Genomic DNA, 72,089 nt, shown 5'->3' on the forward strand with positions numbered 1-72,089 from the left:
AGAGACCTGGGTTCCTTCCTGCTAAGGGCACGTACCTCGGTTGCAGTTTGTCCCCGGCCCTAGTTGGTCGTGCGGGTGTGTCCCTTTCATGTCAATGTTTCTCTCTCTCTCTCTCTCTCTCTCTCTCTCTCTCTCTCTCTCTCTCTATCCCTCCCACTCTATCTGAACAAAAATGGAAAAATGTCCTCGAGTGAGGATTAAATAAATAAATAAATAAATAAATAAATAAATATAAAGAACCTTTCTGATGCTACTTACACACATTATGCTAACTCAGAGGCTGGCAAATTTCTCCTGTAAAGAACCAGTGAGCAAATATTTTGGGCTTTATGGGCCATACAGTCTTTGTTACAACTCTGATGTTATAGTGTGAAAACAGCCATAGCCAATACAGAAACAAAGAGCGTATCTGTGTTTCAGTAAAACTATGGATAAGGACACTGAAATTTCAATTTCACAGTTTTCACATGTCACAAAATTTTATTCTTCTTCAAATTTTTTTCAATCATTTAAAAATATAAAAACTATTCTTTGCTCATAGGCTATGCAAAAATAGGTAGTTAGTCAGATTTGACTTATAGGCCATAGTTTGATGACCCCTATAGTAGCCTCTCAACCAACAAACTAGTTAGCATTTATTGATCACAGAAGACTGTACAAACTAAAGAAAAGGCAATAACCAAGGAATTTATAATATAATTGAGGATATAGAATATACATGTAAAAACTGCTTAGGAATCTTTGAAAAATAATATATATAGTAGCAAAGTCCAACAGCATGGATTATAAGAGGCATGGTGCCAAGGAGAAACAGTTCAGGCATAGTAAGAAAGACAGAATTCTTTGAAAAGGTAAGTTTTATAGATGAAGACATGGATTTACTGAATGATTACCCATTCTTTCTTCATATACAGAGGAACAAATCTTTCAGAATTAACAAGTAAGAAGCTTTAGTCTACAGTCTTTTATGGTATGAATTTTTTCTTTTATATACCATTTAAATAAAACATTATTCTTAAAATTGTTAGTATATAAAAGTAATGAGTAGAATAAAAAACGTTGAAAATAGAAAGTAAAAGCCTATAGTCTCACCACCCAGAGGTGCCCTCTGTTAAAGGCATGCCGTGCAACTCTAGGATTTCTCTGTGTATACACGTATGTGCTTTATTGGCTTGTATTAAACTATTTCATTATGCCTAGTGTTTAGCCTTTTCCTTTTCTTATTTAATGGTATATCTTTCATATCTTTCTATGTTAATGTGGATAGTTTATCTCCTTTTAACTATTGCATAGTATTTGTTAACATGAGAATACACTAAGTTCCTCATTGATGTGCATTTAGGTTGTTTCTAATTTCTCTTACTATATGTAATATTGTGGTAAACATCATTGTAACTAAACTATTATCTAAATTAATCATTCATTTTTAAGGAAAAATATCTAAAAGTGGAATGTGTGGTTCAAAGCGTAAGAAATAATTTCAAAATGTTTTTCCTCACACAGTTTTCTGCTATTAAAATCAAGGTAGTCAATGTTAGGAAGTTGGTTTGGAATATTAGAATTTGATATATTGACCACATACAATATGAGGATATAGTAATATGTGTGGTTTGTGTATGTATATGAACAGGGTGGGCAGGGAAGAGAGAGAAGCAGAAGAGAAAGACGGAAAAGGGAAGAAAGGAGAAAAGAAAGGAAAAGGGGTATATTGCTGCATTCTGCAATATTTAATGAGAGAATCATCCAAATCCAATGTAGAATGATACTAGATATTATACAAGAATTACTGGTTATACCAGGAAAACCCTTTCTAACTAGCCAGTTGTACTAATTAATTTGTAAATGAAATAAAAACCAAACAGCTCAAATCAGAATACATCTAAATACTATAAAAACATAGGTGGTGATTGTTATAAGATATACAAATATACACCTAGTAAATGATGGGGCCTAAGAATTTTTAACTACAATCAATTAATTTCATTTCCTTTTCTCAATAAGTCATTAAGTACGTGGTTCTCAACAGGGGTGGGTAGGTGTTACAGTTATCTATTGCTATGTAACAAATCACTCCAAAACTTAGTAGGTTAAAGCAACAATTTGTTATTATCACTCAGGGTTCTATGGGTCAAATGGGCCCAGCTCAGGTGAGTGGTTCTCTCCTGGTGTCTCTCATGCAGCGGCAGGCAGACCTTGGCTGGAGCTGACTCACCCAGTGGCTCACTGGGCTGAGTGTCCAAGATGGCTCCCTCACACATCTGGCAACTGGTACTAAGTGTCAGCTATGAGGTGCTGAATGTGCCAACCTGAGTCACCTCTGCTTGCAGCTTGTGACTCCCACCGCATGGTGGCTATTCTTAGAGATGGAGTGTCCCAAGATGGCATGTCCCAAGATGAGTGTTCCAAAAGTCCCCAGTGGAAGTGGCACAGCTTCTTAGGATCTAACCTTGGAAGTCCCAGAAAATTTCTTCTACTACATTCTTTTGTTTCAGCAGATCACTTCCAGAAGCCAGGGGAGAAGAATCAGGCTCTTCCTCTGGATGAGAGATCAGCAAGTCACATTGCAGAAGAACATGTTCGGTGGAAGCTGTTATTGTGGCCATCTCTGAAAGATGCCGTCTGCCACAGTGGGGCAGGTGGCGGGACCCTCTGAAACTGGGGGCTAATTTTTCACACGTTTACATCTTTCTCTGAAGAGAATCCTGAATATTCATAGGCTTCTCAAAGGGATCTGTGAACCCCCTTCCCCAAAAAAGTACAGTCATTGATCTAGGTAGATTATGGCCTATTATAAGTTTATTTTATATACCCTAATATTTCTTTTAAGAATATTTAATCTCTGCCACTAACTTGGAATCGTTTAGCATCTAGCCACGATTCACTAAGAAACCCATCTAATTAAAATTTTTTTAAAGTACTCAACAATTCTGACAGTGTAAGTATATGTCAAATGAAACTGGATAGACACAAACACACACACCCATACTCATGTACATGTATATAGATGTGTTCTCAATTTTAAACAGAGGGGCCTGTTTAAATTGGGTTTGTATTTTGGGACTATTCCCATTAGAGCTACCTATATTTGATACTTAGAGATAGAGCTCTAATCAACTGTTTAAATATTCTACACGCAGCTCGGGGAAATTTCTGTTGAGAACCCTCCAGCACAGTCCTGCACAGTGCAGCAGTGATTTCCATCGCAGAGCCTGCGATTTGATTACTTTCATCTCAGCATATGTCACTGTAACTGTTATCACTGGTCACAAAAGTATCTGGTTTTAATTACAGCATTTGCCTCTATGACCTCCCCGACCCCAATTCCATGACTGCCTCAGATAAGCTTCATTTGGACTATGAACTCTTTCTGTCTGTTTATGTCGCTCTATTTGCTATTAGTTTCATAAACTTGTCCCTCTGGATTTTGATGAAGGTGGGAAGGGGAGGGCAGAGAATTTGGGAAGAGGTGCAGGAATCACCAGGCCAGCTACATTTTTCACAAGAAGTTAGTAGAAGTACTGTATCAGTCAACAAGCCAACCAGAGCCCTTTGCTTAAACACATATACAAATTCAAATCTAGACTTAACTGACATAAGGAAATCTTGTTGCTGCTGTTGTTGAGGTTGATATGTCCCTTAAGTCTCTCTTTGCCTGGCATGCTAATCTCTCCCATCACTTGTTTCTCGGGCAGTGACTTCTTAAAGAGACAGGGTCAGTTGTCCCATAACATTCTGGATTTTGCTGATTTTGCTCAACTTGTTTCTCATCTCCTTTGAGTCTGTAACCCAGAAGTTAGATATGAAGACTTGATTAGATTCAGGGCTAAGAGTTTTGATGTGGATACTTCATAGGTGGTCCTATGAGCTTTATATTACATCACACCAGGAAGTACCTAATATCTGTTTACCTTGTTTTCAACAATACTGATTAATCAGTAGATCTAGGTGGTGACAGCCTACCTGATTCCTAATTATAAAGTTGCAGTGTGACCTTTTGAGTCCCTCAGAATATTCAGTTCGTCATTAATTGTTGGCTTCTTAGTTTTAGCATCCATACATGTTTATCACCTGAATCAATTATTTCAGTAGACATTGTAAAATGGTGATTTTTTAAAATTCTATCATTCCTTTGACATTTACTCTAGAATATTTCTTTAAAAAAAAAAAAGTTTCTCTTCATCAACTAGAGCTATTTGTATTAACTTACAAATAGGGTTTTCTTAGAAAAGGCCGATCAAGTCTTAATTCTTTCCCTTTAAGTGCTAATTTTCAGAGTAAGGAGTTGATAGACTACTTCCAATAGGGACAAATGAGTTGTTAGCTGCTTTGGCTTTCTCTTTGGAGTATCATTATAAATTCAGGGTTATTTATTTAATAAGTGTGTTTCCATCATTGGTTGTCATTTCTCTTTTTGATAGTCCAATCATCCACCTTTGGTCAGTGGACAGTGTCCCTGTTTTCCAGCATGACATGATCTAGACTCAGCTTGTCATTTGCCACTCCAAACCCGGAACAGTGGTCTCTGCAGGAATCACTGCTTCCTTTCAGTAGGGAGCCACGTTTAGAGTTTGAGTGCTAGCATTCCCATTGTTACTGAGTTGACATTGCTACTGGGTCTCTTTAGTGGATGGACCCAGGGTATTTTAATATTTTGAATTTTTAAAACATTTAAAATCTTTAAACATTTATAAACATGAATTTATGTTTATATATCAAATTCAAATTTAATAAAAAGTAATCTAACTTTTTAAAAATTTTATACTTGTATTTTCTTTCTCTTATGGTGAAAATTATGGTTCTTAACAACATTATCATTAACATAATTACAACAGCAACATAATTACTTATTGATAAGTATAATATATAAGTATAATATATGTAATCATTTCAAAATAACGTCAATATAATATAGTATAATACAAATCAATATTACTACCAACAAAAAGACCACTGAATAAAAGTTAAAGATATTTTTTTATTTTTGTTAGACTGTATTCCACTAATGTAGCTTGTGTTCTAAAATACCCAGTGGACCTAAGCATAGGTAAAAGCTTTCCCTTGATGAGGAGAAAAGGTCTGGCTAGGAGAATGGTCAGAAAGGCTTCAGTTACCTCGTCTCCCCTCTGAACCCTGAAAAGAGGAGGGAAAGGCCCAAGGTGAGTAGAGGGTGGGGATGCATTGTCCTGTTGACAGGCGTGGCCGGAGACGCTCACAGACGCTCTGAGCCCTGCAGTCCAGGACACTTGCATGAGGTGGCAGCCAGATGTGCCCAGCAGCACGGAACAAAGACAGGTGAAATAGGAGATGTGTACTTGTCCATGCACAGCGTCTGCGCAGCAACAGCAAGTACAAGCTAGCCGGACACTTGACCACAGTGCTGGGAATGTTCACAGCAATTTGGCACTTTTAAAAGAGTAAATTGTATAAATGAAAAGTACATACTCCCCTCCCAGCTCTAGATCATCTGAAATATTTCACTGGATGGCGCCTGCCTGACATTTTTGGGTGCATCATGGGGCTTGTTGTCATGTCATTATTTATCTTGTTCTTATCACGTTGGCATTTTAGCACCTTATCGCCATACATGAGAGAAAAGAGCCTCTTTCTTTGAGCTGTGTTTTTCAACCAGTGATTCAGACGCACTGATATGCTTGCTGAACTCACATTGCTGCTGGGAGGCAACAACAAGGCAAAGACAGAGGAGCCTGGCAACCCTCCGGGAGGCAGCAGGTGGGAAGAGAGCCATCAGGGGAAGTAAGGAACGGCTTTGATTCTTTAGGTAAACTGAAATCTGTTTTCTCTCCCTTTGAGACACCACAAACTAACAGTCTTGCTTCCTTCCTTCTCACCTTTTCCCCTTCTGTTTTGCTCAAACTCTTCTTTTAAGGCACAGAGAGGTGACGTGACTTGCTCAGGTCCAGGTCTCTCTCTCAACTTCATACTCAAGCCTGGACCCCCCGGACTCCTGGTCCTTTCACCTCCCAGTTGCTGCTGTTGTAACCTTGGAAACCTGCTTAGTTCTCTCCATCCACATGAATTTCTGGGAGCTATTCGGCCACTTTTTTCTTATTCTTCTAGTTCTTTTCTTAACCATTTAAAGATTTGCTTAAAGCCATAGTGTCAGTCATTAATGTTCTTAAGTATCCCACAGTGAGCTTGCTTAGAAATACCAGGTCCTCTACCCTGTATTTAAATTCTGACCTAGACAGGAGAAGATGGCAGCTGGCAGGACCAGAGGGAGGGTGAGTGTGTGAGAGAGTGAGCGAGTGTGTAAGAGAGTGTGAGTGGACGTGAGGGTGGATAACCAAACCCAAGCAGTGAAGAGCCATGGAGCAGTAGGTTCCTGTGCTGTGGATGGAGCAGCTGGCTACCGCGGTGAGCGGACCTTCAGGGCACTTCTCCCTGCGCCACGGGGAGGTCCCATCATTTTGGAAGATCCGAGGTCTTCCCTGGGAGGAGGCAGTGGGAGCGGCTAGGGCCCAGCAACCTGAGCCCACCTGCACACCTGGCACCATCGGACCAGTGGACACTCTATGTCAACACAGACCTGTGCACAGTAGTGGAGCTCTCAAGGTGCCGGTCATGAAAGCCACAGACAGCCCAGAGCCCAGCACCATCCCCCATAGTAGCAGCTCGATCAGAGTCCAGATATACCCCAGCAACAGAGGCTGGGGAGCAGACATCCATCCCCAGGCAACAGAAGCACCGACGAGCAGCTGAGACCCATCCCCAAAAACTACAGCAAAAGCTGAGCAGGAGCTAAGCCCCACGGAGCAGCAGCACTCCCCAGCCACCAGCAGCGGGACCTGGGGCTCCACAGAGGCCTGTGCTGTCCAGTAGCTCACAAGAGCAGTGGGAAGCCTGAGCCCAAGAGAGACTGATGCGATCCAGCTGCTCGCCCACGGAAACTGCAAGGTGCAGGGACACCAGAGAGGCCTGTGCAACCCAGCAGGGACTGTGCCATCCAGTTACCCATGGGACCTGCGGGGTGCCGAAGCACCAGAGAGGCCTGTGTGACCCAGCAGGGACTGTGCCATCCAATTATCCCTGGGACCTGCAGGGTGCTGAAGCACCAGAGAGGCCTGTGTGACCCAGCAGGGACTGTGCCATTCAGTTACTCACGGGACCTGCAGGGTGCTAAAGCACCAGAGAGGCCTGTGCAACCTAGCAACCCATAACATAAGCATAGAGTCTGGTCCCCAAAGAGACTGTGCATTCCAGTTACATGCAGAAATTGCAGTGTGTGGGGGCACCAGAAAGGCCTGTGCAACCCAGCTGTGCACAAGATAGGCTTAGAGGATGTGAAAATGGAGGCGAAGTGAATAGAAGCTACACAGACACTCTCTCAGGACCAAATAGGAATTACAACTAAAATAAAGACAAATCCTCAAAAAAAAGCAACAGAAAAGCAGCATGAAAGTACCATATAACCAGGGACACTGGTAGGATCTGCAGAGTCACCAGAGTGTGGTGGGCTGAGAGCCCAAGGACAGCAGCAGTCTTAGCTGTGAGCAGAGCCCTTGGGGAATAAAGACAAAGCCCACACCACAACGCAGAGATCCTGGACAGAGCACTAAAATAGCCACAGCCACTCACCTGGGGGCTATAGCAGAGGGAGGTCAGATTGGGCTGAAACTCTGTGGGGACACCCGGGATTTGGAGGGCACTCAGAGTTTTTGCTGAGTTGCAGCCACAAAGGACAGTGGCCAGTGTACTCCTTCCCCAAGCTCTGGGGTAAAGCAGCCACTTCCCCCTCGGAAATTCAGCCTTTTCCAGGTGAGGCAAAGAAATGATGAAAATTGAGGCTCATTGACAACCAGCATTTATCCCACCCTCTGGAAATCCTCTTATGCAGAACACCAGGGCTACATTCCAAGGCCCTGAGTAACTGAGACTACTAGCCATCAGGAAGAAGTTAAAGGATAACTGAACCTTTCCTAGGATTGCAAATCTACCCAGAAAAGTAAGACGTGACAGTGGTCTCTAACGTGGGCCCACCCCAGCAAATCCAAACCCAGTAGAGGGAGCCACAAACAGCAGAACACCAACAGCCTCAGGGAAAATTTAGCAGGCTCCAAAACCCACCGAGATAGCCAAAACGGTGAAACAAAGAAACAAATCCCAAATGAAATAACAAGAGAACTCTATTGAAGATGAGATAAATGAAACGCAGCTAATCAAATTATCAGACTTAGAGTTCAGAGTCATGATCTTGAGGAAGCTGAACAGCATGAATAAGGACATCAGCACCATGAGTAAAGATAAGGAACATTGAAAACCAACCAAGTAGAAATGAAGAATGACACAGCAGAAATTAAGAACACATTGGAAGGACTTACCAGCAGAGTAGAGAAAGATGAGGACTGGATCAGTGAATAAGAAGACAGGGTAGAAAAAAATCAACCAATCAGAAAACCAAAAGGAAAAAAATAATTAAAAAACAGGAGGATAGCTTAAGAGAACTGTGCAACAACTAGAAATGTAATAAAATTCACATCATAGGAGTCCCCAAAGAGGAAGAAAATGGGCAAGAGTTAGAAAATATATTTGAAGAAATAGTGACAGAAAACTTTCCTAACTTGGTGAAGGAAGAAGGCATTCAAGTTCAAGAAGCACAGAGAGCCCCAAGTAAGAAGAACCCAAACAGGCCCACACCAAGACACATAATAATTAAAATGCCAAAAATTAAAGACAAAGAGAGAATCTTAAAGGCAGCAAAAGATAAGCAACAGGTTTCCTACAAAGAAAATCCCATAAGGTTTTCAGCTGACTTCTCAACAGAAACACTACAGGCCAGAAGGGAGTGGCATGAAGTAATCAAGGTCATGAAAAACAAGGATTTCAATCCAAGACTACTCTATCCAGCAAGGCTATCATTCAAAATAGAAGGTCAAATAAAGAGCTTTCCAGACAAAAAAATAAAAATAAATAAAAGGCTAAGGGAATATATTAACACCAAACCAGCACTGCAAGATATGCTAAAAGGACTGCTGTAATTAATAGAAGAAATAGGATAAAAATAGAACCACACAAAACAAAAATGGCAATAAATAAGTACATATCAATGATCACCTTAAATGTACATGGTTTGAATGCTCCGATTAAAAGACACAGAGTAGCTGACTGGATAAGAAAGCATGACTCACATATATGTTTTTTATAAGAGACCCACCTCACAACAAAAGGCTCACATAGGTTAAAAGTAAAGGGATGGAAAAAAATCTTTCAAGCAAACAGAAAGCAAAAAAAAAGCTGGGGTGGCAATACTCATATCTGATAAAGTAGATTTCAAAGTGAAGGCCATGACAAGAGACAAAGAAGGCCACTACATAATATGGAAAGGATCTATCCAAAAGAAAGATATAACCTTGGTAAACATATATGCATTCAATATAGGAGCACCAACATATATTAAAAATCTTCTGGAGGCTTCAAAGGAGAAATTGACAGCAATACAATCACAGCAGGGGACTTAAACACCCCACTGACTTCACTGGATAGATCTTCTAGACAAAAAATTAACAAGAAAACACAGACTTAAATGAAAAACTAGATCAAATGGATTTCATAGATATCTACAGAGAATTACACCCTAAAATTGCAGAATTCACATTCTTCTCAAGTGCACATGAGACATTCTCAAAGATAGACCACATGTTAGGGTACAAACTCAGTCTACAAGTTCAAGAAGATTGAAATCATATCAAGCATCTTCTCAGATCACAATGGCATGCAACTAGAAATCAATTGCAAGAAGAACACGCAAAGACATTGAAAACATGGAGGCTAAATAGCATGTTATTAAACAATGAATGGGTCACCGAGGAGATAAGGAAGAAATTAAAAGCTTCCTGGAAACCAATAAAAATGAACACACAACACAAAATCTATGAGATGCACTGAAAGCAGTTCTGAGAGAGAAGTTAATAGCACTACAGGCCTACCTCAAGAAGCAAGAAAAATTTCTAACAGACTATCTAACCTCACAACTTAAAGAACTAGAAAGCAAACAAAAAGAAAACCCCAGAACAAGTAGAAGGAAGAAAATAGTAAAGATCAGAGCAGAAATAAATGACATGGAGACCAAAAAAACAATTCAAAGGATCAATGAAACAAAGAGCTGGTTCTTTGAAAAGATAAACAAGATTGATGGACCCTTAGCTAGACTCACCAAGAAACAAAGAGAGAGAACCCAAATACACAAAATCAGAAATGAAAGAGGATAAATAACAACTGACACCACAAAAATACAAAGGATTGTTAACAAATATTATGAACAATTATACGGCAACAAATTCAACAATCTAAGTGAAATGGACAAATTTCTAGAAACACATAGTCTCCCAAAAGTGAACCAGGAAGAAATAGAAAACTTGAACAGACCAATAAAAACAGAAGAAATTGAAGATGTAATCAGACTCTTCCAGCAAACAAAAGCCCAGGCCCGAATGGCTTCACAGGGGAATTTTTCGAAATATTCAAAGAAGAACTAATACCCATTCTCCTCCAACTATTTCAAAAAATTCAAGAAGAAGGAAGACTTCTAAAATTGTTTTATGAGGTCAGCATAATTCTAATTCCAAAACCAGAAAAAGACACTACAAAGAAAGAAAACTACAGACCAGTATCCCTGACTAACATAGACGCCAAAATCCTGAACAAAATAATAGAAAATCAAATCGAGCAGCACATCAAAAAAATTATTCACCATGATCAAGTGGGATTCATCCCAGGGATGCAAGGCTGGTACAATATTCACAAATCAATAAATGTGATACACCACATAAACAAAATAAAAGATAAAAATCATATCATCATATCAGTAGATGCTGAAAAAGCATTCAACAAAATCCAGCACCCATTTCTGATAAAAACGCTCAGCAATCTGGGAATAGAGGGATCATATCTTGACATTATAAAGGCCATATATGAAAGACCTACAGCCAACATCATACTCAATGGGCAAAAATTAAAAGCATTTCCCTTAAGAACAGGAACAAGACAAGGATGCCCACTTTCACCACTCTTATTTAAGATAGTACCAGAAGTCTTAGCCACAGCAATCAGACAGGAAGAAAAAATAAATGGGATCCAAATTGGAAAGGAGGAAGTGAAACTGTCATTATTCGCAGATGACATGATACTATACATAGAAAACCCCAAAAACTCCATCAAAAATTTACTAGACTTAATAAATGAATTTGGCAAAGTAGCAGGATACAAAATTAACATCAAGAAATTTATGGCATTCTTATACACCAATGATGAACTCACTGGAAGAGAAACTAAAAAACAATCCCATTTACCATCACAGCAAAAATATTCAGATACCTAGGAATATACTTAACCAAAGAAATAAAAGACTTATTTGCAGAAAACTACAGGTTATTGAAAAAAGAAATGAAGGAAGATATAAAAAAAAGTGGAAGCACATACCTTGTTCATGGATTGGAAGAATTAACATCATTAAAATGTCCATACTACCCAAAGCAATCTATAGATTCAATGCAATCCTCATAAAAATACCAAAGACATACTTCACAGAACTAGAACAAATACTTCAAAAGTTCATATAGAACCAAAAAATACCTCAAATAGCCACAGCAATCTTGAAAAAGAAGAACAAAGTTGGAGGGATCACATTACCAGATTTCAGGCTATACTACAAAGCCACTGTAATCAAAACAGCCTGGTACTGGTATAAGAACAGGCATATAGACCAGTGGAACAGAACAGAGAACCCAGAAATGGACCCAAGGCAATATGCTCAATTAATAGTTGACAACGGTGGCAAGAGCATACAGTGGAGTAAAGACAGCCTCTTTAATAAATGGTGTTAGAAAATTTGGGCAGCTACATGCAAAAAAATGAAACTAGACCATCAATTTACACCATACAGAAGAATAAACTCAAAATAAATAGAAGACTTAAATGTGACTCATGAATCCATAAAAATCCTAGAAGAAAATGTAGGCAACAAAATTTCAAACATCATACGCAGCAGAATTTTCACTGATGTATCACCTAAGGCAACAGAAACAAAGGAGAGAATGAACACATGGGACTACATCAAACTCAAAAGCTTCTGCACAGCAAAAGGTACAATCATCAAAATGGAAAGGCAACCCACTGTATGGGAGACCATAATTGCCAATGATATATCAGATAAGGGGTTAATTTCCAATATATAGAGTGCTCATACAAATCAACAGAAGGAAGACAAAGAATTCAAAAAGTGGGCAGAGGACCTAAATAGACACCTCTCTAAACAAGACATGCAAATGGCTAAGAGACATATGAAGAAATGCTCAACATCACTAATCATCAGAGAGATGCAAACTAAAACAACAACGAGGTACCACCTCCCACCTGTCAGAATGGCCGCCATCAACAAATCATCAAACAACAGGTGTTGGCAAGGGTGTGGAGAAAAGGGGACTCTAGTACACTGTTGGTGGGAATGCAGACTGGTGCAGCCACTATGGAAGACAATATGGTGTTACCTCCAAAAACTAAAAATTGAACTGCCATTTAACCCAGTGATCCCACTTCTAGGAATATACCCTAAGAAGCCTGAAACACCAATCAGAAAGAATATATGTACCCCCATGTTCATAGCAGCACTTTTACAATAGCTAAGATCTGGAAACAGCCTAAGTGTCCATCAGTAGATGAGTGAATGAAAAAGCTGTGGTACATATACACAACGAAGTACTATGCAGCTGTAAGAAAGAAAGATCTCTTATCACCTGGCTGGTTTGGCTCAGCAGTTGGAGCGTTGGCCTGCGGTCCAGAGAGACCCGGGTTCGGTTCCCGCTAAGGGCACGTACCTCGGTTGCAGTTTGTCCCTGGCCCTGGTTGGGTTGTGCGGGTGGCAGCCACTCAATGTGTCCCTTTCAGGTCGATGTTTCTCTTTCTCTCTCTCTTCCTCTCTCTCCCTCCCACTCTATCTGTCCAAAAAAAAAAGAAAGAAAGATCTCTTATCCTTTCAGGCGACATGGAGGGACCTGGAGAGTATTATCCTAAGCAAAACAAGCCAAGCAGAGAAAGACAAATATCACATGATCTCACTTATTTGTGGAATATAATGAACATAACAGTTTGAGGAACAGGGAAGACCCAGAGATATGGAAGTAGGGTACAGACTGACAACCCTCAGAACAGGGGGTAAGGGGAGGGAAGAGATAAACCACAGAACTTATATGCATGTATGCATGAACAATGGACATGGACAACAAAGCTGGGGACAGGGCGGGGAGGGAGGGCGAGGGGGGAATCAGTGGGGGGGGAAAGGAGAAACATCTGTAACAAAATAATTAATTTTAAAAATAAAATAAGAAAAATAAATAAATAGAAAATTCTGACCTAATAAGATTAGATGTAATGGTGGGGTCCTAGTGATACTGATGAAGAAGTCCAGGGTTGTTGCTTCAAGGAAAAATAGCTAAACGCATGAGGAGTGGAGGAACAAAGGAACCCTCAGATCCTGTCTGTGCTCTCCACTGGGGAAGCCTCAGCAGGACAGGAAATTTGTCCATGCCTCATACAGTGGAATACTACTCAGAATTAAAAGGAACTAACTGCTGATACACACAACAGGGACAAATCTCAAAAGCACCGCATTGATTGAAAGAAGTCAGCACAAGAGAGAGCATGCAACAGAAATCGGGTCAGTGGTTATTTGTGGGAGAGAAATTGACTGGGAAGGGATTTGAGGTAATTTTCTTGGTGAAAATGTCGGTCTTGATTGACAAGGGTATGCCTTATAGGAATGTATGCCTTTGTCGAGATTCATTTCTTTTCTACTTTTAATTGTATGCAAATGATAACTTACATTTTTAACTTGAATATACATATTTGGGTAATAATGAAATTTTTACCAATTTTTTATTTTTTTTTTACTAATTTATATCCTTTAAAAGTATGCAAAGGGCAAAAGCAAAAAACTTTCAGGATAGAAAATGATCTAATATAGTACTGCAAACATGGCATGCACCCAATAAAAATGTATTGACGACTAGTAGCCACTCAAGAGTAATTCATCGAAAGAGTTTATTTACAAGATTCCAGCAAAATAGTCAAATTCAGCACTGTATACAAGATTAAAATCTCCCAACTCTATAAAAATATTTTAGTAATCCTCCATCCTATCAATCCAGTTATATAGCCTTTTCATGGGAGTACAATAAATAAATCAATACCTTTTATTATTTTACCACCAGAAATTGTTATTACACTGAAATTTAAAGACAAAAGGCTGTCTGCAAGGCTGATACAAATTTCAGGACATATTTTATAAGGAAAGCGCACTGCTGTAATTTTGTATGAATAAGAAGAGATGTCCTTAAACCCTCAAAAGAATTTCTTAGGTTGAAAAAGTACATATAAGGGCTATTAATACCCTATGTATGACCTCTAGCTGAATAAATACAAGGGAGGGGGATGAGAGGGGCAGTCAGTTATTCTTCCAAAGAAATAAAATGTCCTGAAAATATGTACTGGATAATTTTTATTTTTGTAATAAAATATGCACTGCCATGCCTCAGGCAAATCAGACAAGTTACTCAATAGCACTTCTCTTTCTTAATTGTGCTGTGTTTCTAGTGGTGACCAGCCTCAGATGTGCATGTAACTATCTTTATGCAAAGTATGGTCCCCAACCAGCAGCACCAGTTTTATCCGGGAATTTGTTCAAAATGTGCATTCTTGGGCCGTACCCAGGAGCAACAGACTGAGTTGGAAACTCTGGGGGTGGGGCCCAGCCCTCTGTGCTTTAAGAAGCCCTCTGGTGATTCTGACACAGAAAGAAGTCTGAGAACCACTGATTTATTTCAAAAGCATTCATTGGGTACCCGCTGTGTGCCAGGCTCTGAGAAAGGCATCAGGAACACAAAAATAATTAACATAATCCATAGTTTAATCAGTCACAAAGAAAAAGAATATTAGCTAGTAGAATCTTTTTTTTTTTTTTTTTTTTGAAAACAGAAAAATAGGGGACTCCTATGGTCACAGCTGGAACAGGTAGGACTTCCAAGGACACAGAAATAAATTCTAGTGAGCTTGGTGCAATGATGCGCATTCAGAATCACCTGCAAGGATTTTTCAAAAGCACAGGATTTGGCCCTCCCCAGACCTCTGGAATCACAATCTCCTGGCATATGGCTCAATAAAACTGTATTTTTAAAAGTTCCCTCAGTAATTCTGATGTTTACTGAGAGTTAAAAATGATCTGCTATAGAGTTGTCTCAGATTCTGTGCTTCTCACCACCTCCCTCCCATCAGCTTCAATAGGTGTGGTCTGTGGATTACTTACACTGAATCGGAACCCAGGGTGAACCAAAGGGCCAGTGAATGAGAATCTTTGGGGACAGTGCTCAGAAATACACACTTTTTACAAATCACCAGGTGGTTGTTAAGCACACACACTTTGCAACATACTGCCTGTGGATCTCCCCAAGGAGCTGCTTTTCAATTCTTCACTGCAGTCTAGTCTCCAAGGGTCTCTCATCAGAAAATGTTCCCTTCTTTCTTTTGCCCCTTGATATATGTGATGGATAAGTAACAGCTCCCCAAAGACATCCACATCCCAGTCTTCCGAATCTGTGACTCTTCCCTGACAAAAAGGACTTTACAGATGTGATTAAGTTAAGCATCTTGAGGTGGGTGGTTCTGGATTATCTGGATGAGCTCGGTGTACACACATCTTTATCAGAGGGAGGCCCATGGATTAGAAAAGAGAAGACATAACGATGAAAAGAGAGCACGAGTCAGAGAAAGCTTTCAAGGTGCTACACTGCTGGCTTTGAAGATGGAGAAAGGGGCCACATTTGGAGATTCTACATATAAGAGATGGCATATTTAGTGTTCCCTTGGAATTTATATTTATTAAACTATTTCTTTGATTAGAGGTCTTAATTAAACCTCTAGCTACAGCAATCATAGTAAACAATTCGAGAACCTTAAAAAAAAAAAAAAGCAACTCTCAGTTGCTTGACAGTAGTAAAATTTCCTTTTCAGATTCAGTTTTTACATTATCAGAAGATATGCAAGGCCATCTACTGGGTAAAACTAATAACATGCGTTTCACTCCTGTCTATTCCCAGAAAGCTGACAAGCCTAAAATTACTCAATTCAGAGAAAGAAATCAGGAAAAACATTCATAACCCACATACTTCAGGTGATGTCATCAGCTACACAGTAAAACCCGTTAAGGAACCCAACCCTGGGAAAAGCTTTCAAAATCCTCTTAAATTATCAGCGACTTTTGAAGATAAAACAGATGGGTGACCAACGGCCACGTGCCCTCACCGGCTCTTTGCTTGCCTCACTCTCACCCGCAGAGGGCCAGTTGCTTTAAGCAGTGGTTGGCCCACGTGCTCCGCTCACCTGGAAGGCTGGTGAAGCTCCCAGGGCTGAAGCTCCCAGGGTTTTCTCTCAGGAGGCCTGGGCGGAGCCAAGGACACCACTCCTCCTGAGTTCAGGGCGCTGCTCTGCTGCCTGTCTGGGGAGCACGCTCTGAGAATCGTTGACTAGAGCAATGGCTCTTAACATTGCCTGTACCTTAGCATCACCTGGGAACTTGTCAAGTCCTGATGCCCAAGCCAAACCCCAGGCAGATTAAATCTGACTTCCTGGTGGTCAGTCCCAAGAATCACTTGTTCAAACTTCCCAGGTGATTCCAATGTGCAACCAAAGCTGCAAACAGCTGCCTAGAGACCAAACTAATAACAGCAAAGAAGGGGGGCCCAGTAAATGTTAGAGAGAAGGGGCAGTAACACTGACCCCGAAATGCCCAACCCTTTGGCTGCACCTGGGCACTAAAATGCCCCCTTAAGCAAGTGGCTCTCCTGCATCTGATCCAAAAGAATAAGAATACAATGCCACAGCCTTCTGCCCAGTCAAAAATATGACATTTTTATTGCATCTTGAAGCTAGGGGGAAATAGTAACCTGTTAAAATGATAGCGCAATCCTAAATATTGCCTGTCTGCTTAAAAATTTACAATAGTTTCATATTAAATTGTAAGACAAACCTTTAGTCTTTTTGTTTTAACAGAAAGACTCAAAGAAATAGTAGTTTCTTATATAAAATAAAATAAATGCCTAGTGCTTTATTTCTCAAATAGCTCCAATATTTTCTATTTTTTAGGCAGTTAATGTCCTGTGTTTCATATCCAAATATTTCTCTCTTCCTCACATGCACACACCCTATTTTTATTGTCATAAATATTCATTGGTTGCAAACAATGTTGAATTTCTGACTTGTCACTTCTCAGCTCAGGTTTTATTATTTGAAATTCATAGTTTTCTATTGGTAGCTCCATGACCTGGAACTTAGAATATCTACCAATATACTATTTTTGCTCCTTTTTGAAATAAACTGCAAGGCAGTACTACTTTCTAACACAGCTATTTCCCTGCTGCTTAATGTCAGAGGAGTTCTGAAAATAATTGCCTTTTAAGGGGATGATTTTTTTTTTCCCTGTTGTCTGCCCCCAATAGCAGCTCTAACCTATTCAGAAAACTGTGCTACGTGATCTGGTTTATTTACTGATTTTTATCCTAGATTTGATTGATATATGTACAGAAGGATACTTTACTTTGGATTTTAGCACCTATCAATAAATATTATTAATCCCTTAAGCAAATGTGTTTGTAACGTACTGTAAGAAAGAGTTATTAAAGCCGCATTTATTTCTCCCAGGCTATTTGATGTAAAAGTTCCTTAAATATTTACTTTTCTATCTAAAGGAAATCTATAAATTCTTTCTGCTTTTACTTGCTGGTAGCCATCTAGCTTCTAAACATCTTCTCTGTTTTTCTCAGGTGATTGTGGAGGATGAGCCCTGAAGAGTGACCCTCCAGACCGCGTCTCTCTGGCAACTCATTTCACTGAAAAGCCTGTGATCCTGTGTGCTGTATCACAGGGTTGACTCTCCCGCAGAACACAGACCAGATCGTACTTTTGGAACTATTTAGTAATTAAAATCAACCCATAGGAAAAATTAAATGACTGAATTATACGATTTACTTCATCAATGTCAAAGAAATTAAAATATGAAAACGTATGTCAAATGGGTTATTTAACATCAAATGAGTTACACACATGCACATAAATAACTACTTCAAAGTGGAATGAGGGATTCCGTAAATTTAGTCAATCTAATGTACACATACAAACATATCAAACAAACGTGTGACATTTTAATCTGATTTTAATTTCACTCTAACATAAGCTTATTTCCAAAGTGTCTGTCTTTGCTACTATTTTCCCAATAACATGGTGGCTTAAAAAAAAAAAAAACATATTTCAGGAAAAGGAAAAGTTGATATCCTTCATCCTTACACCCCCGTGTTCTTGTAAATGTAAATAGTTTTATACCATAAACACTATAATTGCATTTTTGTTGCTGTTGTATAGTTTTCTACATAAATACATGAAGATTTCCATGGTAAAACCACCCTTATGAGCTATCACAATGTTTGAATATATCCTACTGTATTTAACCAATCTCCTATTAATAAACATTTAAGTTAATACAATTATCCAAAATTGTAAACAACTTGGCAAGACATAACCATGTAGCATGTATCCAATTACTTCCTAAGAATAAACTCCTAGGAATAAAATTACTGGGTAAAAAAATATAAATATTTGAAGTTTTAATATATATTACTTAATATTTCCAAGAAGGGTACGCCAAACATTTCTCTTACTGTGTATTAAAATTGTTTTCCTCCATGTTCATAAGCAGGTTTTTATTTTTTAAAAAGGTTTATTGAGGTAAATTTATATATCATAAAATCTACTTATTTTAAGCTTACAATTCAATAATGTTTAACAAATTAACAGAGTTGTGCAACCATTACCACGATCCAGCTTTAGAATAGTTCCAGGACCCCCAAAAGGCCCTCGTGCCCATTTGTAATCATCCTTCACTCCCACCCCAGTGCCAGGCAACCACTAATCTACTTTCTGCCTCAAGAGATGTTCATTTTTTACATATAGCATATGAATAGAATCATACAACATGCAGTCTTTTGTACCTGGCTTCTTGCACTTAGCACAAGGTTTTTGAAGTGTGTCTGCCTCGTGTATCTACTGGTACTTCATTCCCTTCTATTGCTAAACAGCATTTTTTTTATGACTCCTAAAAAAATTCTCTCATTCACAGAAGGGAACATTCTGGACACGGGAGCAATTCTGAAGACTCCTACCTCAAGGGTGGAGATGGGCTTTGCCTTGACCTTGATTCCGCTTTCTGTAAGAAACCTCTCATCTGTTTTTCTCTGTGGTCGTTGGTTTTGCCTTCTGGGAGGCCCTTTCTCCATGTTGGCCATATTCGCAGTGGGAGTGAAGACTTCCTCCAGGGGGACTGACCAGTCTTTTCAGCTCATTTCTTGTTCTTGTAGGTTTGGGGAACCAAGGATTATTTTAAGGCTCGAGCAGTAACCAGTTTTTTTTTTAGTCCAGGCTTCTGATTTCTTTGGCAATGTAGTTTTACTTAGTAGGCTACTAATCCATTTGCTTCCACTCAGTCCCACATGCCAGGAACCCACTTCGAATTCTTTCCTACGCAGAACTATTAATCCTGATTTCTTCCCTTGCTCCCTCACCCTCATGACTTTCTCACATACACACAACTTATTGCCAGCAGCCTTAAGGCCATCCAGGAGTAGGAGAGCCTTGGGAGAGGAGACTAAGCCCTTAACCTGGTCTTTGTCACAGGGCCATCACTTAAAGGCATTTTCAATCGTATTTCCAATTGTTTGGGGTCTAGATGTAGTTTCTCCAAGTCTTTGATGCTCCCTATTTCTTCTCTGTCTGATTTCTTTTTATTTCTGCCTGAATATCACCCAGCTATTTACTGACTCTTTTTTTTCTTCTTCTTCTAGTGTCTTTCTACTAGAAACTAGTGACAACCAACATACAGCACAAAATTCTGTTTTCCAACTCTTCCCCTAACTACAGGCTCAGTGAGTACTTGGTCTGTCTTTAAGCCATCTCCAGTGATGGTTTCAACACAAATTAACCTCTCTATTACATGGATCTCTGTGTTCCTATCCTCTGATATCTGTTTCCTCACCACCCAATGCCAAGTTCACTTATTTTAGATTTTTATTCGAGAATTGTAACTTACTTCCAATGCCAATATCCCTGTTAGTTAAAATTGTGCTAGCACGAAAAGGAATAAACCCCCAAATTTCAGCAGCTTAACATAATACAATTTTATTTCTTACTCACATAGTATCAACTAGAGGCAGTGGAAATTAGGGGTCTTCTCCAGCATCCTTCGGAAACAGCCTGACTGATGCTCTGCTGTCGCCAGCACAAACCATCCCAGCTCACCCTGCACTGACAGGGGAGAGAAGTTGAGCAGAGTGTGAGAGGTGATTATGAGCTGCCCTGGAAGCACTGAACATCATTTTATCATTTCTGCCCACACTCTTTCAGAAAGAATTCCTTCCTGAGTGCACACCTCTGTAAGGGAGGCTGAGAAATACATGCCATTTCTGTGTGCAGAAGGAAAATCAAACAGGTCTGAGAAACAGCTAGCCAATGTCTGCCATTGCATTGCATGAAACATTTAGCCTTTGACTCAAAAATTCCAGGTCTAAGGACCTTTGTGAAGAAAATATTTTGCATAATGATGTTTATTCTGAGGTCATTGTAAGTCACGAAAATAAATATACAATAAGTAGAACATTAATGTGGAGCCCACTTATGTAATGAAATATTACACGGCAATGAAAAATTATTTTTATTAAAATTTTAATTATGTAGGAAAATGCTTCTGATGTAATATTAAGAAAAAAATAAGACACAAATTTGTACACATAATAGGTATATATTTTTTAAAGAGCAATAAAAGTGACTGAAAGGAAATGTGCCAAAATGATAGAGTGTGAAATAGTAGATTTTTCTATTTCTTCTTTTTACAATTCTTACTTTCCAAATTGCCCAAAATGTGACACCATTATAATCAGAAATAAAATATACATTCTTCTAAAACATAAATTCATAGCCATACCTAGGTGTTCTAGTTCTCTAACCACATCAAAGGTCAATATCCTTAGTAATGAATTCAGGAAAGTAGCAATAAAATAACTTATCCTTTATTATTATTTAATTATATACTCCAGGAAAATACTTTGGAATGGATAAAGTTAGAACAATTTCTTCAGAGATGACACTACTGTAGAAATGCAATTTGTACTTATATTTATACAATGCTTTCTCCTTTAATTTTTTAAATATTTGCAAAAATGTCTGCATCCATCCCTAAAAAGAATTATCGCCCAGTGTGCTCATATTCCCTCTCCTCCTCCCCCACACACTCCTGCAATACGCACCCATAACAGTACGCTGATTTAGCATTGGCAGATGGTGTTTATTGTTCATCAGGTTTCTAGTAGGAACTTATTTTGTGTGCGGCCACCTGCTTCTGTATTAAAGGTAGGCTGACAAATAAGAGACACCCAAATCACCTGATTATTACCACATTGTTGGTTTCTTAGAGTACAAGATTAATGTTGTCCACATTTCATGAACAGTTTCTATCAACACTTACTTGGCCCATCGCAGACTCTTCATAATCAGGCATTCCAATTTCAGCTACTTACCCGAAATGAATCTATTATTCTCACTTACATAGGCATACCTCAGAGATGTTGTGGGTTTAGTTCCCAATCACCACAATAAAGCAAATAACACAATATAACAGGCCACACAAATTTTTTGGTTTTCCCAGTACATATAAAAGTCACATTTACACTGTACTGCAGTCTATTAAGTATGCAATAGCATTGTGTCTCAAAAACAATGTGCATAACTTAATTTTAAAATATTTTATTGCTAAAATAATATTAACCATCATCTGAGCCTTCAGCCACTCATAATCTTTTTACTGGTATTTTAAAGTATTACCGTTAATATATTGTAAACTAGCCTGGCCAGTGTGGCTCAGTGATTGAGCATCAACCCATGCACTAAGAGGTCACTGGTTCGATTCCCAGTCAGGGCACAGGCCCAGGTTGTGAGTCCGAGCCCCCGTCTGGGGGCATGCAGGAGGCGGCTAATCGATGTTCTCTCTCATCAGTGTTTCTCTCTTTCTCTTTCTCTCTCTCTCTCTCTCTCTTCCTCTCAATCTAAAAATCAATAAAGAAAAAATTATATATATATATATATATATATATATATATATATATAGTAAACTAATGCAATATCTGTGAAGCACAATAAAGTGAAGTGCTATAAAGAGGTATGCCTGTAGCCCTGGCTCATTTGGCTCAGCGGTTAGAGTGTCGGCCTGCAGTCCAGAGAGACCCGGGTTTGGTTCCTGCTAAGGGCACGTATCTTGCTTTGTCCCCGGCCCTGGTTGGGTCGTGCAGGTGGCAACCACTCGATTTGTCCCTTTCAGTCGATGTTTCTCTCTCTCTCTCTTCCTCTCTCTCCTTCCTACTCTATCTGAACAAAAAAATGAAAAAATGTCCTCGGGTGAGGATAAAAAAAAAAAAAGAGGTGTGCCTATATGTAGCACTGCAAATCCAGTCATTGGCAATATGTGAGTTAAGGACTGTTGATTTTTCTGTTTGCATTTGTACAGTACAGTGTTAGAATGAATAATGCTCATCTTTCTCAGCCATCGTGGAGTCAAAACTGCTTGTCTGAATTGTTGGCCAATTAACGTTCATGACTAATTATCTGTCTTCCCTTCCAAATGTGCTCCCATGGGAATTTGACAATATACACAAAAGATAATTGTGAAAAGAGGTCAAGGGACAGTACAAAGCATGTACTGCTTAATGCACTTAATTTTTTTCTACTTAAAAATGTATTCATAGCATTCTGTCCCACTCCCACTCTGGTGTTTACATGGATTATTTTCTATTATAAGTTGTATTTGTGATTTTTTTTTTCTATTTCAGAAAGAAGGCAAAACTTTAAAATCCAGATATCTTATTAAATACCTTTATAATTATTCCCATGTCTGAATGTGTTTTTATCTGTTTTTTTGACAATGTTTAATATACAGTGAGTAACTGTGAATGGTAAAAGTATGAAACTACTAACACAATTCTGGAATCTAATCTTTAATATTTTTGCCAGGGATTATGTAGAAACTTATAATTATGTTTTACTTTGGATTTACTCCATCTTTACTTTATCTCATATTAAAGTGTAATCAAAATCAGCCTGTTTCTGTTCGGTTGCAAATCCCCTTCTTAAAGCACCTATTCAAATGTCTCCCCAATTTTCATTTTCTCTGTCTTTTCTTATTATATTAAATCCTGATATCTGAACACTGAATCATATAGTAGCATTACCATGTTCTTTTAAAAATACAGATCATATCTATTCTTCCTGTATTTTTACATTATCACTGTGGTTTTTTTAAATCCTTGGCAGGTTGCAATTAGATTCCTAGTATTCCATTGTATTATACCAAATACCATTATAATGGTAGAAATAATTCTCTTTGTTTAGTGTACCGCTCAGATAGTTGCTGCGATGTGTCTGATACCAAAGGTCATTCTCATTCTTTAATTATTGTTTTTAATCTTTCCTGTTTTATCATTCTGTCAGTAGATTAATTATTTTTATTCTAAAATTCAGAAATGGTCTGGGTTTAATAATGTTTATTAATAAAAACTATAATATCCCATTGCTTTTCCCCCCTCTGTAGATCAGTAGGACTAACTTTGTTCTTCCGAAACTCTTTGACCTATAACATATGGGAGGACTCTGTGGAACAGCTACCCAGATGTATCCTTAGTAATAGATCACATTTCTGAGAGTAGTTGTTACTTGCATTCCAATTAGTGGTGACCCCATTACAATTTACACAAAGATAGGGAGTTTCCTTTGTTTAGGGCTGTTATTTATACACACAGTGTAAGATGAGGCTAGAATCCTTACACCATAAACAAAACTTGAAGCATGTATTTAGCAAATATATTTGTAATAAGATAAGAATATAAGCCCTGTGAGGGCAGGGATTGTGTCTATCATGCTTTTCATTAAATGGGGCATTGGCACATAGTAGGTGCTCATGGATTCAGTTATTGTCTCTCTTGCTGTGCACATGGATACAGCTTTAGTTAAGATTCAGTTAAATCTATGCAAGTTGGTAGAAGAGAGCAATGGAGTGTAGTGGGTGGGGATGGACTTTCCAATCTAGATTTAAACTGACACCTATTCTCTTTTTTCTAGGAGTGTGATTGGAGCCAAGTCATTTTGTCTCTCTTCGCATTGATTGCTTTATCTATACAATAGGAAAAATAATGCCCACCTCTGAGATCTTCAGTGAGAATTAAATGAAGCAATATTTGTAAAGTGCCTAGTATCTAATCTGATTTGGACAGCCACAAGTATTAGGTTTGGGAAGTAAATATTTGTGGCCTCATTTACCAGTCAGCAACTGCCACACTACAGACAACTTTAATATCTCAGTGGCATTCAACGACAAACACAAGTTACTCTGGGGTTTGCTGCCATGGCTTATCTGGTGGATGGCTGGGCGACTCTGTGCTGTAGGTTGGGTCCAGGTGAGCTCCCTGTGTTTCTCAGCTTTCTGGTCCCAGGGGGCCACCTAGGGCATCTCTCACGGTCTTGGTGCAGATGTGAGAGGGCAAGCCTCCTGTACAAGCCCACTTCAAGCCTCTGCTTGTGTCATGAAACTAACATTACATTGGCTGAAACGTGTCCCATGGCCATTCCCTAGGTCAAAGAGTGTATTCCTTACATGGATGTAGGGGAGCCTGGGAAGAGAATCAATGGTTTTTAATAATATCCAATCCAACACATCTTCAATAACTAGAGGTGGGCGAGGGCAATGTCTTTTCTCTCATATCCTTGCTACCAGGTAGAATGACACAATGTCAGTCAGTCTCAGAATTGCTGCCACACATGCAGTCAAGTAGCACAAAAGCAGTCATAGAAGCTGCTCTGTAAATGTGACAAAGTCCCAGATCTCTACCCTTTAAGGTACTCTGATGGCTCCTTGAATGAAAGGTTTGTTTTTGTGGCAGTATTTCTCTAACTTTTAAAGAAGTCAAAAACCAAAATCTTCCAAATCTGAACCTACTGGGTCAGAGGTAGAAGTGGGGAGTACCTTTCTGAACACTACAGTTGTTTGGGTTGTGAGAGTCGTACGCCCTTTGAATGCAAGAGCAGGAATGTTTGTACAATATTTTCAGCAAATCCACATTTTTTATCACTACTAATTTTATCAATACAAAAATCACTTCTAATTAAAGAAACATATTTCTAGTAATATAACCATTAAAAACATCTGGTGTTGGTTGAAATTTAAGAAGAAAACTAGCTGAGGTGTTGGAGTGGCTCCTCTGGGAGTGTGGACCTGATTCCTCTCTCCGATGCGGGATAACCATTCCCAAGGCGTCCTCCGAATCAGGGCACTGCAAACAGGAGCTCACCGCCGCTTGGATGAACTCTGAGACGAATACTGAACACTGAAACCAAGTCACTGTCCATAGAAAGGTGTTTTAAAGTAAATTACAGACAGCATACCACTAGTTGACATCCAAGAGTGTTGATTGGATGGTTTCTATACCTACACCTACTATTCTTTATTTAATAATTTTTCTTTATTGACTTGAGAGAGAGAGGAAGGGAGAGGGAGAGAGATAGAGACATCTATGAGAGAGAACTTCGATTGGCCACCTCCTGCATGCACCCCACTGGGGATCAGGCCCACAATCTGGACATGTACCCTGCCTGGGAATCGAACCAGCAACCTATTCGTGCATGGGTCAATGCTCAACTGCTGAGCCACACAAGTGGGGCTACCTACTATTTTATGTTCATGTTGCAAGTCCACATTAGGCTATTTCTCTGGATTTTTTTTTAATTTAAATATAAAATAATCATTTTTGTCTGTTCTAAGCATTGCCAAAACATCGTGTTAACCTTTTATATGCATTGAATTCATTCTTTTTGCATCCTAAAACCAAGGATGTGAAACTGAGCCAATAATGAAGGAAAATAGCAATTTAAAAATCATATCACAATTCATGACTCCTAGACTTTATTCAGTTTTCAATTAAGAACAAAACATTCAAGCCTTGGCTTGTGCTGGGTCAGTGTTAGAGCATCAGCCCCAACACCAAAGGGCTGTGGGTTTGATTCCTGGTCAAGGGCACGTACCTGGGTTGCAGGTTCAATCCCCAGCCTGGTCGGGGCACCTGCAGGAGGCAACCAGTCAAAGTGTCTCTCTCTCACATCTATGTTTCTTTTTCTCTCTCCCTCCCTCCCTCCTTTCCACTGTCTCTAAAAATCAGTGGAAAAAATATCCTCCCGTGAGAATTAACAACAACAACAAAAGAACAAACAATCCAAAATAACATTAGAATTTTTTTCTTAAGTCTTTTGACCAAACAGAGATTAAGACAAATAAATCTGTAAGTCTATTTTAGGCCTCTTCTGCAGGTTGTCAGCTTGTTTCCCTACATAGAGGGGATGGGGCTTGTTTGGCATTCCCTGGAATGTCTCTGCCCTCCAAAACCTCAGACCTGTGTAACTGTTTCTGATTATCCATTCATTTTAAGACAGGGAGGAGAGATGTCTGCTGTCTTGAACATTTGAAAGATTGTCAAGCCAAAGATAAAGAGTTACCCAGATATTCCAGGAGACAGAACCAGGACCCATTAAATCTAAAAGGAGGTAGTTGGACTCAACATGAGGTACAGCATTATACAATTAGAGTTGTGTGGATTGTAAATACTGCCTTAAGTGCAGATGGGCCAGGGTGGGCTCTTTCTGCAATGCATTATGGTTGAGAGGACAGAATTAGGTGACTTCTAAGAAACCTCTTCTGCTAAGATTTTATTGGTCCATGAACACTGTTTTGTCACTGGGTTTTCAGTGAGTTTATATCCTCCCATTACCCGTTTTCTTTTCCTTATCTGCCTTCCCTGCCTCTTCCCATCGAAGTAAGACTTTCTGGCCAAGAGCCTCTTGCATTGTTCAGACCTAAGCTCTGGGCATCTATCGACACTAGCTGGCTCTACTTCAGGAGAAGTCTCAATTCCAAATGATTAGCCTTCAGTTATTGTGCAAATTTCTTTAGAAAGATAATTCCAGTAAAAAGTTTCAGCATGTTTTCTGTTTCTGCCTGCCTCGTTTTCAATTCCTTCACTAAAAATAGGGAGACAATAAGATTTAGTTAAAAATTATAAATAGGTAGCTATTTCACATTCTTGCTTGCAGTCTTCCCTAAATTTGACACATTTCCTTCATTATAAAAGCCATTTTCTCTTCCATATGCAAATTTTACTCTTAGAAACAGAAAATGTTTTAGAAAATTTTACTCTTAATATATATTTGTAAGACAAGGTCCCTCTTCAGTTAATGCCTGTTTGTTGCAGTTATGGACACCTTCAGAAGTATAAACCCAGTGGCAACTTTGTGATATACAGAACCAGCAGCACTGTTAAATACTGGAACTGTTCCCTTTTGTAGTTTCTAACTTGATGAAGTATTATTGTGACTCCTTCAAATCACATGGTTTTTGGGTTTTTTATATATTTTTTTTATTGATTTTTTTTTTTAGATAGCAAGGAAGAGAGAGAGGGAGAGAGATAGTGCATTGATGAGAGAGAAATATCAATTGGCTGCCTCCTGCATGCCCATACTGAGGATCAAGCCCACAACATGGGCATGTGCCCTGACCAGGAATCAAACTGGGAACCTGTCAGTGCATGGGACAATGCTCAATCCATTGAGCCACATCAGCCAGACAAATCACATGGTTTTAACATATGAAACTTGGAAAGCTATTATTTTTTTAGTAATAACTATTACTTGAATAATTCAAAATACAATTCATTTATAGAAGCAAATATCAAATAGCAATCATTCATTGGTCTTTCAACTTTGAAGCATCAGTTGCAAAGCACCAGAAAGGCTATGTCCTCTCATTCAGGGGTGTGTGTGTGTGTGTGTGTGCGTGTGTGTGTGTGTACATATAGAAAATCTTGCTAGATCTAACAAACCCCTGAAATGGGTGGGTCACTCTCTCTATTTGCAAATGCAAATACAAATGAACAAACATTGAGCCTACTGTGTATCTAATACACTTTTTTTCATTCTGGGAACATCTCTCAGAGGATCCAACCTCTTCAATCAGAAAAGTCATTGAGTTCCTTTTTTTTTTTTTTTTTTATGCAGTGATAATACAACATTTCGTTTCAGGCAAGCCACTGTCATCAGATTATGGATGAAGAGATCATCCAGCTCTTTATCCAAGTCCACATGTACCCTCTCTTTCCTTAAATACTGTACCTAGAGAGTATATTGTCAACAGTCCTTGCAGGGGTTTGTGCTCAAAGACTGAGACATTCTGTTGCAAACTTATCCAAACCAGTGTTCATTCAACAAATGCCTGAGACATTTGGTAAAGCTTTTGATCCATAGCATCTGGAGGTTAGAGGTAGGTGAGTTTACCTTACCTCAGCTTCCCCATATCCTCCTTAACCTTGGTAGGTTAAGATGAAAGTCAGTCTTAAGCCAGATTCTGCCAAATACTCAAACATTTAATAGCAAGCAGACACACAAACAGTCAACCAGAACTGGAAGTTGGGGCAAGTTCCACTCTCTCTCTCCTCAGACAATCTACAGGTACTTTGCATGAAAAGTTGGCTCGAGGGCAACAGCCATGCTATTCTAACCGTGAGAACAGGCAACAGTCTGATCAAACAGGGATGCTCTGTGAAGTGTGGAGCCCGGGAATAAAAGAGCTATACATCTGAAGGCTTCTCCAAAGGAATCGTGTGGCCGCACTAGCAGGATTTCCGTAAAGTTTCATGTAAAGGTGCTTGGACTTGCAAGTCAACATATATGTTGAACACCATTCATTTCATCAGCGAAAAAAATATTTCTTATGCTAATTAGCCAATTCCATGTGCAGATTTCCATACCAATATTTGAAGTGCTTGGTAATCATGCTGGAGTGTGGGTTCTTGATCAGAATACTTCAAATGTTAACTAACTGCGGTTAGGATATCACTGAAAAATTAATTTTATTCATACATGATACTGTCTATCCTGCAGTATTTTTAAAATAAAGTTTTGCAGAAAGGACAAAATAACCTAAAGCCTACGTCAGAAATGTTATAGCTTTTATCTACTTTTATAACTACAAATTGCATAAGATTGAATGCATTATTGGAAATCTCAAGATTGCATTGATATGAGGCAAAATGGTAAAGTGTGGTTCTACTTTCTCTGTCCCCCACCTTAAATTCAGTGTCTAAATGACAGAAACAGCATCTCTTCTAATGTTCCCCATCTAAGCATTTGCCACCTGTCCAGACCAGGGACTTGGGATTCATTCTCACTGGCAGTTTCTCAACCAAACTAACATATTCAGGTGGTCACTGTGGTAAGTTGAATGGTGACCACCAAAAAGAAATGTTCATATCCTAACCCTAAACATGTAAATGTGACCTTATTTGGAAAAAGGGTCTTTGCAGACATAATTAAGGATCTTAAGATGAGATCATCCTGAGTTATCTGAGTGGTCCCTAAATCCAAGTGTCCTTATAAGAACAAAGCAAGAGATTTGACAGGAGAGAAGATAGGGAAGGAGAAGGCCATGTGAAGATTGGGCAGAGACTGGTGTCATTCAGCCACAAGCCAATGAACCCCAGAGTCGCCAGAGGCTGAAGGCCAAGGCAGGGTTCGCACCTAAAGACTTTGAAGGGAGTGCACTCTTGCCAACACCTCGATGTCAGACTTCTGGCCTCCAGAATTGTAAGAAAATAAAGGTCTGTTGTGATACACCAAGTTGCAGGAGTTTGTCACAGAAGCCCTAAGAAACTAATACAGCCACCAAATACTCTTTAGATTAACTTTTTAATAACTTTGAATCCATCCCTTTATTTCTATCTCATGCCACCGACATGATTCAGAGCACCATTCATTTCCACAAATAATGTTTTACTTTTTAAAATAATTGATATAGCCCAGCTGGTGTGGCTCAGTGGTTGAGCACCAATCCATGCACCAAGAGATTGCTGGTTCGATTCCCAGTTAGGGCACAGACCCAGGTTGTGGGTCCAATCCCCAGTAGGGGTGGGGGGTCATGCAGGAGGTGGCCAATCGATGTTCTCTTTCATTGATGTTTCTCACTCTCTCTCTCTCCTCCCTTTTTCTCTCTCTAAAATCAATAAAGAAAACTTATTTAAATAAATAAATTAAATAATTGATATATAACATTATATTTCAGTATTAACTATAGTCCCCATGCTGTACATTACATCTCATGACTCTTTTATAACTGACATTTGTATCTTTTGACCTCCTTCACCCATTTCACCCACCCTCACCACCTCCACCACTGGTAACCACCAATCTATTCTCTGTGTCTATAGCCTTGGATTTTTCCTCTTCTTTTTAGATTCTACATGTAATTGAGATCGTACAGTATTTGTCTTTCTCTGTCTGACTTATTTCTCTTAGCATTATGCCCTCAAGGTCCATCCATGTTGTTGCAAATGGCAAGGTTTCATTATTTTTTATCCATTCATCCATCAATAAACACTTAGGTTGTTTTCATATCTTGGCTATTGTAAATAATATTGCAGCAAACACGGGAATGCATATATCTTTTAGAATTAGTGTTTTAATTTTTTGGGGGGATAAATACTCAGAAGTGGAATTACTGGATACTATGCTAGTTCTATTTTTAAATTTCTGAAGGACCTCCACCCTGTTTCCATAGTGGATGCACCAATTTAAAGCCCACCAACAGTGTCCTCGTTTCCACATCCTCACCAACACTTGTTATTTCTTGTCTTTTGAAAAATAACCATTCTGATGGGTATGAAGTAATATCTCATTGTAGTTTTTATTTGCAATTTCCTGATGATTAGTGATATTGAGCATCTTTTCACGTACCTGTTAGCTATCTGTGTCTTTTTTGGGACAATGTATATTGAGATCTCTGGCCCATTGTTTTAATCAGGTTGCATTTTTGCTATTGAGCTATATGAATTCTTTATCTATTTTGGATAGTAATCCCTTATTAGATAAATAATTTGCAAATATTTTCTTTCACTTAGTAGGTTGCTTTTTCATTTTATTGATGATTTCCTCTGCTTTTAGTTTTGTGTAGTCTCACTTGTTTATTTTTGCTTTTGTTGTCTTTACTTTTGGGGTGGAAGTCAAAAAATAATCGCCAAGATCACCGTCAAGGAACTTCCCACCTGTGTTTTCTTCTAGGAGTTCTATAGTATCAGGTCTTACATTTAAATATTTATTCCATTTGAGTTAGTGTTTGTGTATGGTGTAAGACAATGGTCCTTTTTTGTGTGTGTGAGTCTGGTTGAAGGTTTGTCACAAATACTTTGATAGGAAACGAGTTTGATAGGTAGTGGCAAAGAAAACCTTCTAATTTGAGTTTTACTGGGGCCTGGTCTTATAACCCTATGCTTTGCACTCACTATCTGCCAAAACTGAGTACTTCTGAAAACGAGAAATTGCTGACATACCTGATTGTCATCAACTAACTTCTTTAACAGGCCTGGCAGTCAGTTAAGCCCTGCAGCAGAAACACACATGTTTAATTTTGCCTAAATTTGAGACACTTACAGATACTTCTCATCTATTCATTAAATAAGAAAAATAATTTGCTCCTTTTGCCACATATGTCTGGTATGGGTGTAATATGCTGAAAAACACAAACCTTCTGGAAATCTAGGCGTTTCTCCCTTCTCCTTGGACTGAGGGAAAGTTATGGCAGAAAAAGGACTCCAGTGCTCTGTGGGACTAACGGGATTAAACCCTGAGCGGACTGATTGGAAGGAGACTTCAGCAAAAGCTTCGGGGCAGGGACAGCAATGAGTCCAACTGTAATGTTGATACATAGCTGTTCGGCATCTGGAGGGCTGTTTTCTGAATTTTTCTGAGCTTTAATGCCTGCAAAAAAGAATGATCTCTCCACTAAGGTGGGTGCCCATGGGCAGATGTTTCAGCAACTGTACCACTCTACTAAGCCTAGAAATCCCAGTCTCCTGGGGCTGATAAAGTTATTGATTCTCAAGAACCATTTGGCTTCAGGCTAACTACCTACTCCCAGAGACTGAAATCTATTACAGAGTGAATATTGCAGTATGTTTTCCCACTGGCTTAATGTAATTTCAATAGTCTTTATCTATAATGTAGGTATTTAACAAATGCCCTTTCAATGGGTTACTAATTACTGATTATAGGCAACAGTGCCAAGAATGAACTCAAACCTTCTCTAAGCTTTAGGACACTTCAGAATGTCTCTTGACAGCTACTGACTCATTTTTAGATTTCAGCACTTTATTCCTCAACATCTCCACCCAGACACTATAATAATAAGACTAAAAACATCACAGCACATCAAATTTGGAGGGAGGCGGTGAGAAAACTGGGGGAACTTTCCACTTGAAGCCTCTGCTGTTAATGTCTATCACAGCTTCTCATTACCTGAGAACAGAAATCACGGTGAATGCTTCTGTCATAACAGAAGCGAGAAACCTAACTGGATTATAAAGAGACAGTGGTTACTGTGTTTATTCGGGGTTGTGTATAGAAACAGGCTATCAGGGAACATGTACATGTGCATAAACACTGATATACATTTTGGAAAAATAAAATTATACTGTCACAGAAGCGTGACCATAAAGTAACGAGATTCATTTCTTTGTCAGGCTTGTGGAAATCATTTGTCATTCTGGTATGGGTGTATTCTATAACTGTGTTTCAAATGCAGTAACACTGCAATAGCTAAACTCACAAGTACGCTGGGGGCCCTCCTCAACTCAACACTCACCCAGTTAGCTTGGTGACTCTTACAAGTGCTCCCAACACTCAGGCTCTATGATCACAGGGGACATGGAGCCAAGCAGCACGAGGGCACAGCACACAGAGCCACCCTAATTGAGTAGGTGGCCCCAACTCTCCATTCTGATGGCCCGGTTTCAGTTGTTCTGGGAAAGTCCTGTGGTCTATCGGAAAAGAAAAGTCCAATAGTTTCCATCCTTTCTGTGCCTGACACCTGTAGGTCTGACATTCCTCTAACTACTATTTATGGATCAGGCACTTTAGCTACATTATGTCTAATCCCTACAGCCCCTCACGAATGTGCAGATTGTAGTTGTTATTACCATTTGCAGATGAGGAAACAGACTCGTCAAGGTTAGAGAGCTTGCTTATAGGTTCACATATGATAAGTAGAAAAGCACAGCTTAGAACTTCTGTCCAATCACCAAACTTCTGTCTCATTACCAAGCCTTGGGACTTAAAGATAAAGCCTTTCGTTCCCACAATTAATGTTACAAAGTAAATGTGCATAGTGTGGAATACTTAAGGAATTCCCCATATATGGCTGTCTCACTTGAGGTGAGATACTTGGTAACTTACTCTGAGACTCTCTTAGGGAAAACAATGGAATGCCCACACCAGGTAAAGAGGGGCAGGAGAGGTTCTGCAAGAGGAGAAGCAAGTCCAGGGGACCTGGGAACACAGGTGCCTTCTCACAGTTCTGCCCAAGGAAGCTTTTGGGTTCTCAGCCTTTCTTATTCCATCTCATTGACTAAGGGAGAGGCCCTCTTTACTCTAAGGCTTCAAAAGTCGCAAGCACACTGGCATTCCCGATTCGGCCTGGAAGTATTGTTAGAAAAATGCCAAGTCTGTCAAAAAGGAAATAAATGTTTCTGATGAATTGAGTTGGACACATGCTTCTCCTTTCTTTCAACTGATTTATTTTTGCTTGGTTTTTCACAATCCTGATTTCTTTGCTTAGCTAGCTCCATAGAAGCAACACTTTCAACCACCAGGTATTAAGTCAGGGTTTAGGACTTTCTGAGTTCAAATTTTCAGTTTGAAGGAAGGCAGTCCAACGATCACTAAAATTATAATAACCAAAGGGGAAAAAACACAAAAGATGTAAAGTGAGCCTTTATGTCTTACTCCCTAAAACAACCAAGAGAAAGAGAGAGGAATAAGGTTCCCTGGATGACATTTTGTATTGTTTTTGTTCCTAAAGGTCAAAGTTTCTTCAGCTTCAGTTAAAATTTCAGCACCCTTGCCTTATGTGTTTGTTCAGTCCCCTGTATCTCTACAGTTTCGAGAAGGTCACCGAGAGAAAGTACCGAGTCGCAAAATTAAACATCAGAAGCCAATAAATAAAGACACCAATGGGCAAGGTTGTATTAAAATGTAATGAAAAAATTTCTCTAGAGAGCTTTATCTTTTTCAAAGTAAAGTAATTCCCCATACCATGGTGGTCTCACTTCATGTCTTTTCATATTTGCAACTCGGGTGACTCAAACAAACCAACAGGGGGCTGGGGGTAAACAAGAAACAGAGGGAGAGAGAGAGAGAAGGAAGGGAGGGAGGATGGGAAGGGAGGAGGGAGGTTGACAAGAGAGGAGGGAGGGAGGGAAGGAGGAAGGAAGAAAGAAAAAAATATGGCAAAAAAAAAAGAGAGAATTGAGTAAAACAAAGGACTGGTCATCAGTGCCCTCTTCTGGAGAGGATGTGTGTGTCTCAGAACCCCAGGGCTGTGGATTCTCCTTCAGAGAAAGCGAAGTGATTCGTGCTACTAGACAGTGTTAGGCTACCCTGAGTCAGATGCTATTTGGTGTTGGCATGATGTTGTGGAAGGGGCCCTGAACTTAAAAATCAAAAGCTGTTGATTTAAATCCAGCCTGTATTCTCAACCTTCTGTGACCTTGAACAAAGTATTTAAATCATTTGGTTCAGTGTCTTTTAATAGTAGACCGCGTGTCTGGATTAGAGTCACCAGAGGTTATTGTTAAAGTGTAGACTTATAGGTCCACACCATCACTGTAATCGCATGGCAGGAAGCGGTATGAAATGTAACTTTAAATAACCTCCAAGGAAATTCTTAAGTCATGTTCTGGCTTTAGTTATCTAAATTGTACAATGATTTTCTTAATTAGGTTAAGTGATAAAGCCCCTTGTGGTTCTAACAATTTATGATTTCATAAAGCAAAACAAAAAGAATGATTCTTCAGCAGCTTAACAAGTAGTGATATGTCCATGCAATGGATTACTACTCAGCAATAATAAGAAATGCATTCTTGATCCATGCAATGATGGATGAATCTCAAAATAAATATGCCAAGTGAAAGAAAACAGACCAAAAAGAAGATGATCCCACTTACATAAAATCCTAAAAATGCAAAGTAATCTATAGTCAAGGTGGTTATCTGGGGAAGGGGACAAAAAGAAGGGAGTACCAAGGGGCACCATGTAACTTTTAGAATGAAGGATCTTTCATTTTCTTGATAGGGGTGACCACTGTCCATGTGAATGTGTTTGTCAAAGTCTATAAAGCTATATACTTTGAATCTGTGCAGTTTATCATATCTCAATTATATCAATAAAGTTGTTTGTTTGTTTGTTTGTTTGTTTGTTTGTTTAAAAGGCAAAAACAGACTAGGAGCTTTGATATTCAGGAAGAATCCCTGTCCAAGTGTAGAAGACAATTGAGTTAGAGGACAGGGAGGGTGTGTATCCTTGGACAGAGACAGCGGTGTTCATTAAACACAGAAGGATCCCCAGGCAACCTAAATTGCTCCACTTCAAAGGCCAGAGAACTCACCTGGAATCCTGTGCTGTGGCCTGCACACGCAGGGTGCCAGAAGGCTCTGCCTGCTGCCCAACCCGTCCACCCTGGTGCCGATGCCACCATGGGCACTCCCCACGTGTCTCCTGGTTCTGCTGCACAGTGGGTGTCTGTACCTGTCCACACGATTACATCACTGCATTGCCCATCACATTCAGCCCAAGCTGGCACCAGGACTTTAAGACTATAGCACTGTAGAGAACAGTTGGCACTTAAGATGGCCTTGTAGGTGAAAGGGGTCTCAAACTGGAGTCCTGTGGAAGACTTGCTCCAGGATCTTCCAGAAGATGCCCAGCTCCCAATGTCACCTAGACTATCACCAGTATCGCAGTCTCTATGCACACATTCCCTTCTCTTACCCCCCTCTCCCACTGGCTTCCACCCCTCCCCTTCCACTTGGGGATTCACAAAAAGAAACAACCTCATTTGGGGCAGAGCATGTGCCCTGGCATGGGGAATGCAAGGGAACTGCCTTCTCCCGGGCACTGAGCTTGGCTTTCTGCAGGCTTGAAAGAACTTTACTGGAAGCTTGGCAGAAAGTTAAATTGAATAAAGATCAAAGTTGATAACATTCCTGGTAAGCCCACAGATGGTCCACTTCAAAGGCAATAGTCCCATTCACTTCTGATTAAAATGGAAATTGTCTATAAAGAAACTCCATGGAACAAAGTTAAATGATGGGACTAGATTAAGACAGCAGTTCATTACCTGTAAGTGAAAAATGCACAAAACCATCATTCAGAGGCAGTAATAGGGTAGTGATAGTAAAGAGATAATTAAAGGAACAACTTAAATTCAGCTGGAGATCCTTCAGGGCACAAAAATAGGACAAAATCTCCCCAATACATACTATCTATCCTCAGACGACCTAGATGATCAGATTAGTGTCGCATTTTATATGTTGGTCTAATTCCCTCTGAGTATCACAGTACAAATATGAGAAACACGTTCTGCCCACAGCCTCTAGACCAACTCTCTGTTTCTGGAGAAGACAATGACTTCCACCCATTTCCCCAGCTCCTAACTTTTATCTCAATGAGCATGTGCATGTTTTACCTGACCAATCATGGGGAGGCATGTCTTTGCATACCCACCCTTTTTCTTCCCTCATTACCACCACACCCCATTTCCCAACCCCAGAAACAACCAACTTGGTAGAAACTTACCAGCTTTATTCAAGAATAAAAATTCACTGCTAATTACACAGAAATCGGTGGCAACACTAATTAGACTCTAGAGCAGTGCAGGCCCTCCTATTCCTTCCCCCTTTCTTCCAGTTTAACAGAGCATGCGGCCTCATTTATGGCCACAACTTTTTTAAGAAACGGAATGATAGCCTTCTAAATTCTCAGTGTTAGCCACAAGTTGTTGTGTACATTTTGATGGGTCCTATAGTCTGGATCTCAAAGAGCATTCGGAAGTTCGTGGACCAACCTTGGCCCAGCTTTCCTATGCTCTCTGCATTTTAGAGATGGGACGTGCTAACGGTGGCGTAGACATTCCCTGTGTACATACAGACACACACTGGGTCTATATAGACAACACGTTTCCTGCTCACAGGAGCAAGGACCACTTGAGCCCATACAATGATAAACAACATGGTTTCAATGTTATGGTCAAAGCTCATCTTAACTCAGCAAAATCAAGGCACCCAAATCTCCAAATTCTTATTCCAATTCCTGGAGACCGAGAACCATCTTGGGGAGGTCAATTACGATCTATTTTCTTCTCTCACTCATTACCAAATTCTTCTAGGTATATTGAAAATAAACAGGAAACACTGATTTCTTCAGAGGGGAAAAAAAAAAGATTCCTTTTCAGGAATCCAGGCACATTCATAAAACAAAGTATCATAATTCTTAGTCATTGAGATCTCCAAAAGCTGGCGGGTGTGACCCATCATCAGCGAGTGAATGATGGGCTGAGAGTTCGGCGCAGTGCACCCAACTGGACACTGTTAACCAGGAGGTTCACCTGAGGAATGAAACTGGTGGACCACTCAAGCTTTAAAGTGCCCTGTAGGAATCGGGCAGTAATTACGAAAGAGGTTTCATAAAGAGCTCTTTCAAATCACAGAGAGGAGCTCATTTCTGAAGCCATTTGTTAAGTTACTGCATCTGACTATTACCATAGTGGCAGTCCCTTTCAGGGCTGACACAGAATCTAATTTTAGCTATGTCTTCTTTAACCTCTTAGCTTTCCGAGGAAAGAATTTTCTTCGGAAAATATGAAGGTCGAAACTTCTAGTAATAAACACATTAGAAAAGAGAAGGAAAATTTTCGTTGAGAATCTTTTCACAGACTAATTCAAGAGGTGTTATTAGCAACCAGTGGGAAGGAATATCATTCTGGTCACAGCTGTAGCTGTCTGCTCTTAAAAGTAAGAATGTGGCAGAAAAAAATCTTGATGGAAAAACTAGTATTCCTGTTGACCCTAGAGAGGCTGGTGCTAGGCATGGGTCTGGGAGTAATCACTTGTCTTTAACCAGCATAAAACCCCAGGGAGCATTGATGTGGCTCATCACACACATCTGGGGACCCACGCAAAGAAGTCATCACCCATCTGGGTGCATGATGGTGCTGTTTCTATAGGGAAGCTTCTGCGTTATTTAGGAACACTGCGAGTAATTTAAACTTACTACAGTGCTTGATAGCAAGCAATTTATGATTAGCAAATCCCCCGCCCCACACACACACACGATTTTTTGTTTTAATCTCCTTAAAATTAAGACCTTCTACTATTGACATGGGAGTCAGTAGCCCAGGAAAAGGTAATAAAGGGAGTATTTGATTCTTGAACTTGGGCCTTGGAAGCTGGGAAGGAATTGGGTCTATAGTTCGGGCTAGAATGGCCCCTCGGGGTGAGGAACCTGGCCAGACCCAGGAACCATGGGTAGGTTGTGGAAGTGATTACGCTGCCCCCATGTGACAAAACAGTTCTCTCCATGACTTTACTCCTTCCTTAGACTGGGTTTCACAGAATTCAAAATTCATTGCAGTGGTGAAAATTCTGGGATTTGTTGGGACCAGGTACAAAAATTACTTTAATGCTCACACGAACACACCTGGCTTTGCCACATAACCCTGGACCTGTTGGCTTGTTTTTTTGTGTTTTTTTCATTCCTCCCTTCATGGAACATAATTTTGTTGAGTGCCACAGGACCGTGATAAGCTGTCGAGATGGTAAAATGCCTGAGAAGCAGTCCTTACTTCTAAGCAGATAAGATAACTCTCAAACGCCTCTGAATGCAACCTGATAAGGTAGGGAAAGAAGGGGGAACAAAGTTCTGTGAGGCTGCCAGAGAACAGGGGCCGCTTTATTCTGCTTTTATTCTTTCATCAAAGGAAGACTCACAGAAGAAGGGGCCTTTGAACTGTATCTTGAAACTCGGGAGGATGTTACCATGTGGGGAAATAGGAGAAAAGCAGAGAAAGGAGAGGGAACGGCATAACCCAGGACGCAGAGACCTCTCTCCTCTCAGGGACCATCCAAAAACACAAGTGGCTCAAGTGCGAGTGACCGGGTGAGGGGAGGAGACAGGGTTTGAGATGTAAAAGGAGGTTATGAACAAAATAGGGAGTGCCTTACAAAGGGTCCGGAATTTGCCCTGTAGACAATGGGAAGCCGTTGAGGTCTTTTAGATTAAATGTATTCAGTCACATCTGGCAGCATTTTGAAGGATGAATTTGGGGTTTGAGGTAGAATTTGGAGGAAAGGAAAGCAAAGACTACTGTAATATTTGCCAGGTGGGAAATGAGAAGGTCCGGGCCAGGCAGCGAAGACGTGATGGGCCTTTAAACAATATATCTCATAGACAAGCGAAAACTTGCAGATGTATCAGAAATGGACGCTGAAGAATAGAGAGATGTCGGATGAGTCCCAGGTTTCCAGCTTGTGTGTGGACTAGAGGAATGATCCTGACATCAACCGTGGGAGGAAGACTACTGAGGGGGAAAGAGCTTGTGGGGAGGGGTGTTGAGCCATTTGCTTTTCTTCTTGTTGGGTTTGCCACTAAGGAGGCACAGTAGGGGGATGGAAATGCAGGGCTGGACCTCAGGTATTCATGACACCTATTTTTGTATGAGAAAACGGAGGCTAGAAAATATTAGATAATATGCCCAAGGATATTTCGGTAGGTGGTAAAGTTTTAGTTATCTTGCATTCCTGGGTTTTATCATAGTACCTGAAATGAATAAATGTCACTCTATTATCCCAAAACCAGAGAAGAGAGAGAAGGACAGAGCCTGAAAACAGCGAATTCTAAGGACAGGCAGATGAGCTACAGCCGGCAAGGACTGAGAAAGAGCCACGAGGTTGGTATTGCAAAGGCCAAGCCATAAAAATTCCAAGAAAGAGGAAGCAGTGGAAATGTCAAATGCCTTAGAGCTCAGGAAGGAGAGAATTTGGCAATCTGGGGTCATTTTTACCTTCAGCAGAGAGATGAATGTGAAAGCCACTTTGGAAGTGATTGAGGGGAGAATGAGAGCCATAGAAGAGAAAGATTCAGACTACATTTCCAGTGAATTTAGATTTACAGAAAGGAGGTAAAAAAAAGGGTTGGCTGCTGAGGGGAGATTTTCTGGGTTGGGGGGATGATTGGCTTTAAAGGATGAAGTAGATGAGAATGTGTTTTTTTCGGGCAGAGAAAATGGCTGGCGGACAAAGAGAGCCCAGAGGTAAAAGTCGGTGGATTGCTTGGGGGTGAGCTCAGTCCAGAGAAGAGGTGATGGAGTGACTTTGTGAGGGGGACTCACATCTAATCTAATCCCCTGAAATAGGGGGAAGAAGGAAACATAAACATGGTTGCTCTTTTTAAAAATCAGTGCCTAGGTTTATGATTATTTTTTTGATTACCTGTCATGGATTTCTCCAGAAGTGCCTAATTAGAAAAATCTTTCATAACATTTGCTCTAATGGATGGTGAAAAGCCCGAGTCTGGGTTTTCTAGCCGACTTGGCAGAGGCCAAACAGAAGCTTTACTTGCCGCTCTTATTTTGAGGTTTTTATTTTGGTCTCGAGTTCTACCTTGAGTTAACAACTGGAAATAACAGAGAAAAGGGGACGTAAAAAGGAAAAGGCTCTCTATGTCACCATTAACTCAGCCCGCCAGGAAACACTAGCCCTCGACAGCCACTATAAGCGTCACCATAGCCCCGAAATGAAACGCTTCACCCTCGGTTATGTGGGATCAACTAGGGACCATTGCCAGTCCTCATAACAATAGAGTGCAAAGCTGTACAACTGACATCACAGACAGTAAAAATACATTGCTGTCCATCCCTCATTTCTCATTAGAGTCCTTTTTCTGAATGGGATCCCCCTTAAAAAGCAAAATTCTGGTCTTTGGCCTTTCAAAGCCTCCGTTTTAGGATATAGTCTGATCGATGAGGGTTTACTTCAACCACCATTTTAAATGGCAAAGACGTACTTAGGGTTTTAATGATCATTAAATTTATTTCTCCAATTTTATAATAATCATTCTAGTTCCTCTTCTCCGTGTACTTTCCTTATCTGAAAAGATACCAGGTGCGGGGTTCTGTGGAACTGAAACTTTGGTTCAGATTTTTATCTAGATGGGGAAGAAATGAAAAAGATTTACTTTTTCTAAACCACCTTCCCTCCTAATACAATGAGGGTTTCATGAATGTTGCATATATCCCCCCTCCCCCCCCATGTACCTTACCAAGTTCTGCAAATGGCACGTGACAAGTGGCAGAGACACCATGTGCCTTTGGCTGAAAAAGCTAAGTTCAGTTATTAACACAAACCGCGTCTTTAGTGTGATGTTCTCAGCAGATGTATTTAGCTTTGTGCCGGTTCCGCTGCCGCCTACTGTACCGCATCGGGCTCTGCGCTGCGTGTATGCCCTGCCTCCGCACGTCTTCCAGATCCACCTTCGCTTCCTATTCAACTTCTACCCCAGTTCTCTAGATAGATGGACAGACAGACAGACAGATAGATAAAGTCATTCTTTGGAACAAACCAGACGATTTAAGATGGAAAATGTTGCCCCTATGAACTGATCTCAAAATTGGATCTCCCCCTAATCTTTCTAGGTCATACATTGTGACAGGATTGTTGGCTAAGGACCCAGGAGATGCCGCCCCCTAATGGAGAAAGCGTCTTCAGGAGCTTAACTATTCCAAGGTACCATCCTTAAAGTCATTCAACGTTTTGTGTGACTCCATTTTTCCAACCATCCTCTTAAAACAAAAACAAAAACAAAACTTCACTTCAACCTCAATTCTAACTCCATCTTTCCTTACAAACCGGTTTCATTTTATTTCCAACAAATAATTTTTTTATAAAATTAATATAGGTTAAATGTTTGATATTCAGAAAACACAATAGAACAAAGACAATAAAAATTCCAGGCATCAGAAATAACTGCTGTTAACATTTTGAACTTTATAATCCTTTCCGTCTTTTTCTCTACACCCATGTTAATGCATAAATATATATATATATAATTTTTATTGTTTTTTGAAATGGGTTTTATATTTTTTTGACAAATAGATCATAGATACCTTTTATATAATTTAATTTATTTTTAATCCTCACCTGAGGATACTTTTTTTCCATTTATCTTCAGATAGAGTGGGAGGGAGAGAGAGAGAAACATCAATGTGAGAAAGCCACATCAACTGGCTGTCTCCTACACAACCTCGACCAGGGCTGGGGACTGAACCACAACCAAGGTACATGTCCTTGACCAGAATCGAACCCCTGACTCTTTGGTCTGTGGGCTGATGCTCTAACAGCTGAGCAAAACAGCCAGGGCATTATTTAATATTTTTTAAATAAAAACTTGTTTAATCTCTAAATATAAATGCTTGCTGCAACCAGTGAAATAATACAAAGATACGTAAAGGCACACACACATACACACACACACACAGCACACACACACCTATTTATGCTACTGACTTGAGCTAGGAAAAGTTAATATCCTGATTTTTAACCATCCAGACCTTTCTCTGACTTTATACAAACTTTCATACACATATACAGATATTCTTTTGTTTTTACATAATGGATCTTTGCTCTACACATTATTATGAAAGCAACTCTTCTCACAAAAAAATATCACAGGCATTCCTGTAGGTCAATCTATTAAGATCCAATCTATGATTTTAAAGAGCTGTATTAAGATAACTTAGCATGGATATACCATAATTAGTCAACCATTGACCTACTGATGAACACTAAATTATTTCTAGATTTTTGCCTTATGGACATGCTTTGCTTTCTATAACATAGATTGTCATAAATAAGATTGTTGGTCCAAGCACTGCACATTTCCCATTTTTAAACACTTAGAAGTCTTTTTCAGCTTCCTTTGCAAAAGGTCGTAGCAATTCTCCCTCTCATCAGTGGTGTAGCAACGGGCCTGCCTGTTCTGTGCCCTCGCCACCACCGAATGTTATGTCTTCTTTTCATTTTTTCTGTTCTGATGGGTGTCTGGTCTTACTTTCATTTATATTTCTCTGACTACTGGTGCAGCACTGCATTTTTAATGTGTAAATATTCTTCTAAAATACATGTTTAAAGGCTTTGGGTTTTAACATACTATTGTTTATTTGATCAATATCCTACTATCGAACACAAGAATTGTATCCAGTTTTCTGAGTTATTGGAGATACTGCAGTTAAGCTCCAGGTACATCATCTTGTGTGTCTCACTATTTCCTCAGACTAAGTTCCTAGGACTGGAATGGCCGTGTTTGTGATCACTAGTAACGGAGCGATGGGGAGTGTGGGCGCTGGAGTCACACTGTTTGGATCGAAATCTAGATTGATCACTCCAGTGGTGTGACTTTAGACTAGTTGTGTGGTCTGTCTTTGCCTCGGCTTCTCTGCTTCAGCAAAATGGAGTTATTACATGACTCACAGGGTTGTTGAGAAACTAAACTTGTTAGTACAGATAAAGCTCTTGGAACAGTGTCTGGGATTATTTGGTGCTGAATAAACACTCGCTATTGTTGTGAACATCTTTCAGGCTCTCGGTGCATATGTAAAGGAAGATAAGAGTGAAGCTTTGACCCTGGCACTTGGAAACACCACACCCCGGTTTTCTAGGCGTTCAGTCTGAGACAACAGACACAGACTAATGCAGCACCTGGATCTTAACTGCAATGGATGTTCCACACCAGAGTTAGGTACTGAACAAAAGAGTCAAATGATGGAAATAAAGAAACTCCTCCTCCCTTGGATCACTCAGGCAGAAGGGCTGAGAGTTTAGCGGGGAAGTGGGTCTGTGGCCAGGATGTGTTGGGCTAAGCTGCACTTGGGGCCCCATCACAGGTGGGGTTGTGGGGGGAGCATGGTGAATCTCGCCTCATGCTTAATGTCCTCTTCCTTCACCATGTTCCATCCTCCGAGGGGCTGGAAGATGCAATTAGCAAGTAGAAAGAGAAGAGGAGAATGAGAGGTGACCAAAACCACTGCCCCAAAAGATAGGTGGGCTGTCAACCTCAGACCTCAGCTGAGAGGAGGGGAGGAAAGTCTCACCTCTGAATGAAGGCTGGAGTTTGATTAGTAGCTTGGACTGTATACTCCTTATTTCTGAATTCAGTTGTGTTTATCATTTTGACCATAAGCCAGTCTATTCCAGATGAGTAAGTGGAAAAGTCAGGGGGCTGGCCAAGTTTTCCACGGGTGACAGGGTCAAGAATCCACCAGTGAGTGAATTTTCAAAGGGTGCTAGGAGACACAAATAAAGGACGCATCATGCTTGTTTAAAGATTCCACATAATAGCCCTGGCCGGTTTGGCTCAGCGGTCAGAGCGTCCGCCTGCGGTCCTGAGAGACCTGGGTTCGGTTCCCGCTAAGGGCATGTACCTCGGCTGCAGTTTGTCCCCGGCCCTGGTCGGTTGTGCGGGTGGCAACCACTCGATGTGTCCCTTTCACGTCGATGTTTCTCTCTCTCTCTCTGTTCCTCTCTCTCCCTCCCACTCTACCTGAACAAAAAAAAATGGAAAAATGTCCTCGGGTGAGGATAAGAAAAATAAATAAATAAATAAATAAAAAGATTCCACATAATAAAACATTGCCTGCCTTCCAGAAAATTTGTCTCAATTTGCCCCCCAATTGAGACCAAGAAACTTCCTGATCTGTAATTTGGTTTCCCAGACTTTAATTGTGTGAAGAGAAGGAACTGAGTGGCCAACGCAGATATATTGCTTGGCAAGTATATTTCTAATAGTCAATCAATAAATCGGCATTTTAAGGTATCAGCCGGTCTCTTCCGGGATTAGTTAACATGAACAAGGCCTGAATGAAATCACTTTGGGAGTTGACAACGCGAGTGCCACCCGCCCCAGTGAGGACCAGGCCGGGTCTGCGGCGACCCACCAGCACCGGCTGCCAGGCCTGCCTCTCTTTAGCACCATTTAAACTGCAGCAAGCAGAACAGCAAGCTTTGAGGAGTGAGGACATGAAATGGCCTCCGGGGACCAAGAAACTGCATGTTCACAGCCTAAGAGATCCGGTGTCTAATTGCAAAGCAGCTAATGGAAAGGGAGCATTTGAACAGGAGCGGAAATGAGCCTGACTCCTTTCAGCGCGGAACGGGCCCCGGGCCTGCCTCGAACGGCTCCTCTCCGCGGAAACAGCAGGTCTGAGGCGCTGCGTCAAGGTGCTGCCAACCGGGCGTGTGCACATCACCGTGACAGGCAAACGCAACGTCGGGAAAACACTTAATCTTCCTGTTTATCCCCAGGAGGACTAATAACCAGAGCGAGAGGGGGAGCTGCATTCTTCTTCATTTAGAAACGAGCTGCCGCTAATGCTGTGCTCTCCCAGTTTATAGACCAAATACCTGCTCGCACTAAAACTGCCACATATTATAAACCTCACCGGGGAAGTGAATCCATCACGTTCGTGCTCCCTTAAGAATGGTTTTTCCCTGGAGTACATAACCCATTACTGCATATCTTGTAGAAATCAAATGCAGACTCTATCTTCCGCCACAGAACAAATCGGTTTTGTAGAAAAATGCACAAATCATGACATTTTGTTTTTCTTTCGCTTCCAGGCTCTCATTTTGTGATGGTTATTGTTGTGTTCTTTGTCTTTGTTTTAAGGCAGCGATTCCCCTGGTGTCCTGCCCTTGGATTTGAGCCCGAGTTAAGAAGAATGGCATCCGCACCGTGACCTCTGGGCACAGACTCCAGGGTGGTGTAAAGGTCAGCTCTGAACCACCATGAGAAGCGGATGGAGGCACCCCAAAATCCCTGAGGTTTGCACAGCACCTTTTTCTGACGTCGCGCCTCCTTGTCAGGGGAGGAACCTCTGCTGTCTCACTAACAATTCCTTGACCGGGTGGTTTGGGGGTGCATGATTCACCCAACTCAGGGCTGGCACATGGTAAGCCATGAATGAATATTTGGTGAAAGAATCTATATGTGAATGAAAGAATGAGCTGAACATATTTAAACAAGCACTAGAAATAAAGAATCCAAAGATTGATTCTAATGCTGGGCTTCTGGGAAGTGAAGACTTGTTGAATGCCTCCTGTGTGTCAGTGATAGGCAAGGCACCTGAAATCTCATTTAATTCCCCACCCCTCAAATTATACCACAGGCTCAGCAGGCACCGTGTATCTCTGGGCTTGCCTCCACCAGCACATGCTGCGGCTAGAAATTGATTTATTTATCTAAGAAGTTTAGAAACACAAAGTGGTGATGACTTGAAGAAATAAGGATTTTGCCCTGGCTGGTTTGGCTCAGCAGTTAGAGCATCAACCCGAGGACTTAAGGGTCACGGGTTCGATTCCCGGTCAGGGGCACACACCTGGGTTGCAGGTTCCATCCCTGGCCTCGGTCAGGGTCATGTCGGGGGCAACCAATCGATACATCTCTCTCACACTGATGTTTCTCTCTCTCTCTTTTTCTCTCCCTCTCTCCCTTCCACTCTATCTAGAAACATGAATGGAATAAAAAATAAAAATAAAAAAATCAATGGAAAAATATCCTCAGGTGAACATTAACCCCAAAAAAAGACATAAGGATCTCGGTGGTTTGGTGAGTCGACCTATTTCTTATGTTTTGTTTTATCAGTATGCCCATCCACATTGATCAATCTATTTTTTTAAGGTAAGTTGTGAAGGAAAGGTGCGAGGAGTCAAAAGTCATGTTTTATCAGGGAAAATAACACTTAAAGATCATTTTAAACATTGGGGACTTGGCTCACTACATTTAACCTTGGCTTTAAATTTATCCAGAATGGTTAGGGATGGTTAGAGTCATGAAAACGGTGCAATACAACTAGGAAGATGACACTGTGAATTTAATCTTGGAGGAGGCACAAGGGCCCAAGTCCCCACAGTGCTTCGGGGACACCACCAGGAATGTCACACACGACTTACATCGTCTTAAGAACGGGCTTCAGCCAAGGTGATCCTATTGTGTTATTGTGTTTTATGTATCCCCAATTCTACACAGCCTTAGTTATCTTTCTCATGATGCTAGAGGTCGGGAGAAGGGACTATCTTGGCTCTCTGGCTGGTTAAATTGTGGGTAAGCAAGAGCGTGCCGTGCTTTGCTCCGAGGAACAAGTAGTGTGCGATGCATGCTGAGGACCTGTTGGCATGCCGTCGCCCTTTCTTGAGCCAAGTTTGTCAGATGGACATCTTGAGATCACTCCCAATTGTTCAACACATTTACTATTTAAGAAAAGTGGTGTTTCTTCCCCTGACTTGCCTTCCGTGGCTGCGTCCGGAATGCGACAGTGTTAAGCAGGGCTGATCGTCACAGTCTGGAACTGAACCTTCTTGTGTGTGTGGCTCAGTGGTCAGGGCTGGCAGCTGCAGCTGGGACCTCATTCAGAACGAACCTTTATCTCTAGTCTAGGCTGAAGCGCAGCTGAGCCTCGTTCATTTCAGCTCAAGAAAGGGAAGGCAAGAAAGGGAGGAAGATCTTTTTTAAAATATTTACTTTCCAGCTGATGATCCAAACCTGCCTACTGCATGCAGTCTATGAGTAATTAGTCATTTTCATGATATCGAAAACTCACGGTAAAGTGAATTTAAGATAATCTGCAAAGTAATTGTTGAAACACAAAGTCATGTCAGGTTTTAAGTTTAGGCTTTTAGGAAGCTTCGGGGCGTGCTCTCAGTTTAACGTGTCAGTTCAGGTGGAAATGGGACAAAGGGCCTTTCCTCCTCGAAATCTGATATCCCCTTCCCAACATTGCACAGACACCCAGAGATTCACCGGACACCATTTCAAAATCCACTTAACATCCCGTAGAAGAAAATGGGACCACACCTATGGCTTTCATGCCTCTTTCCTCCCTTTTTAGAATGCTAGATTTGATCACCATTTAAACTTGTTGTCCTCTTCTCCATCTAGTCTTCAAACCATGAAATGAGAGAAACAAAGCTTTCTGTGGAGTCATCTTTCTGTGTCTCCCCCCGAACGCCCATCTTTGGGTATTGGACGCACTTTAAGCAGCGGGGGAGACATCCTCCCTGTTCCTCAGGGCCCCAGACCTTTACACTGGAGAAGCTCATAGACCTCATTCGCACAACCCTGTTTTCAAGGTCTGGGAAACCAAGAACCAACACAAAGGACAAACACAAACCCGGAAAGGGAGCCAGCTCCCTCTTCATCCGGTGACGTCATGGGCACCCTTCACAGTCCCCCCACCCACTCAAGCCTGAGCTTTTCTCAGTCCTAACACAAAATTCAGAAACCCCGAGAAATCGTCCTCGTGCCTTATGTTGAAGATAAGGCCGCTGTGCAGTTTTTGTTCTTATTGTTTTTTTTATTTTTTATGTTTTTTATGTTTTTTATTTATTAATTTGGGTTTTTTGTGTGTTTTTTGTGGTACGTGCCCCTGGCGGGAACTGAACCCAGGACTCTCTGGTCCACAGGCTGAGGCTCAACCGCTGAGCCAAACTGGCCAGGGCTATTAATTTGTTTTTGTTACAGATGTTTCTCATTTTTCCCCCATTGACACCCTCTTCCCCTTCCCCCCCTACCCCATCCCCAGCCTTGTTGTTTATGTTCATTGGTCATGCATACATGCATGTTAAGTTCTGTGGTTTATCTCTTCCCCCAACCCCCCTTCAGTCTGTACCCTACCTCTATGTCTCTAGGTTAATTTCGTTCAGCGGTTTGTTTGGTTCATTATATTCCACAAATAAGTGAGATCATGTGATACATGTGATATTTGTCTTTCTCTACTTGGCTTGTTTCGCTTAGCATAATACTCTCCAGGTCCCTCCATGCCATCTCAAAGGATAAGAGAGCTCTCTTTCTTACAGCTATAGTACTCCATTGTGTACATGTACCACAGCTTTTTAATCCACTCATCTACTGATGGACACTTGGGCTGTTTCCAGATCTTAGCTATTGTAAATAGTGCTGCTATGAACACAGGGGTACATATATTCTTTCTGATTGGTGTTTCGGGTTTCTTAGGGTATATTCCTACCATTGGGATCACTGGGTAAAATGGCAGTTCCACTTTTCATTTTTTGAGGTAACCCCATATTGTTTTCTATAGCGGCTGCACCAGTCTGCATTCCCACCAGCAGTGCACTAGAGTCCCCTTTTCTCCATACCCTCGCCAACGCGTGTTGTTTGACGCTGTATGGTTTTTAATGCTTTATTTCAGTTAGTAACTAGATCGGTGCACTCGAAGTATTAGCGGGACACGCTTGCTTCAGCAGTGTGTGTCCTAAGTCCTGGTGCGCTATGTCATGTGTCAGTGGAAAGCCCGATTGCCTCTGCTGGAACGTTCATTGTTTTCTCTGTACCCTTCGAATGCCATGTGAGGTTCCCCTCTCTTTCCTAATGCCACCCTCCCTTTACCCTCACACATGTGGATGCACATTTTAATCACCCCTCTTTTCCTCACCCCTTTTCCACATCTCTCTTAGACCAGGTCAATGGCATGTTTTCATTTCAGACCCATTCTCTCCACCCCCACAAAGCTTTGAAAAGGACCCCATCTCTGTGTCTCCCCCCTTCAACCCTAAGGAACCACATCTCTTTCTTTGGACATTAATAAACATCAGGGCTCCCCTGAGGCTCAGGCATGCAGCCTAATTCATAACTGCATGATAATGATGCTAGTAGCCGCTCATGGGAGGCTTGTCAGGGACCCAGCAGTAGCTCTCTCAGAGGCTAACTCACGATAACCCTACAGAATCAATGCTACTGTTACCCTCAGTTCACAGAGAAACCATCTGGAGCAGAGGGGACAAATGAGTTGTAGGAAATTGAAGCAATGTGGCCCAAATGTTACTCAGCTAGGAAGTAGCTGAGGCAGGATTTGAACACAGGCAGTCAGGCCCTAGGTGCCACATGCTAACCACTGTGTTATGTACCTCTCCACCTACCGAGGGGACAACAAAGACAGAGGGCTACTTCACCCATCGGGCCCAAGACATCGTTATATATCCACTCAGGTGTTATTGAGATCATTAGACAGAAAAATACAGCAAATATTTTGGTCTGAGAATTGTTTGACTGTAACCATTTAAAAGCAACTTTTGTTCTATTGGCAAGAGATTTCTATGCTATAAACAGCAACGGGTTGGGGTATAAATAAAAAACTTTAACCATTTTTTTCTTTTTTGTAGAAGGAAAAAGGAGTTTTCTGAAGCCCATAGACATTTTCTTGCTTAGCTAAAGGGTCTTTCTTTATGCAGATGGACTTTCTAGCTTTAAATCCACTGGAAGCCTTTATTTTCTAAATCTTGCCTAGCAACCAGTATTTCACTCATTCTGGGCCCCACACAGTTTCTCATAAAATATTTTGCTTCTAAGCGAGTTGTGAGAATGAGACTGGAAAATGATGACAGAAATAACGCTTTTTAAACTCCACTAGAAAACTTCATGGTAACAAAATAGAATGTCTGAGGAGGGAAAATGCCTAACAGGTGTTACAAAAGTGTAAAGGAAATGGGAGAGGGTTTATTTTTACCGGAAGCACCCAAACAAGACTCACTTAAGACCATATTTTACTCATATGATCTCTTTTGTTAAAAGTAAAATTGATAATCCTGAAATAATTTCAGTAGAAAATATTTAAGACACAACTAACATTAATTCCAGGGACTTATTACTAGATGAGAATTAGGAAGGACTGGGAATGTGTAAGACAGGTATCAGAAGAACATTTTTCTTATGAAATTTCATTCATTTTTCTTATGAATTTTCATTCATTTTTCTTATGAAATGACAAGAAGACATCCCAGATACAAACCCTTGGAAAATATACTCCCCGTACACTGTTTCTAAAGTAAGTGTTAAGAATGTATTTCAACAAAATATAAACGCAAATTCAATTAAAGAGGAAACCGAAGATGTAACAGAGGGAAACCAGCCAAGCAGCGCAACACCAAAAGGCCCACGGCGACGGCGACACGCAGACCCCTGACACCGCACCCCACCACTCCACAGACACTGCGGTCCAGGGGCCAGAGCTTGGTGATACGACATATGAGGCATATTTTTTTCTAACATTCAGAAATAGAAAAGGCAAAGAGAACCTATATGAAAACAAACAAAATATGTATGTGAAGATGATGGTCCAGATGCACATATACCAAACATGGTGTGACTTTGAACTTGTTAGAGGAGAGAATCCATGTGACCTTGGCAATCCCCTTACCAGGACAAGAGCATGTCATGCTTTCCCTACTGACCAGTCACCCTGCTGAGTTCTGAGTACAGACTCTTCATGTAATTACATCACAATCACTCTTATTTACATTTGGAGAATAGAATGTAAGTTAATAACCTTGACAACATAAAAATAAGAGTATAATCAGCCAAAATTGGGGGACTTATGGGGAGGAGAGATATAGGAACGTATGGGGAGATAATTTCATCTTACCTAATGAGAGAAAAGAGATACTATTAAGTAGAGATTTAAATGTATTATTTAGTTCCAAGGCAACAAGTAGAAGAACCTCTCATTAGTAAATATTGCCACTGACACTCGACATAAAATAAAAATTCTGTCATTTACTTCAGATTTCTGTTGTCCTAAGGAAAAAAAGCATTCTTCTCCCTCTTCAAAACACGATTCTCTCGCTAGGTCAGGACTGTTCCGATCCCGAGAAGCTTCCCCTGGGTCCCCAGACAGTTCAGATTTAGAGAGCTCTATTGATCTCGTCCTTCTTGTTACAAGCACAAGTACTGGGACATAAAACAGGAGGTACCTGACCAGTAACCATGCTCCCTCACCATCAAACTCCTGCTATTTGGCTGCTAATTCTCAACTCTCTCTCTTCACCCCCACAAGCAAACTGTGCTTCAACTCCAAGCCACCCCTTCAAAGCCCATTTTGGTCAGTGCCTGCTACTCCCAATGGCAAGGGGTGGCCTGACATAACGGAAAGATCATGGACTTAGTGGTCAAAGTGGGTTCTTATCCTGCCTCTGTCACTTGCTTCTCTGAAACCTCAAGCAAGTTAGTTAATCCAGCACACTTTAGCCACCTCCCCCACTAAAATAGAGGCATTGGTATCCGTCCCACAGTCTGTAGTGGTAATCAAATGACATAACTAACATACACGGCATTTATATGTGCTTCACACATAGTAGGTGTCAGGAATTGTCACAATTTCCCTTCCCCTCATAGACTGAATTTATTGTGTTGATTATGAAGTGTTCTTCATGTATGTGTTCTTCTTTTTCCTCCATTTAAACATCTGTGGTCATCAGTAGAACTTTTTTAAAAATGTTCTTTCGGGTCTAAATTTGCACAATTCTATGGCCAGTACACTAATTAAACAAAGTAGAGCCATCCATCCTAATTCAGCATCTCCTCCGCTAGACCAGAAACTGGATTGCTGCTGCCACCTGGTGGCTGCGAGGGGAATTTGAGGAAGCAATTCGCAGAAGCTTGTGTGCTAAAGGTCTAAATGGCCAAGGGCGGCCCTCCCCGCCACTCCCACCTTGTGTGTTAGAGAGAGCTTGAGGAAGGCAAGAGGCCTGTTTGTTTTCTAAACCACAGTGTCTGTAAAAAGGAATTCGTACTAGTTTGTTCCCATCTTTTGGATTATAAATCAAGGTCAGGATGACATTGGGCAAAAATACAAAGTTGGCAAAGGTTGACTTTAAGGATCTGAAATTCTTTCCTAGTCCTCTTCCCTACACTGTCCTTGATTTCCCTTGTCCACCCTCTTCGTTCCTCCTCAGATCAAAATCTGTTCAGGAAAAAAAAAAAAATCTGATGAAATAATTCCCTCCAGGGTGAATCACACAGGGAACTTCTATTTTATAAAAAATGACTCTGATCAGCTCAGTCTGGGCTGGTTCCCAGGTGAGTTTAATGTGCAGCCAGACTTGAGAATGAATGCAGCCATTCTCAAACTCGGCTGCTTGCTGGAATCCTTTGGGAAGCATTACAACATGCTGATGTCAGCTTGCCCTCCCAGAGACCGTGACGTGCTTGGTCTGGGGTGCGGCCGTGCTTCGAGAGTTCCCGGTGATTCAGCCGCGCGGCCGTGGGTGAGAGGGCCCGGCTCGGGAACATGCTCACGGATGACTCCGGAGTCACGGGGAGCGAGGCCGACCGACCAAGGCGTGTTTGTCCGCAGCACCACCGCGCTGATGGGTGTGGGAAAGCATTAGCTCCCGCTGCCCTCTCTTCCCCTTCGGTCATAAAGAGTTTGTGCTGCTCAATACATTTCTGTTCAATCACTACTGTTTGCTCTCACTAGTATGGTAGGAGGACAATATGACAGCGAACGCTCCATCCTTGATCAATACGATCTATGAAATGAGTTCAATGTGGAGAGAGAACCAAACCCTTGCTCCCAAAACCAGTTTCGGGCTGGTGGCACACCTGAGGGAGAGCTCGCTCGGTCTGGCCCAGGGACTCCGATCCCAGAGATCTGGCCTCAGGAATGCACCTGGGCATCCACACATAGGCTGTCCCTTCCGCGGGCCAGAGGCATTCTCTCCATTCCTCGGGCAGTGGTCATTCGATTGGAGGGCCCACCTCTGAGGCTCTTCTATGATGAGGCCCATTTAAAGAAGCAGTTTTCCTTTTTAGCTCTATTAGCTAAGACCCAAGACCAGCTTAGACCCAAGATGAGCCAGTTTTCCATTTCCAGCTCTACTAAAATAAGTTGACAGTTGTTTGTTTTGTTTTATTTTTTAAACATCTTTTCCAGTGACCTCTCTGGATGGCAAACAGATTACTTTTTTGTTTTTAACTTGATCGGGCACAAGAACAAGGAAAGGAACTGTTAACATTTCTCCGGCTGTGTGTTTTGGCAACAGACCAGCTTCGGCTGTTTAATTTACAGCAAGATGGCTGCGGGCAAGTCAGCCTAATGAGGGAGACTGAAGATTTAGAGTTAAATATTAAATTTATTTTAGTCTTTATTTCTTGCTATTTCAACCAATAAAAAATGCCTCTGGGATATGTTAGTGCGGACATATGGGGCCTGTGGTGTCTTCTGTACCACCAGAAAGACAGTGAACACCAAACTGCACCAGGAGCGGCCACGACATTGTGTCTCTTTATGTTGATGGTATAACCTTTACTACCGGGGAATATGATACACTGATAGGGTTTGTGTGGAAAGTAGCTTGGCCTAGGTTTTCCATTAAAGGTTAATAGCATGCCTAACTAGTGTGGTTTAGTGGTTAAGCATCGACCCATTCATCAAGAGGTCGCCGGTTCAATTCCTGGTCAGGGCACATGCCCAGGTCGTGGGCCTGATCCCCAGTGTGAGGCATGCAGGAGGAGGACAGTCGATGTTCTCTCTCATCGATGTTTCTATTTTTCCCTCTCCCATCCTCTCTCCAAAATCAATAAAGAAAAATTAAATAAATAAAGGATAATAGCAGGTCTTTCCCCTTCTGGAACTGGGGTCCGAGCTAAGCAGACCAGCAAGGATGCAGAGGAAGGTGCTGCGGTGAAAGCTCATTCTGAATTGTGGTCCCGCTACTTCAATCCAAGTTCAAGGTGATGCATGTGTGTCAGTGCTGTAGTCAAGGAAGGTGGATGGCAGTTCATTTCCTTCTTACTGTTCACTCACTGAAGCACCACAAACTAGATCCTGCCCTTGACATTCCAGTGAAACAACTCTCCGTAACGGTACCCGGCGAGTTGAAAATGCAATGTTCCCTTCTCCAACCTCTCCCTGTTGAAGGCCTGCTCTGGTTCCTGGAGACCCCTTCAGACCTCTGGAAATCTGTATCCCCTCGCCGTTTGAATCTCCTGAATTCCAGGTCCCTCCCTCATCCGACTGATACTCTTTCTCTCTCTTTTCTTTATTCTCTGTCTTCTTCTCTCATTCCCATCGCTTCACCTGCCCCTTAAACGTGGACATTCAGAAGGTTCTGTCCTGTACTCTCCTGTTCTCCATCTACCCTCCCCTAGGCCCCTCCTGCACTCCTGTAATTTCTGCTCCTGCCCATGTGTTGATGACTCTAGACCTCACACCTTCGGCTCCAACCATTCCAGAGCCCCAGGTCCATGGGTCCAGCCCAGTTCCCATCCCACGGCATTGAGAACTCAACCAAACAGACTGCACCACTTTGCCCCATATAACAAGTTCCTTCTTGTATCATCAGCTCCTCAGTTTGGAAACTTCTTCCCAGCTCATCACACTCAGTTCTGCCATGGCAGAAATTGCTCCCCAAACCATCTTCTGTATCTCTGTACTTAGGCTGTTCTTATAGCTTTCAGCCTGGTTCTTCTTACATCCAGGATTTTCCCTTTCTGTTTTCCATAATGCTCTGTAAATTTCTTGTTAAAATAAAATGTTTTCAAATTCTTGGACTTATTGCTGTGTATTGCTTAAGGCATTGGAAAATCTCCACAACAGGCATGAATTTACCAGCAACAGGGCTCAAACCCAATATTTTAGCATCATTTCCTGCCATTTTCTCATGTTCTTACTGTGCCAAACTCTTTCTATTACCTGAAACACCATTCCATGTTTTCATTAAAAAAACATTTACAGAGCATCTGTTATATCACAAGCCCTGAGCTGCTTCCAAGGCATACCTCAGGAATGTGGCACCGCTGTCAATTGTTCTGTGGCACCATTGTCCTCTGTCTATAGAATTGATCTCAAATTATTTATTCATTCATTTATTTATTTATTTATTTATTTATTTATTTATTTATTTTAATTCTCGCCCGAGAATATTTTTCCATTGATTTTCAGATAGAGTGGGAAGGAAGGAGAGAGAGAGAGGGAAACATCGATTGGTTGCCTCCCACCCAACCCTGACCAGGGCCAGGGATCGAACCGCAACTGAGGTATGTGTCCTTAACCGAAATCAAACCTATACTCTTTGGTCCAAGGGTGATGCTCCGACCGCTGAGCCAAACCAGCCAGGGCTCAAATATTTTGATAAGGTAAAATGTGAGTAACTAAATCTGTTCAGTTGATTGGCTTTGTGGAACACTGTGTGGTTTGATGCCTCGGTGCCCTTGCACATGCTGTCCTTACATCATGAAGTACTCTTTATCCAGATTTAACCTCCATCCCTGGTGTCTCACTTCTACCCACTTCCCCTCTACCTGGCCGATTCCCACATGGAGGAGAGGCAGGCAGTGGTTGAGGCTGAGACGGAGGGCTGTGCAGCTGACACCTGCTGTGCACAGACTACCGTCAGGCCCTTCATGAAATATGCTCAGTGCTTTTCTCAATGAACCCTCCCCACAGCCCTCTCGGGCATTTTTCATCATGTCCTCATTTTACAAGTGAGGAAATTGAGGCTTACAGAAGTGAACTGACTTTCTTGTCTTTTTTTTTTTTTAAGAATACCACAGATATTGGGTTTGAGCCTTTTTGCTTTTTAATTTATTTTTATTTTAAAGAGAGAGGACGTGAGAGAGAGAGAGAGAGTGAGAAAGAGAGAAACATCAATTTGTTGTTCCACTTATTTATGCATTCACTGGTTGTTTCTTGTATATGCTATGTGCCCTGATCGGGGATCAAACCCACAACCTTGGAGTATCAGGATGATGCTCTAACTAGCTGAGCTACCCAGCCAGGGCAAGAAGTGAAGTGACTTAATCCCAATGCTGGTACTTGATGCCAACCCTAGACTGCCTCCCACTTCTAGCCAGTGACAAGTGAGTAGAACACAGAATTACTTCGAGCTATGAATATAACCATAAATGCCATGCATTAGAAGGGAGATTGGTACGCGATGCCTCCAAGGTCACAGAAATGGTTGTCGGAGGTGGTAGGGATATTGAATACCTCATCCCACCCCAACAGCAGAAACGTCAGCTACTAGCCTCTCAAGACTGTCCTGTTCCCCCAACCCCCAAGAAATGGTGCCTGCTCCATGTTTCTGTAGCACTTTTCACATGTTTCTACTACAGCACTTATCTCACTTTGTAGTTTTCTGTTTACCTTGTTTCGCTGGATAGACTGAGCTCCCCAAAAGAAGACATTGTTTTTTTCATGTCTGTCAAGCTCCAACACTTAGCAGAGTGCCTGGCACATACAAGTGCCTCGTGGGTATCTGATGAGTGAGTGAATGGTCTTTGGGCCCAGGATATCTGTGGAAACTACTCAATTCTGCCTTTGTAATGCAAAGCAGCCACAGACAAGACATAAATGGATAATTGTGGGTGTGCTCCAATAATAATTTATTTAAGGACAATAAAAATAGTTTTAATTTTTTTATTGATTTAGAGAGAGAAAGGAAGTGAGAGGGAGAGAGAGATAGAAACATCGATGAGAGAGAACATCGACTGGCCGCCTCCTGCATGCCCCCCACTGGGGATCAGGCCCACAACATGGGCATGTGCTCTGACCGGGAATTGAACTGGTGACCTCTTTGTGCATGGATCGGGGCTCAACCACTAAGCCACACCGGCCGGGTAAGGACAATAACATTTTAATTTCATATAATGTTCACAGAGCAAGAAATATTATACTTCTGATTTTTTTCTAACTATTTTAAAAGCATAAAACCATTTTTAGAGTGGACTGAGCAAAAACAGGAGGTGGCTGGGTTTGATGAATGGCCGATTGTTGGCCGACTCTGCTCATCACAGTTCTCGTCCTGGGCACTGTTTCACTGCCCCACGTGTAAACGCAGCGATGGGGTGAGGCTGTGGGACGCAGGCCTCCCCCCAGACTACGTAGCATGCCGGTCCACCAAGCTGTTTCTACTGAAACCTGAATTATAGTGGCTATTAGGATACCCCACCCAGTGGCATAAAGCTATCTGATAAATCTCACAGGAAGCCATGTTTTTCTACTCATCAACAAAGTTCCCAGTGAATCTCTTAGGGAGAGGAGCTGGAAAGGTTTGCGAATAGGGCTGCTATTTAAACTCGGGAGCAGTGGGCAGCCCGCGCGGTTACCCAGGAATGTGCGGACGTGCGCTCAGCGAGGCCGCACGATCCATCAAAGAGCCCGCGGCGCGAGGCATGTGTGCCAGATAGCTTTTGATCTGTTACAAATAAAGGAATTTAAAATTCTCAAACAAAGCAAAACTCCAGAGGACGGTGCCAAGGTAATGGGATTACAGCACTGAAAACAGGTCAATGGAAAGACACTTGCCTTTTAAATCGACAGAAATAGTTCAGAAGTGCTGGGCTGCTGACTCTCTTAACCCAGAAGTGTTTCTGGAACTTGGTAGAGGCCACTCTTTACATAAAACGTGTCTTTCTTGTTGAAAACAGGCCTTCACTGCTTCTTGAGTATCTCTCAGAGAGGTCATCAGGGGGACGTGCCGGCTGCAAAGCAAGGGGAAGTAAAGGCTCCGCAATAACTCACTGGCTTATGTATAAATAGGTCAGCTGCCCCTGTCTCAGTGTTCCGCTCGCTCCCACGAGGGTCCTGAAAAGCTGAAGAGAGCAAATGCTAACATTTTAGGAGAACTTCGTCAATGGCACACCAGCAGCAGCTAACTGCCACCAGCCGTGTCGTGGGACCGGCCTTTGACTTCTTTGTAACACAAGGTCGTGGCATCAGACCACGAGGTCCTTTCCTGCTCTGTTTCCAGGGTTATAATATACAGTCCTGTACTTGCGTAGCCTGAATTTCACCAGATCTCACCGACGTCTGGGAGTGAAAAGAACACGGTATTACTTAGGCAGTATTCCAGCCAGACACCTTTCACTCGGATCTCTTCACGAGGAAACCATCAGACAGACCCCAGTTCCGGGACACCCTGCGAGGCACTGGCCTGCACGCTTCAGAAAAGCCACTGCAGGGAGGATAAAACTCAAAACTTGTTCAAGATGTCAAGGGGATTGTAACAAACTAAAAGACTCAAGAGACGTGATGATGTACAATAAGTACTGGGACCCTTGTAATTTGACTGGGGACTGTATAGTAGTTAACATATATCCAGTACATAATATCATTACGTAATGATAGTGTGGTTATGTAAGAGAATGGGCTTGATCTTATAAAATACAAGCTGAAATATTTCGGGGTAAAGTGTCATGGCGTATGCACCTTACTTTCAAATGGTTCGGGAGGTGGAGGGAGAAGCGTGTGTTTGTAATAGAGGGTAAAGCAAATGTGTCAAAATGTCAGCAGCCACGAGACCGGAGGAAGGGTGTGGACACGTTGTTGTTCAAGTCTATCCACTTCCGTAGGTTTGAAATTTTCCAAAATTAGAAGTTGGGATAAAAACGTGTCAGATTTTCTACCAGGAGAGGTGTCCTTGAGGAGGGAAGAAATGGGGGGAAGGCGAGCCAGAGGGCCGGGGAGCAGCTCTGTGTTCTTTGGGGAGGTTGAGGTCTGAGACAGATACAGAAAGAAAAACGAGATCTTGGAGGCCACGCGAGGCAGATAGGAAAGTTGGAGAAAGATAGGAAAGTTGGAGGAAGATGCTCCCAGGTCCCACTATTCTTGAAACTAGGAAAGGGGGCTTTCTGGGGCCTGGAGACACCCAGCAGGGGAAGAGAAGCCGCATTTCCAGAGCTAACTGGAGTGATCCCCACAGGGCCCAGGACTCAGGACCCAGGAAGGTACTAAGACCCTCTTAGAGCTGCAGGTGGCATCTGTAATTGGAGCGACTGGACATCACCTTGAAGACTGGGGTAGCTGTGGTACAAACCAGTTATAAGTAAGCACTGGGGATGTCATGTTCAACACAATGACTGCACCACTGTGTGGTATGTTTGAAAGTTGCTACAAGAGTAGATCCTAAAAGTTCTCATCATAAGCAAAAAAAAAAAAAATTATTTGGTAATTATATGAGGTGATGGATGTTAACTCATTATGGCAATCAGTTTTTATATATTTATGTCGTCATTATGCTGTGCACCGCGAATTTATACAGTGCTATATGTCAGTTATATCTTAATAAAACTGGAAGTGGAGGGGTGGCAGCCGGTGTGGCTCAGTGGGTTGAGTGTCGTCCCCTGGACTGAGAGGTCCTGGTTCCATTCCTGGTCAGGGCACATGTCTGGGTTGTGGGCTCGATCCCCAGTGGGGGGCATGCAGGAGACAGCTGATCAATGTATCTCTCTCACATCGATGTTTCTATCTCTCCCTTCCTCTCTTTCTAAAAAAAATCAATTAAAACATTTTTTTTAATGGAGGGGGTAGAAATTGAGGTAGCCATTTCAAGTGAATAGAGAAAACCTGGACAAATTTGATCAGGAAAGTCCAGAGAGTTTACCACAGCACATTTGAAGTGTCCCTGGGTTCATCTGAGATGACAGAGCTACTGAGAGAGGGCATTTTGGGGGACATCGGTGGGAGACACAGAGGGGAGACAAAGAAGCCAGTTAGGACAGAAATAAGTAGAGCCCACACCAACTTCAGTGGTGGCCCAACGGGAAGCTCACCAGCTGGGATTACCCACCTCAGCCTGGTGAAGCATGTACACGAGGTCAAGTGGAACAATGGATGCTTCGGGCAGACACGGCCGTCCTTGACTTTGTATCTCTCACTCGGGCTTCCCAGACAAGTCACAGCAGTGGTTCTCACAGATTGGTGAGCATGCTCTCAGCCAGGGGACTAGTTCAAACCCAGGCTGCTGAGCCCCATCCTAGAGTGTCTGGTGCTCTAGGAGGGGCCCGAAGATTTGTATGTTCAACAAAATTCCTGAGATACTGACGCTGCTGGCCCTGGGACCACACTCTCCTGCCGCAGAGGAAAGGAGGTGAGGGTCCCGTCCAACAAACTGTGCTGGTACTGCAGGAGACAGAGAAGGAAAGGGGCTGATCTTTTCTTAAGCTGCTTTAAGAACAAGTTAATGTATTAAAACCTTGACTGCGTCTTCAAAGAAGTTTTAGCGGAAGAATGGAGCAACTACGGAGGATCTTCCCTTGCAACAGAAAGAGAAAAAAGCATTACTTACGGGGTGAAGTTGAAAGGTGAGGGAGAGGGTACTGTGAGGAGCGGACAGCTGAAATCCTCGTCCTCAGCAAGCCCCGGAGAGAGACAGGGGCTCCAGTTCAGGAACCTGTCAAGGGCAATTCTCCAACAGAAACCAGCAAACCGCACGTAGGAGACAGGATTCCTGGGCCCGAGGGATCTGTGCCTGCCTCTGTCAGCCGAGGACTCTGAGCCCTGGAGTCCACACAGCCTGCTTCCTAAGGCCTTTCCTGACACGGTGCAGGATTGTCATTACAGGAGCACCCTTGCCTAATGCTGAACCCTCATCACCCCACCAACCTGCAGATAAGAAATCTGACCCCTGGACAAGCAGAGCAGCTTGCCCAAGGTCATGGACAAGGATTTAGGTCATAATGCTTCCCCAATTTTCCTCTTGGGGAGAGGAAGGTCCACCTGGGAAACTGGAGGTGTGAGGGGGTCATAAACCAGAAGAAGAGAGAAGGAAGGAGGAGCAGGAGAAACAGCAGGTGCCCACTGCCAAAGGAAAGCTTTAGCATTCATGAAAACTGTGAAAAAAAATAATTTAATAAACAGAAAACTTTTAGGTTTTTAATTCGAAATATTTATTTATTTTTAAATTTTATTTTAATTGTTGACTCTATTACAGATGTCCCCATTTCACCCGACACTTTGCCCACCCGCCCCTTCCCGCTGGCCATCACTACACTGCTGTCTGTGTCCATGGGCTACGCAGATATGTTCTGTGGCTAATTCCTTCACCTTCCTTCATCCAGCCCCCACCTCCCTGTCCTCTGACAGCTGTCAGTTTCTTCCAGGTGTCCATGCTTCTGTTTCTATTTTGTTTGTCAGTTCATTTTGTTCATTCTATTCCACATGAGATCATTACAAAGTGAAGTAGGGAGGCCAGAAGGGGGAGCTCTTACACCCCACCTCAATCACAAAGCACCAGAACTGCCCTTCCCCATTTCCTTTTCCCCTCTAAAAGAGCGTCCTCCTCTCCGGTTTAGCAGGCCTGCCTGTGGCTCCTCCAGGTTGCCTGTACCGGATTGCAGCTCTTTATTTCCCAATAATCCATTTTTGCTGGAGAAATATCTGGCTGACTTTTTTGTTTACGTTCAACAAAATCTAGCTGCTCCTTTTGAAATCATCATATGAGAAAGTCATACATCCATCACCTGACCTATTTTACCTTGGTCTTCTGAGTTAGAAATCCCTTATAATGTAAAGCAAATAAGACAGAATTCCTGACTCTCAGATTCCTCGTAAAAGCTGCTGCTCAAACCATGAGAATGAGTTTTCAGTTCAAGCCCGTTTTCACTACACAATCGTCCATAGCTGGACCCCGGCACTTCACAGCTGGAGACCCTGTGAAGGGAAGGCCATGCGGTGCCCATGGACCTCACAGACACCTGAGAGCTGTGTTCTGATTGGGAAAGGCACACTGGCATCACAAGCAGGAATAAAAGCCTGCAGCATGGGCTTAGTTTGATCTGTTTGTGAAGCTGGTAAAAACTGCTCCACAGGAGCCAAAGCCAAGTCCAATACTGTAATGGAACATGTACTAGGGAGCAACTTTCCTCCCAGGTACATGTTTGCATGAGCTGTAAGAAGAACAAAGCTGGGCATCTTATTCTTCACAAGGAATCACACTCATGCCCCCGTCAAGGCTAAAACAGAAGCAATGCCTTCAACCTCTGCACCTACCTCAAGCATCGCCATGGTGAGCACTTGCTTCTTTTTGTCTTCTCTAGATCCTTGATCATTTTGGGCAAAAACAGAAACATATTTATATATCAACTCTGGAAAGAAAATGTTATATATCTCTCATGCCGGGGTGTGTGTGTGTGTGTGTGTGTGTGTGTGTGTGTGTGATCATAAAAGATCAAGCAGAAATGCATTCCAACTTTTTACAATTTAGTGACAATACTTTATCTTGAGTTCATATCTTTGAAACTATTGGTTTCTTCTCAGGACACTCTCGTTCCTGGGTAAATAATGGGGAAGGACTGAATAACTGAGAAGGGATAAATATGAATCGCACTAACAGAGCAGTAGAAAGGGGGCCCTTTAACTCTCATGCTATTTCTCATGCTGAGGCTCAGGGCTCTCACGTGATCTCAAGAGAACTAGGAAGGAACTGCTGGCCACTATCATCTAATGAAAGTGATAGGTAATCAACTCAGAATGGAGAAAAGTAACTTTGATATATTTTATGTTCTATTTCAGTACCCTCTGCCACATTGAGTTTTACGGTTAAGACCTTTGTGACGCGTCTATAGAATTTCCTTTGTGGTCATTTCTCTTAGTCAGTTATCACATACCATTAAAAAATTAGAAGCAGGTGCTGGGCCCCAACTTGCTGCAAAAAATGGCATCGAGCCCATGAGAGAAGTAGGCAGAAGAAGGTCATTAAAAGAAAAAGAACTTAAAATTATATCAATAAGGAACACAACCCACTAGAAAGAGCTGGTTGCTTTTTAAATCTTTTGTTTGCAGTCGCAGGGCAGAAACAGGCAGGCGGGGCTGCATGTGCCTCTTTCAGCCATTAGGTAACTCACTGCATCCAAATCTCCTCCCAAGCCAGTAAATAAGATCTGACCTAAAGATCACTGCTGGAATGTTCACAGAGGGAGGAAAGCTTTGTCCTCCAGCAAAGCCAGGCCCTGCTGTCCTCACTCACTGCTCCCAAGAAGTGACGGATACAATGTGGGAGTTTGGGAGGAAGAGCTGATCACGCCCAGCGCTGGGTCCTTCAGTCTTCCAGAGGCGACCAGCTCTGCTGTCTCCTACTGGTCGTCATCCTGTGGGCCTCCAGCCTGCCAGTGGGGAGAAAAAGTATAATCCAATAGTATAATTTAAAGTAGAATAGATTAAATTAAAAGTATAATTCAAGTGAGGAAATATTAGGAAGCCCCTTGGGCAGCAGGTCTACACTTGTTTACCGGTCAGGTCCGCATTCTCAGATCGTTCTCATCTCCCGAAGAGCACAAGGCTGTCCTCCACTCCAACAGTTAGAAAACGCAAACACATCCTTTCCTTTATATGTAAAACAGCACAATTCGATGCAGCTGCTCTCACTAACAATGGGTCAGGAGATGGGCCGTCACAAAGCATGCCTCTGCTGAGAAAGCACATCCCCATCACGGAGGGCCACACTTTAGTTCAGATCTTCTGTCCATGGTCGTGTCTTAGTGGTTCAACTCGCATCACGTCTGCCCAGCTCCCTTGCTGCTGCCTGCCCCCCCCCCCCCGCCCCCCCGCCTGTTTGCCACCCAGCACAGAGGTGGACACCGTGTGCGTCCCTACTGTCTGGTCCCATGCAGATCGATACCAAGCAGCCACAGGCACTGTTCACTTGCATTTCAGAAACACAGAATTGGTGAACCCCCTTGGTTCAAGCCTCATTTGCAAAACTATTAAAGAGACTAGAAACAACAGCATTAACACGCCCAAGTCTTGTGTTTGTTTTATAGAATACCTCAGTCTCCACTAACTCTCCCTTTGGTCTTTATGCTACATTACCTTCCAGGCTTTCAAAGAACTCACATAATTAATATTAAATGCCTGAGAAACTAGTGTGTATTTAACAGTGTTCATGGAGCACCTCTAATATGCCTGGTAGAAACATGGACCATACATACAAGAAATCCATAGGGAAAAAGTCATAAACAAAAACATATAGTAATATTTAAATGTCATAATAGTGAGAAGGTGTGAGCTGTATGGTATTATTCCGGCTCTCTGAAATAGGATGCATATAATAATACCTCATCTCTTAGGTTTGTTAAGAGGATAACGGAAGATGACATACATAGAACCTGGCACAGAATATTTTTTAGTCTCCTAATTGTTCCTACCACCACTCCCACTCCCATACCTGTGATAGGATTTTGGCGACTGTAGCACACCCAGAGAGAATTAAACATTCAAAATCTCAAGACACTTATGACTTGGTCTTTCTATCCTGGGTGTCAAAATGTGTGCTGCCATTGTCGACTGGGGTTCATCTGGACCCAAGCCTTTGATTCAAGGAGGTAAGGTTAAGTTTAAATTATTAAACCCACACTGTAGGTGAGAATCATGTACAGATAACTAACGTACAACCATATACAACAATTTATAAATAGCATACTTTGGAGTACTACTATTGTATAAAATTCCACTTTTTTTTCCCACCAGTAACTGCTAGAACCTTACCAAGTGTGACTAAGGAAACTGTCCTTAGGCTGACCTGGCCCACACATTCTTGTTCTTTTTCATCATCAGGACCCACAGATTCTCTGCTATGTACCTATGCTGCCCTTAGGCCCAGTGAGAGAGCCTAGCACTTTAGAGAATCCCATCCTGCAGGGCACATCTGGAGCCCATGTCCCCTTGTAGGTGACTCTGTGAGTATCCAGGACCCTGGAATTCCCTGTTCAAATAGCCTTGAGCTTACTTCCAAGATGTACATACTTCTTTCCTGGGCTATCCTTGAGAATAGGACCTTGCAATGGTGTAGGCGACTTCAATGCCAGAGGGGTGGCCAGGGGCACCTACTGACAGGGCTGTGGCTGGAGTTCAGACACTCCAGCTGACCATGTGTGTTCAGGAGGGCTCTTGCTATGTGAAGGGAAAGCTGGGGGGAACCTGGGGTAATGAGAAAAGGGGATAGGTCATAGGCCCAAGGACAATGAGGAGCCTCTATTTAAACCTGACCTTCTTGGTCTTTAGGAAATTGCATTTGTCGAGGTAGGGAGTTAGATCACATTTTACTTATGAATTCTTAAACCTGATTATTAATTTTAAAATATTTAGACATATAGTATATGCCCCCCCCATTGTACTATTGTCCTGGCCCCTACAATTGTGAAGAGTGAACCTGCTGTTCTGGCCCCTTATCAGTGTGCACCCCCTGATTGTTCCTCTGTGTCAGACCCTCTTTATTAACTGCAGAATATTCTGTGTCTGCAGCTGCTCACAGTTCAGATTTTATATATAGTCTTCATCAACTGCATTTGCTTTCCTCTAATGCCCCTAATAAACATCTGCTGCTCATCACTTATTATGGCTTTTTATACATTCAGGGGTTTAGAGCTTAGGGTTTAGTGCCGTTCTTGGTCCTTTCTATATTCTACCCAGTCTTTTTAGTGGGAAATGCAGTCTCCAAACTGAGTATGAGCCTCCAGAGTCATGGAGACATGTTCTGAGTATTGCTATCCAATGCCCCAGTTGACTGAGACAGGCTGTGTTTCACAGTTAAACTACTTCACACCTCTCCTCTGGCCTCTAGTGGATCACAGTGCTCCGGGATGGCAGAAGAGGCCCTGTTGACCTGTGCCTGGGGATCCAGGAAAGAGGGAGAATTTAAGCTGACCCTTACTCAGGAATTTCTCTCTGTGTTGAGGAATGCTAAGATTATATCTCAAATTTCTAATGCTCTAGGTGGATTAATTAAACACACACACACACAAAGTCAGGTATATATTTGCTCCAGGGAACCCCACATTCAGCCAAAGATGATAGTCCACCTACAGAGTGGAAAGCCTCCTCCGAGTGCTAATTCCTGCCTAGCAGACAGAGGTGGGGCGTGGGAATCGCTGAAGCACTGAAAACAAGAACAAAGATTTAGTCCGAGCAAGATCCCTGTGGCTGCACCATACTCTTGGTGATCAAGATGATTCACTAAGAGATTAAATTAGAGAGAAGACAATTGTGGAAGAGGATTATTGTGGCATTTACAAGTTTTGCATCCCCAATCCCTGCATAACCCAGAAGGATGATAGTCGTTTCCAAATTTGTATGCAAATGTTTCCTCTGTGGCAGTATCTGCAAGTAAAATTGGTCCACTGAGTTAATCACTGAGCAGGGCACTTCAGTGTGCTCTAGTTCTGACATCTAATCAGCAATACAGCTGCATTCAAATACTAAAGACTTAAAGGATTCTGGTTTCTGAAGCAAGGGATTTTCTAGACAATCTTGCCTATAAGGGCCTTGACTTGGGCAGCCAAACGTGGTCAGCTGTGACCCACAGGAAATTACAAGGCCATGCTTATATATCAATTTTTCTCCTATGTATACGGCTGGGAATTTTTTTTTATTATAATTAGCATTGGCTAGTAAAAAGCTTGTTTCTCAGTTTTGGTGTTGACTTGATAGGAACCAAATTCGCAAGGCCCGGTGCGCGCCCTCCTCCTCCCCTCTGCAGTTAACCTCAGCCTAGCAGAGCGCCTGTCAAAAGCAGCACTGCGGCCTTAACACAAGTCAGGAGGTTCTGCTCCGACGAAACTTCCAAGGCTGGAGCTCGGGCCAAGATTTTGCTTTTTCTGTGATCTCTTTATTCACTGAATGGAAAGAATCTAACGGAGCAGAAACCAAAATGTAAAATAATGCTGAAATTAAAATGCTTCTAGGTTATTGCATTGTAGATTATGCAAAAAAAAAAAAAAGACTCATAAGGATAGGGTGGATAGGGCAATCAGCTTCCATTAAATAAGCCTAAAATAAGGAGCTGAGGGATTTTTAAAAAATTAAAAATATAAATTAGAAAGAAGAAGAGAGGGAAAAAAAAGAGAAAAAGACACACTGAGACATTGCTCCGGTGCCCCCTGCCTGGTAATTATGCTTGTTAGAATTTTTAGCACAATTAGTCTTTAGCTGCCCATTTCCGTTTGCTCAGATATAAATGTCAAGTCAAAGCTATTAAAAATCGTGTTCTTGAGAAACAGACACTCAAAAGGAGACCTGCCCAGGTAGCAAAGCCACTGCAGGAAATCACAAGCGCGGTTATTTGTATGGCTGGGCGCACTAATTAGTCTCATTCTATTATAGCACATAAACTCTGGGCTGCTTGAGAGCCACATGAAATTAATTTTTACGATCATTATCCTCTCCTTCAGGTGAAAGCCGACTGAAGTCGCCAACTCCGCCTGCCCTCCTTCGCGGGGGTTATTTCTTCTCAGAGGATCGGCCTGAGTGTCCCAGCTCGGTGTTTCCTATTACATGGCAGGGTTTCTCTTGACCTGAGCGACGGTAAACCAGGCACATGATTTACACTCCATCATCTCAGATAAAAATAGATATTTACCCCCACAGGCAGCCTGACATCAGCGGCTGGAGTCAACAGCAAACGGGTCTGGGGTCACCAGCTGAGCAGAGGGCCCTGGGCTGTTTTGCATTCATCACAGGCACTTCCCTCGGGGAAGATGAGACTTGGGTGTCGGAGCAGCCAGTTTCTTCCCCTCCAGAAAGGCTGTGATCTGAGCCCAGAGCTGGGGATGGAGACAGGAGAGCTGATGAAGGAAACAGCCCGGGAAGGGACCCCGGCCCCACAGGCAGTGGCGGAAGGAGCTCTCCGGGAGAGGCCCGGGCTCTGACCTGTGTAGACTCGCAGACCTAAGGGGCCTTTCGGCTCCTCATTTTACAAGTGAAGAAACTAAGGTCAAGGACAGGATGAGACGTCCCAGATGATGCACTGAGTGGGCGCCCATGTCGACGGGATGTGCGAGAAGGGCTCTTGGTATCCCCTCCCGGTTCACAAATGCGAGAAAGGATGAGGTCTCTGATCAGGTTGGCAATCAAGTAGATATGACTTTCTTTTTTTTTTTTACAGAAAGAATAATATTTTGAAAACGATGCAAGTGGAAGCTTGGAAACAAGGTGCAAATGTGGACGGAAACAAACGCAGTTCTGTAACTAGGGGAGATGGAAACACAAAACTAGGCAGGCCGGAGGAGACAGCGGGCACACTTAGAAGAGATCTCAACCTTTCGGTTGTCTAATAATTTCGTTCAGTGATTTGCAAGGTGAAGTTCCACAAACCTTGCTTAACACGGAGGGCGTTTGCCCACCTTCAGGCTCAGAAGAAATGGGTGCTTGAAGGCGGTGTCTGAACATAGAAGATGTGCGCTTTCTAGAACTGCCAGGCACATTACCCAAGCTCTGTAAGTGGGGCCCAGGGTCCTTGTCTGGTCACAAACCAATTAAGTTAAGTGCTACTGAAATTGCTTTTTATCATCTAGATAAGAAGCAGTTCACAAGTGAGATACAGGGTTCCACACATAACAGCTTATTCATAAGCCTGGGCCTAGTGACTTAATAGTCACACTAAGACCCAAATAACACATTTGTGAGATAGAAATGAGCTGTCGAAGAATGGGAGGGCTCTGGGGGTTACAGATATTAGAACTGTGTAACAGCGCCTCATTCTCCATAAAAGTGTTTGGAATCACCAGCTGCCGCTCTGTAATAATTCCGCTGCCGACCATGGCTGCTGACATCAAGGGGCCTGAGTACAGTCTGAATGGCTGGGCTGGTGCAAAGCTGCCAGGTTACATCCCACAGTGAGGTCCAGCCTTAGCCGGACTGGAAATCAATTTTGCCTCCAGCCTGGACCAGCCTGCTGACTGTTGCTTTTTTCTGTCCAAAACCTTCTCTTCCTGTGGGGAACTGCTCCCCACAAACCCTGCCCATGAAGGAACAAGTCTGGTTGGTTCCTTCAGTATAGCGGAGGACCATTCTTGCCTGGGTTCGCATTGATTTTTCTAACAAACATTTATTGAATACAAACTCCGTGCCTCCGTAGAGCTCAGATTCTCCTGGAAGAGGCGGACAAGAAGCATATAGAGTAACAAGTAAATAATGTAATTTCTAACAGTGATGAGTGTCAGGAGGAAAATTAAGCAGGGTGGCTGATGGGCGTTGCCTGTGGGACTCTCAAGGGACATGGGTCGAGACTGAATCATGAGAGAAAGCCAGGTGTACGAACGCCTGAGCAGGAGCGTGCGACCTGTGACCAGTCCCCACCAAACATGCCCCAGCCACAGACACTGCTCCAGAACTGGGTATGTGGCCCAGCCAGGCCCATCAGGAAGCTTTTATTTGAAGCCAAAGAGAGGGGCTTTGTTTTTTGGGTTATGAAGAGACTACCAAAACTCATCTTCTCCATATGGTGGAGAAAGCCCGTCTGCAGCAGAGAGAATGAAGCCAGGAGAGCGAGTCCTGGCTGCAGTCTCGCGAAGCCAGGCCCGCCCACGGCAGACGCGGAGGTGTGTCCTCAGATCCCCCTTCAAGACAGGGCTTCCTCTCCATCTGGGCAGAGTGGGTTAGCGGTGGTAGTGCGCAAGGCCTCCAGCTGCCAGCTTCACTGGAGGCCACCTCGCCTTCAGATTGAGGTCTCATTCTTCTTGGGTGGCCCCAGCCAACGACTGAGCAAGGCAGTGATAGCCAAGGTCACATTTTTTCTTGCCATGTCCACAAGTCCTCAAGTTCTTGACACCCTTCCTGTCCCAGTCGTTTTTTTCATGGCACTCCCTAAGCCAAAATAAATGCCTGCCAGTTCCTTTTATTAAACAGTAAGATCCAAACAAGATGACAGTAGTAGTTTGCAGGGTGTCTGACAAATGTCACTGTGTTTCCCTGAAAACTTTAAAATATCCTGCAGCACCCCTGTGTATTCACCAGGGAGTCTCTGAGCGCAGACCCGGAACCACAGGTGTAACCATTTCTACCCAAAGCAGGGCTCCTCCATCGGGCACTCTGTGCTCCAGGACTCCCGGCGGGGCTAGCAGAGTTCGTCAGATCTGCATGAGACGGAGGGCTCCTCCTGCCCAGCAGGCTTCCTCCCTTTCCCTTTCACAGCTATCAAGACCCAATAAAACTTTTGCACTCCTAATCCCATCTGTGCACCTGCTTCTGGGAGGAACCAGCCTGCAACATATCTCTTGACTTTCAAAAGGCTGGCAGTTACCTGGCATAATTTAAAGGAACTTTATGAAATCCATTCCTGAGGTCAGTCAATGGACATATTCCCACGATAAAAGAGCAGATCTTCTACTGGAAACTCACTACGGCAGTCTCAGTAATTTTTGCAATGCTAACCCCAGCACACTACTGGTCATAGAGAAAGTGCTCAATAATTGTTGATTGTGTATTTGATAAATGAATAAATCATGTATAAAAATACACATAAATTATATGTCAGCATTGTAATTAGAGTCTTGACTAAAAGATAGCTATCATATGTTTAATTATTCTCTTCTTCCAGAATTCACATGAACCTGCAAACGGTTCTACCTATTAATTATATTTTTCTCTCCAAAACTATGTCATAAACCAGCAGCAAAATTTCTGACTGAAAATAAGAATTGAGGGACAAGGCTATTCCTCTACCCGGTGAGTGCTGCATCATTGACCCTAAATGTACCAGTCTCCTCTGTAATATTAATAATAAGTAGAGTGAATTTATTTTAATATGTAGGAAATTGAAGTGAATTTCATAACCCAATCATTAGTGGATGGAACCAAGCTTCGCAACGCAGGTGGACAAGAAGTTATGTCTGTGCTTTGCAGTTTTTCCTCAGAGATTTTATTGACCTATTTGTCATGCATTACAGTAAATACTGAAAAAGAAAAAAATCTAAACAAAAGAGCATTTAATGAAGGCAAGCCCAACTTGGAACAGGAGAATTTCCAGAGAGAAGTGTTCACTGTTTTTACTGGAGAACTAAACCTGAAATGAAGTTCTTGAGGCATTTTCCCACCTGTGCTTCATTACACAGGCGGAACATTGCCGGCCCTCGGACTCGAAACGAGAAAGGGATGGATTTGATTTGGGTTTTCACCTATGCCAGTGAGAACTCCCCTTCCTGGCACTCCCCATTACCCACCGAGCAGCATGCACCCTCGAAGAGAGAGCCCCCGTTATCAGTCAACCGGACTGCACTTCCATTAGTGCTCAACGCTCTTTTAAAGTGAAAAGAAACCCAGTAGACAAAGCTCCAGGAGACTCAGCGCTCCATCCCCTCCCTTTGGAGCCGCCCCAAGGCAGCCGGGAGAGCTGCCCACCCCGCCGTGGCCTTATTTGAGGCTTCGGTCATTTTTCACACTCCCCTAGAAGTGACTCTGGTTTCCAGCTCAGGTGTATCCGCAGACGCCCTGGGACTTCACACCTGCCGTGACGGGAGACATAAACACAAGGTAATTAAGTCTGTTGTTCAAACGATTTGTTTCTCGCTGAGGCTGACTCACGTGCAAGGATTCTGCACAGTTCTGTTTCCAGAGGTGGCCTGGCATCCTCACTCTGGCCTGAGGACCTTCTCCTCAAGCAACTCACTTTATTTCAGAGACTCCTGGGGCACTGGCAGAGTGACACTCACCAAAAAAAAAAAAACTCTATTGCTAATGGATG

This window comes from Molossus molossus, unplaced genomic scaffold (assembly GCF_014108415.1).
Source record: "Molossus molossus isolate mMolMol1 unplaced genomic scaffold, mMolMol1.p scaffold_m16_p_11, whole genome shotgun sequence".
NCBI lineage: Eukaryota > Metazoa > Chordata > Mammalia > Chiroptera > Molossidae > Molossus > Molossus molossus.